Source organism: Cibotium barometz, chromosome 57, assembly GCF_041138505.1.
Source record: "Cibotium barometz isolate CiBa-2024 chromosome 57, ASM4113850v1, whole genome shotgun sequence".
NCBI lineage: Eukaryota > Viridiplantae > Streptophyta > Polypodiopsida > Cyatheales > Cibotiaceae > Cibotium > Cibotium barometz.
Genome location: NC_141102.1, coordinates 40,114,835 through 40,186,923, shown reverse-complemented (window position 1 = coordinate 40,186,923; position 72,089 = coordinate 40,114,835). Strand labels below are relative to the sequence as shown.

The 72,089-nt window shown below is 45.2% G+C and overlaps 1 protein-coding gene across 1 annotated transcript; it reads right to left on the bottom strand.

Moving 5' to 3' along the window:
• Window positions 1-25,481: 25,481 nt before the first annotated feature.
• Window positions 25,482-63,095, bottom strand: LOC147606746 (polygalacturonate 4-alpha-galacturonosyltransferase-like). Its single transcript, XM_086792285.1, has 10 exons — window positions 61,829-63,095; window positions 61,618-61,652; window positions 61,477-61,536; window positions 61,235-61,363; window positions 60,990-61,143; window positions 60,831-60,898; window positions 60,247-60,581; window positions 26,948-27,305; window positions 26,177-26,764; window positions 25,482-26,074 (listed from the first exon to the last, which is right to left on the bottom strand). The coding sequence occupies exons 1-10, from the start codon at window positions 61,983-61,985 to the stop codon at window positions 25,799-25,801; spliced, it is 2,160 nt and encodes a 719-aa protein (XP_086648411.1). The 5' UTR covers window positions 61,986-63,095; the 3' UTR covers window positions 25,482-25,798.
• Window positions 63,096-72,089: the final 8,994 nt, after the last annotated feature.

The window sequence follows — 72,089 nt, the reverse complement described above, 5'->3', positions numbered from 1 at the left end:
TTCTATCCAAAGTTTATATCATGCAGAAAACTTGGACGAGTTTCCCAAACCCACTTATAATACCCCATCCTTGAGCCCCAACCTTCCCCCACCACTCCCTTGTCCAAGCACCAACACCTCAACACCCACAAGGAAGAAGCAAGCTACAAGGTTGGCAAAGAGTTGGATCTTCACAAGACCTCTCATTTCCTGGAGGAAATGCTACTGCATGCCTCACCTAGCATCCCAGGTAGCCAACCCCTTCCCTCTCCCTTGCCAGCTCGCCCCGATGATGGCCCCTCTGCATCACCCCAACATCCCACCAACATACCATGGACACACTCTGTTGGGTGCAAGCCAGGTGTCTCCACTCCCAACAGGATTTCTCCTAAGGCATTCGCTCCTCTCAGGACACTCTCCATGCTTTCATGGCAAGATTCTCCAATTTAGCCAAGGATCTCCTCACGTCCATGATAGATTATATGCAGCACCAACACGAGCAGGTCACAGCCTCCTAATCGACCATGATCCTAGCCCGATCGGACCTTATCCAAAGTGAGCAAGACCTCCAGGCTACTCTACACCTCAATGCAAAGCTATAGACCGCACTTGTGGACCGTGAGAGTAGCCTCACTGCGAAGCTCTCAACAATGTCGACCACTTGCAGGTGCAACTATGCACAGCTCAGGAGGAAGCCAAGTCTGCCCAAACAGTGAATTCTCCCTAGCTTGGTGGGAAGCCTAGGAAATGCGCCACATCGCTCAAGTCGCTCGGGATGGCCACGACCACATCCGCACCTCATTTGAAGCCTATCACTGAAAAAATGATGGCATAGAAGAATGAACAACTGTGGACAGCTCAGGAGCTTACTATCCAAGCGCAACCAATAGCTCCGGCAAGCATCCATTGAAATCAAACGAAAAGTCAACACATTAATGGATGGTGCCATCTAGCTTCCCACCCTGTCCTACCCACCCCAAAACCCTGCCAACATCCTTGAGCTCAATTTCTGAGCCCTATAGCTCAATCTTCTGTAGCACACAACATCTTTTTTTGCGGATCCCCCATCACTACCTCTACCCTCTCCTACCTCATCACCAAAAACCCTCCCCACTCCATCAACATGCTTGTTACCCTCTTCCTCCAAATCCAAATCTCCTTTGACAACCACAATTCTCTTCACCCTCCCCATACATCCTCTTACCACCAATCTCTTCACTTGGTCCCACCTCTTGGGGCATGGACAAGCCATCGAAATCGATGCATCCATCAAGCTCACAGTGCCCTCTGGCCTCTATCCGTACCCCTATGCTTCTTCCAAGTCACTTACTGCCCTCACCTACATGGAACGGCAAGGATGGCCCTACATCTACTTGGCCTACAAAGCTCTTCATTGTTATGCCATCAAGCCCTACTCCCTCCAAGGCCTCCTAGTACTATATAGTAGGGTCTGCCAATTGGAGATCATTGCAGCCAACTGCTATCATATAGTTTGATGACTTCCACATGGCTTTCCCATAGGACTTCACCTGCACATGAGGATCAACAAGCCAAATCCTTCTTCTTCTCCAAACAACCTATTGTTGTCCCAATGTGTGGGAGATGCTGGTGACGACGATGATGATGAATATGATGATGATAGCAATGATCCCCCCACCAATGTGGTGACCCAGATTCCCCGAGAACCTCTCCCCCAACACCCTCATCACGCTCCTCGTTCACACGACCACAGTGCTTCCCCCTCTCAACTCCCACCAAACCCATTGCCTATTGGCACCCACCAACATCTCCTCAACCCCCACCCTCTAGGCCAAACTCCTCTCCGACACACAAGATTTCCCTCCTCAACCACCCTTCCCCTATTTCCTTCACAACATGGCACCCCGCCTCACCTACCCTCGCCACCCCCTTCTTCCAAACCACCCTCGCCACCTTCCTCTCTTTATATTGGATTGGGCCCACCCACTTCTCCCCCATGACCAACCTTCTTCATTAGTGTGCCCACCCACCCTCCTTGATGCCTCGCTCTGCACCACACCCTCTACATCAAAAACCCCTCCCCACCAAGAGACCCAACCAACCACACTCCCTAGCCCTATTCCACTGGAGGAAGGAGAGGTGGATCCTCCACTCAATCCCCTCAACTGGTGTGCGACTCTCTGGATCGCACAGAATTTGAACATATAATTTGAATCCTACTTGGCCACCAACTTTAACAATCACATTTGACGAAGGTCACCAATCAACAAACAAAACATCGACGCCAAGCAAAATGCCTGGAAAAGGTAGCACCCGCATCGCTAGTGCGAAGGATACATGCGGCCCAACCTAGAGGCCTGACCCATCACGTTTGATCTTATGGGTAAAGAACTTGTCTAGTAGTGTCCCTTCCTCCCAAAGCCTCATATCTGGGTAGAGTATTGCAAATTCCCATGCCACCTCCACATCAACCCTACATATCTCCCCATCTATTGTCGACGATGGGCATGGGACATTTTCTGCACAATGAGGAGCAGCAGAACCCAAAGGTCCAATTTAATTTCCCTTGGTTTAGCCCCCCACTTTTGGCAGTACATACAATGAAGAAAGCATGATTGCCTGGATAAATGCCTTCAATGCCAAGTATGAGCAAGTGCTCGACCCAACAACCCATCATTGCCACCATTCTCTTCTTTAACCTGATCATCAACCTCTTGGCAGAATTCCCTACATGGCACCACTATGATGACAAAGGATCCTAAGGCCTCACATTCGACATCAACAAAAGCCCTACCCTCAAGCAACTATTCAGGTATTACGAGCGTATCCAGTGGATGCTAGCCTGGCGGCTCCAAACTTTTGGAGACATGATGGAGGTAGTCTTTTAGATAAGCTACAAAGCTTTCCGCCGCTCCCAACAATACCCTAAATCACAGTACAATTTTGTCTGCACCTACTCCTTGTACTATCATTCGCCATACCACTGAGCTTTCTTGCCAGTTTTGAGGACAGACTCGAATTAGGGAGGGGGTATGTTAACCACAATGGTTAACATTACTCCTACCATTTTTTATCAAAGCATGGTTACACTTCATATAATTAATTTTTATGTAAAACCGTGCTAAGTGCTTCATGTAAAAAGATATGGGATGACCGAGCTTATGACATCTGTAATTCCAGTCATGAGCTACAAAGCCTAGGTGTACATAGAGCTAGAGAACTAGTTTTGGGCCCCAAATTGTTAATGGGCGGCCGACCATTGTAAAAAAGGAGCTCATTATCCCATTATCACATTGGAGCCGTCCCCCCCTTCTTCCCTCTTGCTCTCTTGTGTGGTAATGGTGGTGAGCTTTTGTGTTGATGGATGCTTGCTTGCTTGCTTTCTTGTGTGTTGATGCTTGCTTGCTTGCTTTATTGTGTGGTAATGGTGGTGGGCTTGTGTGTTGATGAATGCTTGCTTGCTTGATGTGAGTGTAAGATTGTAGGTGATTCTCCCTCTCTTCTCTCCTTTCTCTTCTTCTCCATCTTTCTCTTTTTCTCCCTTCTTGCACACATGAAGGCATTGAGATAGAATTAGAGCTTCTGTGGCCCCTTCTCTCATTGCTCACTACCTAGCCTATGGAAACCTCCACATGGGTGAAAAATGGTGGTGAAGTGACCCCCTAGCTAACCCTCTTAGGGTTGGCTAAGTGCATGTTCTCGAACCAACCCTTCCATCTTCTCTCTTCTCTTCTATTCTCTCATGCAAGGTCAATGTTCCTTTAGTTGAACAATATGTGACCGAGAACGTAAATTTTTAGCTCTTACATCCATTCAAGATATGACTATGGTGAAGCTCTATAATCACAAATAGCAGCTCTAATCACACACTAAACACTTATTGAGAAGGCCCTAGTAATTTGCTAATCTTCTCCTTATCTTATCTTTTAATCCAAATTCCAACCCTAGCTAGCTAAGCTCTAATACCATGTTAAAAACACGGATTGAGCTCTCCCACTGACAAGATGACGCTAATCCTACTCTAATGATAATACTAATTTAACGTGATTAATGTAACTAATCTAAGGTAAAAATGAAGGAAACTCATCGTAAGTGTGTGTGTGTGTATGTGCTAATTTGAAATGAACTCAAGTTAATTAGGTTAAAAGCTTGAGACTCACACTCATAAAAGAAATTGAGATGTGCTTCATTTCTCATTGACCCCCTTTTATATAAGGTGGGTACAAATTGCTCGTGTGGGATTTTCTCTTGCTTGACATGTGTCAGCATGCTAGTTTCACTCCCTACCAAGACTTCTGCTCCATGGCACCATATTTCTCAACGCTTACCGGGTTGTACCTCAAGCCACTCTTTGATAGAGTAACTCTCTCTTATATGGAGTGAAGGTCCTCAACCTTTTCTCCTTTGTTGTCACCACAAAGGAGCTTTTCAAATCGATGGGGAGCAAAGAGAGAAAAAGCTATGGGAAGCTCAACCTCTAGTTCAATGTGACGGTGAGAGAGAGCATGAGATAAGAGAAGGAGAGAGGGAGAAGAGAACATGCATTAACACCATCACTCACCCACACAATCCCGAAGCATACATGCAACAAAGAAGAAGTGAAAGCATACATGCAACAAAGAAGAAGTGAAAGCGTACAAACTACAATCATAAGAGCAAGAAGATTCTAACTCAATTGTGAGAATGGGATTTTGTCTTTTCTCATTAGCCAAAATGTCTTATATATAAGACCCAATTGCACAATGCTTGGCCACCCAAATAATGTTCAAGGACCCAATAAGTTAGTCTATGCTAATTTCCTAGTCGAAATGTACGTTACTAGCATTACACAAGTTGTAAGCTCAATGTTTAACTATCTTCCGGCATTACCTAAGTCGTAAGCTCGAAGATTTCCCATAATCATTTTACATAAAGCGCATTGTACAATACAAAAATATGGCTTAAAGATGCTGCCATGCATTTTGGAATAATATTAGCCAATGTGATTAATAGATTCTAATAATGCATAAGCTTTGGCACATTAATTGATGTGTCTGTGTTAAAAGAGCATTTGTTATGCACATTAGTTCTTGGCAAAATATCTAAATTTTATTAGGATGCTTTAGAGACTATGTGTTAGGCTAAAAATTATGCACAAGTTTCTTTCCTCAAAAGGCAACTTGATAATGAGAAAATGCAAGAGAAGAGGTCCATGAATGAACACTTAACCAAGTTACAAGACTTAAGATAATAGCTTCTCAACATTGATGAAATAGTTCTTACAAAAAAATGGTTTTAACATTACCCTTAACTCTTCTTTGCATGAATCTTATTTGGGTTTCAATACTTCCCTTTGACTTTATTTCAGAGGCAATGTAGCCCCTCTTACTTACCACCAGGAGCTTGCTAGCTTATTGTTGCAGGACGAGAAATCCAGAAAGAATGCATTTATCAATTTTCTAGCAGTGACCAGGCTCACTAAGGACAAAGGCAAGAATTTCCATAGCCAAATTTCAAACTTATCTTTTGAGGTTAAGGATGATTCCAATAAGCCAAAGAAGGTTACTTGTCAATATTACAAGAAGCATGGCCATGCACTTGAACAGTGCTATAAATTGCAAGCTAAAGAATTAAAGAACAAGGAATCTACTAGTTTTTCCCAGACAACCCAAAGTGCCAAGGACGAGAACTTTGTGAATATTGTCCTTGAAGACTTCTCACTTATGGTTGTTTGTAGCTTTAATCCTAACCAAGATTCATGTTAGTGCAATTTCTTCAAAAAGTTGGTATCTTGATAGTGGTGCACTATCAAGATTCATGTTAGTGCAATTTCTTCAGACAGTTGGTATCTTGATAGTGGTGCTTCTGAGCACATTACTTCTCAAAGAAGTTTGGTCGTTAATATGGAATCTATGCAAGATGGTGACATTGTTATGTGTTCCAACAATGTCTCCTATTCAGTCAAAGGTATTGAGATGAGATTTGCCTTACTACTGCTAGTGGTGAGGATCTATCTTCAAAATAAATTTTTTGTTCCAGGTATAAAGAAGAATATGCTTTCAGTGCCCACTCTAGAAAGGGGAATCTTAATGTTAAATTTGCAGATGGTAAATACATTGTCCATATAGAGAACATGGCAAGAAATTTGTGCTTTACTTGAAATCAGTTTTGTATAAATTGTACATGTACAACAAGTGTGATAATGCTTATTTGGCACACTTCAAATGCAATGAAAAATGTCCATAGTTGTGGAATGCTAAGTTTAGCCATACATTGATTATGGTGGATTAATGTTTTTGCAGAAACATGAGATATTAGAGGACTTGCCTCAACTTGATCCCCCACCTACATATGTTTGTGAAGGATGTGTCCTTGGCAAAAGATCCTACCAATCTTTCCCAAAGAATGTAGTAGATAGAGCTGACCATAAATTGCAGCTCATGCACAATGATATGCGTGGTCCAATGCGAACTCTATCTTTTGGGAGTAAATCTTTACTGTTTGACCTTCATTGATGTAGCAGATAGAGCTGATCATAAATTGCAGTTCATGCACAATGATGTGTGTGGTTCAATACGAACTCTGTCTTTTGGGCGTAAATCTTTACTTTCTGACCTTCATTGATGATTACAACAAATTTGGCTAGTCGTAACCCATGAAAGCAAAATTTGAGCTATTTACTCATTTTCAACACTTTCTTGCTTTGGTTGAGGATGAAACTTGCTTAAAAGTCCAAATCGTTCATACAGATAGAGGGGGTGGAATATTTTTTTACTGCTTTCAATAGAAGCACCTTGGAGGATATCAAATTGTCTCCTTGGGTGCTAAAACCATCTCTTTCACTGAGATTTCATTTCTTCGTTCTCTACATGATATAGATGAACATAAGTCTTTTGAAGAGGCACAAGAAGATCCAAATTGGGTTAAAGCCATGCAGAATGAAATTCAAGCAATTCAAAAAAATGGTACTTGGGATTCAACCACTTGTTGTTGGGGCAAGAAAGCCAAGTGGTACTAATGGCAAGATAGCCATTAGTACTAAGTGGATCTACAAAGTCTATAGAAAGGCAAATGGATCCATTGACAAATTCAATGCTAAACTTGTTGCAAAAGGTTATGCCCAACGTAGAAATGGATTAATAATGATGAAACTTCTACCCCCACTTGTCGTATGACCACTATCAAATTTGGCACTCCAACACCATGAATGGAAACTGCACCAATTGGACATTCAAAACAACATTCTTGAATAGTGACTTACAGGACAAAGTGCACCAATTGGACATCAAAACAACATTCTTAAATAGTGACTTATAGGAAAACGTTTATGTGAGTCATGTATTTGCCCAACCTGATCAAGAACAAAAGATATACAAGCCTAAGAAAGCTTTAAATGGTTTGAAACAAGCCCCCAAGGCTTGGTACCAAAAGATTTATGCCTATTTTGTTGCCATATATATAGGCAGTGATGTGTGTGAACACACTTAGGACCGTCGGGGCACTTTTTCCCTCTTTAGGAGGTTTTTTCCCCCGGCTTGTATATACACCCATCATTCTAGGGCTAACTTATTTTTTGTACATTGACACAATCTAATACACTTTGTGTTGTGTGCATTCTTGCTTCTTCTTCTCCAAGCTTTGTGTGCTTTCCTGCAACCCTAATTCCAACAATTGGTATCAGAGCAGGCATCGGCTCCCAGGGCTACGTCACCGGCACCCTCCGACTCACGTTCTCCGATTGAGGTGAGCTTTCACGAGCGCTTGCAGGTCCCTATACTCTGCAAATAGACCCGTAAGGCTTTGCGTTCTCAAAAATTGCATCTGAGGTCGTTTCGCGCTCCGTTTTTGCATTTCAAGTTCTGCACAAGTGTTTTCATCATTTTGTGCAGAAATTTTGACAGTGCAGTTTTCTGCAAAACAGGCATACGTATTCTATTGTGGACCGTGCTACATAGCACGAGTTGTTTTCTGTTCAGTCTTTGCTTCATTACAGGTAGCTTTTGCATCAGTTTCAGTCAGTGGCCATGGCTGATAACAGCAATGATGTATTTCGCATGTTGTCTGTTGATGACAAACTGGATGGAGACAGCAACTACCCACTTTGGGCATACACGATGCAGCATGTTTGGGTTGCAAAAGGAGTGTGGAACATTGTGCAAGGTATGGATATACGTCTAGGTTCTGTGGATGTAGGATCTGTTGAGGATGTTGCAGGTTCTAGCAGCTCTACTGTTGCTGCTGTTTTACCCACTGCTAAACAAGCTCGTTGGGATGGTAAAGATGCGCAGGCTCATGCCTTGATTGCACTTTCTGTCAAACGTAACATCACCCCACATATTCGTTCAGCAAAAACAACAAAACAGGCTTGGGATATTCTAGCTGGTTTGTATGCAGGTTGTAACGAGACAAAAATCTCTTACCTGCGTAAAGAGCTAAAATCAAAGATTATGCAGGAAGATGATGACATGAATGTTTTTCTTGCTAAGATTAAAGATCTCAAGGAACAGTTGATTTCTGCAGGTGAGATTATTCTTGATCATTCTCTTGTGCAGACTGTTCTTGATGCTTTACCAGAGTCATATCAGACTTTTGCTTCCACGTGGAGACTTGTTACTGAGGACAGACCTGATGTAGTCAAGTATGATACTTTAGTCAATAAGCTCTTGCAAGAAGCGCAGTCCAGGCAAAACAGGGCCAGGCAGCGTGCAGTTGATCAAGCATTTATTGCTGCCCAGCAGAGAAGAAGTGGTAAGGCAGCCCCTTCCACTGTTTCTTCTCCTATTAATAGGTCTGCAACTTCTTCTCCTTCCACAGGTAGCAACAATAAGTCTGAGAAGGCTCTTGATAAAGGCAAGAAAAAGATCAGGTGCAACTATTGTAAGGTAAATGATCATGTCATTAAGAATTGCCCTAAGCTAAAGGCTAAAGAGGCAAAGAAGAAAGAGTCAAATGCAGCCACAATAGCGGATGCTTCTACAAATGCAGATTCTGCAAATGTTGTGCAGGATACAGAATGGGCGTTTAGCGTGTATTGCCAGTATGACCCATCTGTACATGATGCATGTTTGGCAGTTTCTGTTGACTCTCATGTATGGTATTTTGACAGTGGTGCTACAAACCACATTACCTCGCATCGTGATATGTTCACTTCCCTTGAGGCTGTTCCTAATGGGAATACTGTCACATGTGCCAATAATGCTTCTTACCCAGTGAAGGGCATTGGTAAAATTATGCTTTACTGCTGCAAATGGCAGTGCTTTCACACTTTCAGATGCTTTGTATGTGCCAGGGATAAAGAAGAATCTATTGTCTATCTCTGCGCTTGCTAGACTTGGACTTGTAGTCAAATTTGTGGATGACAGATGTACTGTTCATGATTTGACTTCTGGTGATACGATTATTGTATCTGGCACCTTGTTTCGTGGGCTGTATAGGCTCAATTCTTATGACAAGTGTGTGGAAGATTCAGCAAATGTAGTTTCTGATGAAAAGGCAGTTTCAGATGCAAAACTATGGCATGCTCGTTTTGGTCATCTAAACTTTGCTAGTTTGCTGCGTTTGCAGAAATTTGATATTGTTGCTTCATTGCCCCCTCTTGAGGCACCATTGAAACATGTTTGTGAAGGCTGTATTTTGGGCAAAATGTAGCGTTCTGCGTTTCCAAAGGATGGTTCTTTGCGGGCCACTCGCAAATTGCAACTTGTACATAGTGATGTATGTGGGCCTATGCAAACTCCATCATTTGGTAAACACTTGTACTTCGTGACTTTCATTGATGATTACTCAAGGCATGCATGGATATATCCACTAAAGGCAAAGTTCGAAGTGTTTTTGTGCTTCAAACAGTTTTTGCTTATGGTTGAAAATGTATCTAATTGTAATGTGGGCACCCTCCGTTCTGATCGAGGGGGGGAGTATATGTCTAAAGAGTTTGATGCATTTCTGGCTAGTCGTGGGATAAAACACCAATGTACAGTGCCGTATACCCCTCAGCAAAATGGTGTTGCTGAGAGAAAAAACAGGTCACTTATGGAGATGGCACGATGTATGGTCAAGAGCCAAGCTTTGCCACATGCATTTTGGCTTGAGTGCTGCATATGTACTCAACAGGTGTCCCACTAAGGCCTTGCAGTCTATTACTCCATACGAAGCTTGGCATAGCAAGAAGCCTTCTATTGGTCACTTGCGTGTCTTTGGTTGCGCCTATGCTTTAGTTCCTGTGCAACAATGCAGAAAATTGGATGATAAGGCTGTCAAATGCATTTTTGTTGGTTACAGTGCTGAGAGCAAGGGTTACAGATTGTATCATCCGCAGTCAAAGCGTATCTTGATTAGTCGAGATGTTGTTTTTGTGGAAGATGCTATGCAGCCTTTGTTATCATGTATCAAAGAGACAGGTGTGAGCTCACGGGATGTATTTGATACGTTGTTGCCTCTATTTACAGGTGGGAATTCAAATGTAAGTCCTAATGAGGCAAATACTCAGCCTATGCAGATTTCAAACGACATCATAGATCAGCCTATTTTTGATGCAGATTTACAGGATGTAATCTATGAGGATAGGGCTGAAAATGAGAAGGCTAGAGGTATGCCTAAATGGCTGGTGCAAACCTTGCGTGATAGTAAAATTGATGCACCTATGTCTAGTCATACTCGTTCAGGTTTTCAGCATGCCTCTTAGGCATCAAATTGTTATGCTTTGGCTGTGTCTAGTATGTGTGAAGAGGAAGAACCTCTTTCATTTGATGAGGCACAAAAATCAGAAAATTGGTTGGCTGCAATGCAAAGTGAATATGATGCTATAATGAAGAATGGTACATGGTCTTTGTGTGATTTGCCTATTGGAAAAAAGGCCATTGGATGTAAGTGGGTTTTTAAGTTGAAACAAAAGCCAGATGGCAGTGTTGATCGCTATAAAGCTAGACTTGTTGCTGCAAAGGGTTATGCTCAAGAAAAGGGCATTGATTTTGATGAGACCTTTGCTCCCATTTGTCATATGACTACCATTCGCAGCATTTGTGCATTGGCAGCTCATAATGGTTGGAATGAACATTAGTTGGGGACATAAAGACTACGTTCTTGAATGGAGATTTGCATGAGGAGGTGTATGTATCGCAGCCTCGTGGTTTTGTTCAAAGAGGGCAGGAAAACAAAGTGTGCAGGTTGAAAAAGGCTTTATATGGTTTAAAGCAAGCTCCACGAGCTTGGTATGAAAAGTTACATGCATATTTGACTGCACATGGTTTTCAGAATAGTCCAACGGAAAGCACTTTGTATGCTAAACGTGTGGATGATTTACATCTAATCATTGCTCTCTATGTCGATGACATGCTGCTCACAAGACCAAATGAGAGTCATATTGCTGATTTTAAGGCTGATTTGAATGCCTCTTTTGAAATAATCCTACAGAAAGCACTTCATATGTTAAAAAGGACAAGCATGATTTTCTTGGTACCAAAAGATTCATGCCTATTTGATTGAACAAGGATTTTGAAATAATCCTATAGAAAGCACTTCATATGTCAAAAAGGACAAGTAGGATTTTCTTATTATCATTATCTATGTTGATGACATGTTGTTATGATAGGAACCAATGAGGATTTGGTTACTTCTTTCAAGAGTGACCTCGCCTCAAATTTTGAAATGTCTTTTGCACTACTACTTGGGTATGTAGTTTATGCAGTAAGATGATGGTATAGTCATTAAGCAATCCAAGTACATCAAGGCACCACTCAAAAGGTTCAATATGGAAAGTTGCAAACCAATCTCTACACTAATGGAACCTAGTGTAAAGCTCAATCTATCCGATCCTAGAGAACTATTCAATATAACCACTTATGATCAAGCTGTTGGATGCCTTATATATTTGTGCAACTCACGACCAGACATTCAATTTTTTGTGTCATAGCTTCTAAAGTTTATGCATTGTCTAGGCATTAAGAATTGGTAGGCAATTAAACATATCTTTTGATACTTGTAGTACACTCAAGATCTTAGATTGTTCTATGCTAAGGGGGGTGATTTACAACTGCATGCCTTAAGTGATTATGACTGGGTAGGTAACTATGATACACAATAGTCCACATCTAGAAACTTCTTCTTCCTTGGACACTCATGCATCTCCGGGCTAAGCAAGAAGCACAACCTCGTCCTATGAAGCTAAATACAAAGGCATCATTTACTGTGAACAATTGAATGTGTATGGTTGAGAAGATTGATGGAGGATTTTTGTGTTGCAAAACAAACACCCCTACTACAATTCTCACTATAGCAGAGCCAAAGTGCAATGGGAGGAGCCAAGAATCTTGCATTTCATGCCAAGACTAAGCACATTAAAGTGCACTATCAATATGTCAAAGAGAGACTCCATGAATGTGAGATCAATCTCATCTATGTAATACACATGACAATGCGGCAAATCTTTTCACTAAAGCCTTATCACATGAAAAGTTTGAGGCCTTCTATAAAGCTTTGGGCCTCACCTCTTTCAAAGACTAATCTGCAATCTCTGTAAACCTCACATTTGTACTATAGGGGGGTTTGTTAGATATTTATGAGAGTACTATAGGGGGGGGTTTGTTAGATATATATTTGTACTACTGATGCCATAAGCACTTTTCTCCCACCGAGTTTTTTCCCATGGCCATCTAGGTGTGAATGAACCACTTGGGGTTAGCTAGTATATAAGTTACCACATCCATTGTTTAGGCTTGCTACTCATTTGTACTTTCTCCTTTGTACTTGTAGAGAGCTTCATCTCTCTCCCCTTTAAGCTAGCCATTCTCTCTCACACTCTACATCCTTGTGTTCTTCTCATTGAGTAATGTGTGTGTGTGAGTTCAGATCCATTGTGAGCTAACATACTAGCCTTAAGAAAATATCTATACGAAGTTCTCATACTTTTCCTGTTTAACATTAAGCACAAGGTAAGGTTGCTTTATATGTTCCAGCACCATCTTACAAAAGATAAGCGTCCATTGGAGTGGGCAAGATGGAAAAACATCTTATGGTAGGTCAGCGGGCTATGTTAACCTATGGAGTCAAGAGGTTATTTATGTATATTATTATATGCAGAACCATATGGGTTCTTATGTACATATTCATGTAGATTCTTATGATGTGTTTTTTGGATGGACACATTGTCCACTTCATGCTCATGGAGTCTACTTCTTATTCATTTAGGGTCTTATATTTTCATATTGTATGATTTAGCATGGTACTCCATGTATCTTATGGGTGCTATGGCATACCCATATCATCTACTGGGGTTTACACTTCGAATTGCATCTGGCCCACCGGGTGTGCCTGGTGTTAGTGGATTATACCTAAGACTATTGCTTTAGGATATTAATTGAGACATCATAAGGATATCAATGTAAGGGTAATTGGGAGCCGAAAGGGTATGAGTGTCTTTCTGCATCTCATGAAATGTAACTATCTCTTAGTCTCTCCCGTGCATGAACAATAAGGATGTAACTTTTTTATCAAGCAATATACAAGAAAAATGGATCTCTATGGTTTTCTTTTTTTTCCTATATAATCTTCACATTAAGGGTGTGCCCTTAACAACTAGTGCATATGGTTATATGGTGGATGCCCCTATTAGTCTCTACATTGGGACCCTAATGAGGGAAAATGGACTAATGTGACTAATCCCATGAGGAGCATACCTTTATTTAGCTACGTTTTGTGTAGTGCCAAGTTGCTCATACTTGGATAAACCTAGAGAGTTCCCACTCTTAGGCCTCACTAGGAGATGTTGCAGCCACCAAGGGTGCCCACACGGACTGTCCACCAAGGGTGTCCACACGAACTATCCCCACCAAGATGCCCACATGATGGACGACACCGCAGCAACAATGTGACTGGGTGAGTCAACGGAGTCAGCAAGCAGTGGGATCATTGGAGACGCACCATCAAAACTGACACAAGGAGGTGCATTGAAGACTCCAACGGCACTAACGGCACCGACTGACACTCCATCATCATCTCCAAAGATAGGAGATTCCACCAAAGGCTACGTTACCACCCAAGGCATCCACCAAAGATAGGAGATGCCATCCACTCGACCTCAGGTATAATGACCCCTCGTCCCATCTCAGAGGATATCCTTATTCTACAGCCCTATATCACTTGGAGGACATCCGCATACTCATCCTTGATACCACTTTGTACCTGTTTTTCCCTCGTTCTAACATTAGCTTGAGTTGTATCGTCCTCTTAGCTGTGACCTCTACTGAGTGTGCACGTATAGTGAAGGACATGTATCAGTGTTCTTGTTCCTTCCACAGTCTCATCTATCCTTGTATTGTGTTCAGAGAACAGCCACCATGTAGTGTGCCTGGCAGCCACCAGCTTCTCCAGCAACATCTGCCTCTCCACAAGACCCATCTTTCGGACGTCAATGTGCTCAACGACCACCTTGCCACCTTCATACCTTTTTCGGATGGAGGTTCGCAAAGCAGTAGAAAGTAGGAAGTCTCTCGAGGGCTGCCCATTTAAGGGCATCATCATCCTCATCTTGAGCTTCTCTCTTCAACTGCATGGAGTGAGTGAGCACATTGTCGGCCCCAACTGAAGTCCAACCATTGATGCTGGAGCTTCTCGAGTATAGAGTCTCTTTTGTTAAGAGTGTGCCTGAGCTGGCCTTCCCATGCTTTCACAGTCTTTAGATCTACTAGCTGAGCCATAAATACACTAAAATTTGGACGCCCGGTGGGACTCCCAAATTGGGAGTCCTGATAGCTCACCTTTTCCTCTGTATTGCATCCTCTTTCCATGTTTCTTCCTCTCTGCATGCCCAATACAAGTTCTCGTGTTAGTCTAGTCAGCCCATACAAAATCCTCTCTCAATACGCTACTACACTTCGGAACAAGTTCAGCTACTTGCCACCCAAGAAACCTCCTCCACCCCTCCCTATGGCGGTTAACCTTGGTAACCCCACCCTTGGCAACGCGGGAGGCCAAGCCCACCCTCCTAGTCTAGCCAATCCTCCTAGCGTAGAACCCCACAGTGCTGGGCCGAGTCAACGTCAAGCTTACTGCCTTCAAAGGATTATCCACTAAGGCCACAATCGACGGTTCATCTCCATTTATAAGAGCCGAGGTCTTGAGCAAGGGGATGCCTTCTTGGTGATCTTTTTGTCCACTCTTTAAGTTCTGCATACAAGTGGTTCAGTTAGTTTCCAATAGACCACTTTACAGACTGGACCACTCTGAAGGACACCTTCTGTCTTGGTAACTATGAGGACCACATTCTCCAAGAGCTCAATTGCTACCAGGGGAGAGAGTATTGGAACTCATGAGTCGGCGGACCACAATGTTGGTGGCCCGCTTATCAACTTACCCTAGCCACCTCATGGTGTGTCAACGGGTGACACAAGCCTTACCCATATCCACCAGCAGAAGATTCGAGAGAGTCGGCCCACACCAACACCATTTTTGGAATCCCAGGTTTGTTAAGGAAACCCTACCCTAACGTGTCGTGAGAAGTTGCCTATCCACTGTAGAGCTCGAGCTAGGCTCAAGAGCTCCACCGTAGCCGCTCGTCACAGCCATCCTCCCGCACTCACCCCAAGGTGGTTTCTCTAATCCAACGGGTGTTGCAACCTCTCTCACGAGCGCGAAGATCGTGTGGGATCTCCGCAGAAGACAATTGCGTTGGTAGCCCCCTAGTCACTCAAGCAAGATGGAGAGAGGAAGCAAGAGGGAACATTAGAGTTACAAGAGAGAGGGAGAGAGATAACACTCCACTTATATTGCACAAATGGGAGAATGAGTTACAAACAAGAGAAATTGGCTTTTATAGTTCCAAGCCTTTTTCCACTAGGCTGCCCGAGAGTTTGTGACCTGGGGTGCCCAAAACATAGTTACAAGGCTTTTCTCTATGATTTGGCCAACTAACCAAGATCTCTTGTCAGTCCATTGAAGCTCAATACTTGGGAGCGTCTTTAGGGTGTTTCCCTCATCAAATGACGGGATTTATAATATATAGTGACGACGCTCATTACATAAGTGTGTGGACATAGTTATCGTAGGAATGTATTAACTAATATGTGGTTAACACCAAGAGCTAGCCTCCTAACTTGAAAATGCACGACTCATGTTTGAGCGTGATGTCGGCTCTGTACATCCAACAGTGACACAATCCTAGCTAAAGCGGGAACTGGAGGCACTCAAAGTGAGCCAAAAACCTTCTATAGCGAGGAAAGTACCTTGCTTTAGCTCAAAAGGGAGATTGAAGACTTAAAGATCCAACACAAAACCAAGAAGGGACTATGGAGTGCTATATGCCCAGTCACTTGGACACACAGTCCAAGCAATTCCCAAAAAGGAAGTACTGCTCCTTTTGTGAAAAAGGAGGACATGAAGATAAAGATTGCTCTACTACCTCAAGTGGTTCCGTCAACTGCATCAATAACAACCTCCTCATCCTGCCTTGGAAGTAACCAGCCTTTCCCATTATGCTACAGCTGTCGTTGTAGTTCCAGAATCCTTCCATGCTGCTACACCTCCTCTTTGCCCACCCACTCCCCAAGTGACCTACCTTCCACCACTCATCCCACATCCTCCTGCCCCAACCACCATGGCAACAGCCCTAGTGAACCGTCCTATTCGCCCCCCCAACCTTGCAATCGTCTCTTCCTTTGCTATAAATATGGAGAATAAGGTCATTACCAAAGCTGTTGCCCCCTTCCTGAAGGTTCTCTGCTATATTGGCATTGTCTGGAATCCAAGGATCATTATACTTGGGATTGCCCCAAGCAAAGAGCATCCACATCCTCCATCTCAAGGCATCCTTCTTCCATAAGACATCCTCTGTCCACTTGCCAACCTTCCTCTCCCACTCTTGGGGTGTCCATCACAACCCCAACACCTACCCATGAGAATCCACCATCCACCACAGTGGTCACCAGATCACAAAGGAAGGCCATGCCTTAAGAGCAACAAGGGGATGAGCCAAATGATAAAGCTCTGCCCATCCCCAGCATAGTCATAGATTAGTCCTTCTTGCAGGCCTTCAAGGACCTCCACACCCAACCTTCTCATCCACATTCCAAACCACAACTCACACCTTTCTATGTGGAGGATCTATCCAAGGGAAATACCATGTCAGGTGAACCTCTTTGATCTGCTCCGGATTAGCCCAAACGTCTGACAATGTCTCAATACACTACTGGAGCAACTCAATGGTATGACTACCAATTCTAGCGGTGGGTAGTCTGGTGGGTTTCACTTCTCTGTAGTGTTTCCAATTGCATGGGTATTAGTCGTACCAATCCATCCCTTATAGACTACCGGAGCCCCCGCCTCTCTATGGAGATTCATGGCACCCCACTTTCTAGGGCAATCATCGACGGTGGTTTCGGGGTGAACCTCATGCCGAAATTCACACTCCATGCAGTAGGCCTCAAGGTGGTGCAGCCAGCCAACTTCTGTGTTCGATGTGACCAACCAACGAGAGGTGACCCCTATCGGCCTAGTAGAGGGTGTCACTGTAGTAATCGAGGGCATAACATTCCTACTGGACTTTCTGGTGATCTGGCTACCTGAAGTCAGAAGAGCCTACTCTTTACTTATTGGTCGTCCATGGCTTTATGGCTTAGAAGTACAGGTGTTCTACAAGATTGGGGTTCTGACCAATTGTGGATTCCTCAAAGAGCATGGCCCACAGGAACTCAAATTGGAGGAAGGACTCGAACAAGGGATCCATGGTGCAATAGTAGCCCCCATTTCTTCTTCCAACTCTCCGCCACCCACTTCTTGGCCGACGATAGAAGAAGGCCTTATTCTGCATGTTGATGAGTCAGAACTACTTGACTAGCTCCAGGGCCTAACATCCTACATGGTGGACATCACGGACATAAGACATGCCTCCACAAAAATCTCTAAGCACTATGAGGCTTTAGGCCTAGGAGAATGAGTCCCACGGGTCAACACCGAGGAAGTAACATGGCCAAACCTCTTTCCAGCAAAATAGAAATGCCCCCAACCACTATTCCACAAACTCAAACCACAGGTGTCTGAGGACACGCCAACTTTCCCGGTGGGAAAGTGTCCTAAGTCTTGGATGGAAGACCACTATGGCACCTTCCCAATTTACCACCAGCCCGCCCACAACCCCGACCTCCTCTCCAAAGCAACAGAGACAAGGGAACCGCTCAACCTTCCGTCTTGCCATGACCCTCTCTGAGAATTCAATCTCGGCATTTCCGAGGAGCCCCATCCCATCCTCTTAGCTTCTTGGTTGTCTGACCATCCCACTCTTCTCAACCAAGCTACTGCCTTCTTCCAATCCTATAAGGATGTCTTTGCATGGACATACAAGGACTTGGTAGGTGTTCTAGCTACCATTGGTGTCCACACCATTCCTCTCCAGGAGGGCACTCGACCTGTCCGTGGGCGTGCCTACAAGCTCAACCCAAAGTACGCAGAGGCTATTAAGGTGGAGCTGGAAAAGATGGAAGACGCTTACATCATTTCCCCAGGATAACACTCTGAATGGCTTTCCCCCATGGTGATTTTGCCCAAGAAGAAGACCAACAAGATCCGTGTCTGTGTGGACTTCGGGTCCCTCAACAAAGCCACTATCAAGGATGGATTTCCCCTTCCATTCATGGATCAGTCTTAGAGGATGTGGACGGGCATGCCCTCTACAGCTTTATGGATGGGTTTAGTGGATATAACCAAGTCGCTATATCCACCCGGATGATCGTGCCAAGACCGCTTTCATCACCAAATGGGGTACCTACGTCTACAACAAGATGCACTTCGGGTTGTGTAATGCCCTAGCAACTTTCCAACGGCTCGTCACCAATATCTTCAAGGATTACCTCCTCAGCTTTCTTCGTACTTCCATAGATGATTTTTATAATTTCACAGGCACTCACCTTGTTTCTAGACTAGAGGCCTTTTCAGAACATCTCTTTGAGTTAGCTTTGGTCTTTGCCAAGTGTCGCTCCTCCCAAATCCGCCTTAACCCCTTAAATGTCATTTCTTAGTGGTCCATGGCACCCTCCTAGGTCACATCATCTCTTCTGCGAACCTAAAAAAATAGTTACCATTCTTCACCTTCCTCCCCCATCAGCCCCAAAGGCACCCAGGTTTTCATCACCACCATCGCCATTTCATCAACATGTATGCCAACGTGGCCCTTCCCCTCACCCGCCTAGTCAAGCCCTCCACCATCTTCCAATGGTCCGACCCAGCCTCTAGTGCATTCTCATATCTTAGAAAGTGACTGACGAAAGCCCCCATTCTCATCCTACCCGATTGGACGATCATTTTCCATGTCCATACAATTGCAAGCCTCATTGTTGTGGGTGCGGTTCTTACTCAGCCTAGTAAGAAATACAAGATGGACAAACCCATCTATTATGCCAGTCGCCTCCTCACACCCACTTTGAACAAAACTACACCACTACACTGAGAGGGAAGGTTTGGCTATTGTGTATGCTTGCCAAAAGTTTCACCCCAGTATCTCTTGGGCTCCCACTTCATCATCATCTCTCGGGCCACCATTGCTCTAGAGTACCTTCTCAATAAACCACAGGTGGCTGGTCGGGTGTGGCGGTGGCTGCTACTACTGTTCCAATAATTTGACTTTGAGATCCTCCTCCGACCGGGCAAACATCATGTCATGGCGGGCCACCTTTCTTGCATCGACACAGGAGAGCCTCCAACAATTGGTATTAAGGATGACCTCCTCATAGTTTCTTTTCAAGGTTGATGATGCCCCGGACTAGTACGGGGATATCCTTGCTTTGCTTTCTATAGGACACTTTCCAGTGGGTGCTAGCCCTAGGGACAAGCGCCGGCTTTTGGTAAAAAGCCGCCCCTTCCAAATCATAGCTGGCCAACTCTACAAGGCTGGTCATGATGGTGTTTTACGCAGGTGAGTAAAACACCATGAGGATTGACGCAGGTGCGTCAATCCTCATGAAGTGCCACACCTGATCGAATATGCTCACTCCGGCCCCAGTGGTGGTCACTATCTCGGGCGCCCTTCTATTCCAACATGGCCTATGGTGGCAAACCATGTTCAAAGATTCTATTCAATTTGCAAAATCTTGTGACACTTGCCAAAGGTGCGGGCCCAAACCCACGCGTCAAAACCCTTTGCCCCTCCAAATTTCTCTCTCTTGGTCTTTATTGGAGAAATGGGGCCTTGATTTCGTGGGGCCCATTAACCCAGTGGCACACCCTAGCAAATGCAAATACATTCTTGTCGCCACTAATTATGCAACCAAGTGGGCAGAAGCCCAAGCCACCAAGGATTGCACGGCCAACACAGTGGCTCATTTCTTATATGAGCACATCCTTGTATGCTTTGGTTGCCCTTTGGAAATCACCAGTGTGACAGAGATTCCCACTTCGTCAATGAAATCATCACCACCTTACTGAGCAACTATAAGATCTTCCACCACAAGTCATGTGCTTATTACCCTCGGTCCAATGGGTAGGTAAAAGGCACCAACAAGGTGCTATGTCACTTACTCCGTAAGATGTGCCATTGACATCCCAATCACTGGTCATGGCGCTTCTCGACACCTTATGGGCTTATAGAACCACCTTCAAAGCCACTACATGCCATAGCCCCTTTCAGCTGGTTCACGCCTTGGAGGCCATCCTACCCTTTGAATTCAACCAAGGGTCTAATAGGGTAGGAACCTCCCACCAGAATGACACCACACCCACAGTGCTTCAGTGCTCAGCTTGATCAGTCTGGATGAAACCCAAGCACTAAGCTTTGGAGGTGGAACAAAACAGAAGGAAAGAATGGCATGACCGGCCACTTCAGGAGGCCCCAGCTTCAGGACGGCCAATTGGTCTTGGTGTACCAAGCTCGTTATTTGAAACGGGCAAAGAAGCTCGTCCCGGCTTGGGAAGGATCATACCTCATTCACCAAATTCTTCCTCACGAAGCCGTGCAACTCCACACCTTGGATCCCCTAGTCAACGGCTCCAGGATCAAAGCTTATTGCCTCGCACCCCCCCCCCCCCCCTTGTAGCCTTTTCTTTCCCACAACTCAACACCTATAAAAAAAAAATCCGGTTCGTTCACAAACCCCTTTAGTTCGTCCATGTACCCTCATTCCCCCACTAGTACGCCCATCCACCAACTGCTCCTTTCACCATCCCCGCAAGGACATCCCGCTCCAATTTTGGGAGGTCCTCAGGGAGGTCCACTTCCACCAACTAATAACCAAGTTCTACCGCCTTCTCCTTGTCTCGCCCTTTCGTTTCCCCCTTGTTCATCCCATTCCATCGGCCTAACCAGGTAGATGTCCTCAACCCCGTCTGGCGGACATTCTCCCCACACGGACATCCTCGCTACCTCACATTCCCTGGTGGACGTCCTCTCCAAACGGACATCCTCGTCACCTCACCTCACTACCACCCCCCTAGCGGGCGTCCTCTCACAAACCACCTTTCGCCTCACCCTCACCTCACTGGCGAACATCCTCTCGCCACCTCACCTCACTCACATCCTCACCACCTCACCCGCCTAGCGGATGTCCTCTCCTCCGACCCCGTCCACCTCACCCATGCGCCCTACTCGCAGACATCCCACACCTCAACCAAGCGCATCCCCTTAACGTCGACCCTAGCAGCATCCTCTTCCCTCACCCAACCCCTTCATGGCACCCACTCACCCCCTCTGGGGGCCACCCACTCATCCCTTCAACCTTCCCTTGACGGACAACCTTCGTCATGTCCCCACCTGGGCGTCCTCTCTTGGCGGACATCCTCACGGCCTCCTTGCGGACATCCTTTTTTTTCCTTGGCGGACGTCCTCACGGGATGTCTTGGCACTACCCCACCTCAACCCCGCTCCCACCCCCCGCCGGTAAACCCTCACCACCGCCTGCCCTTCAACGCCCCCCCCCCCCTCCCCCTCTCTTTTGCACCTTTGACGGAAAAACCCCCCCTTCCCCTTCATGTGCCTTACCAACACTCGCTTCCTCCTGCCACTACGTCACGTTCCGTCAACAGCCCAAAATTCTGCGTCAGCATCTTTAATGGCCATCAATGGAAACTCCACACAGCGGTGGAGACCCCTGGCTCCATTCTGCGGTCACCTCCACTAGGTAACGACTTTACTGCACCACGGTCTCCACCTCCCACCTCCAACGTGGTCCCCGTCCGAGGTAACTTTTTCCACCCCCTCTTCAATTTCATCTGATTCCTCCTCTTCCTTGAGTTCTTCCGCCAGCAAGTATATGCCCTTGGATGAGGAGGCTATGCCGCCTCCTTCCAACCGACCCCATCCACCACCTGTATGCCACCAACATCTCCGTCCTCCCTCTTCTTCTCCACCACCTGTACGCCACTAACATCTCCATCCTCCCTCTTCTTCTCCTGTTTTCACCCAACCTTTTCACCTTCCTGCCATTCCATCCAGTATCAACCCATTCACCATCAACTTCACTGATCCCCATCCATTCCAGCTAAGATCATATTAGGGAGTTTCAAAAATCTCATTACTTTGGGAATTTTTTTAATCTACTTTTTGGTGTATTTTGAACATATGAATTCCAAATTTATCGAAGAATGTGGATTTAGAACCTACTCTTCAAGAGCTTTCTAACGATATGTCACATAAGAGATTTTTAACAAAATCTTAAAAAGATTTACCATGCTCTCATTTTTTTATCTTGAAAAATGGGAATTGAGATTTTCTCAAACTCCCTAATATGGTCTTAACTCCTAGCGTTTACCCACTTATTTACCCCCACCCAACTAGCCACTTTGGGTTTACAAGGTCTAGCTTCTCTTCCACCCTTGCCTACCCTTGATGCGTCCCTTTACGCCTCACTCCTCAACACCTTTCCACTACTACCTAATGGGCAATGCCTCACCTTCGCTTACATTGCACAACTCCTTGGGTATCCCAAACATTCAGTTTTTCACCGTCACTACAACGCTGGATATTTCTCCGATCGCGCTTTCCGCCGCCACCAATGCCCTGCTAGCCCCCACCCCTTTCCTCCCTAGCTCCCACACTATCCACCTCTATGTTTTATTTCACTATTTTTTTCTAGTCCGTGAAATCCCCACTACTCCAATGCCATTCCTCTTCATTCACATACCAAGGCCTTCTAGTGTTTATGCATTTCCATTCCATCATATGTTATATGAGTCCCTCTGCCTTCGTTGCCGCCGTTTTCGTGCCCAATTGAGCAGGCCTGACACCACCTCCTTCACTTGGCCTTCTGCTCGCTTTCTCACATATCTTCTACAACAACCACCCATGTCTCTTCCCTCTCCCCCGCTGCACCAACCTCGTCAATCCACCCCTTCTGCATCTCCCCACATCTAGCCTAGAGTCCTGTGTGATCTCCCTCCATCCTCTCGCCACTGCACTACTTTCCCCGCTCTGCCACCCATTCCACCTAACCCCACTATAAGCAACCCTACATCATCCCGTTGCCGCACACCACCCTCGCCCTCGGCTATTTCTTCATCTTCACCAACAGTTGTTTCCACACTCTCCACCATCCATCTTCACTAACAAATGTTTCCACCCTCGCCCTCGGCTATTTCTTCATCTTCACCAACAGTTGTTTCCACACTCTCCACCATCCATCTTCACTAACAGATGTTTCCACCCTCTCCACCATCCCATCTTCGCCAGCAACTGCTTCCACCCTCTCCACCACACCATCTTCTACATCCATATCCTACTCCTTCAACTACTCATGTGACACCCTCAATGGTGACTGCCACCATCCTTGCTCCGTTACCTCTACGATCGCCTCTGGAGGGCCATCACTGCGTGCTCCCACTCTCGATGCCCTGCATGAGGTGATATTCCGTGTCAATCGGAAGGACACAGACATATCTGTGTCGAGCTTCCTGATTCCCCATTCTCCTAGAGTGCTCCAGACATATCTGTGGGAGATCTTCCATGCCTCCAATTTCCCGACCCCCCAGAGCAGCTCTTAGTACCACACCCTTGTGGAGCTCATCATATCATTCAAGGGCTCGACAACCTCTCCACGGATCTTCACATCTACTCGACATATCTCACCGACTATATTTTTGAGCTATCTAGTGATCGCCACTGTTAGCGGGATCGCACCCGCCACGTTGTGGATACCATCCACAATCTCTAAGCTCAAGTCTCCACATTAGAGCAACGCTTGCAAGATACATAGTCCGAGCTCTGCTCTTCATCTTCCCACAGCACTGATGAGGTGGCCGGATTGCGTGATCTCGTGGAGCAGAAGAAATGGGAGTTGGTCTCTTTACGAGCCCAAGCTACCAAGTTGGATACCCTCCGAGCATTTCTCCAGTTCCTTCTCACCGGTCTTCCCACTTCTTCATTGACTAGCACTAGCACTTCTTCTGGCGCATCTAGCACTACTTCTGGCACTATTTAGATACACTATTTTATGATGGACATTTTCAATTGTATATACCATCTTTTTATGATGTTAATTTTGCCTGCACTCTTTTCATCATTATACTCAACATAATGTAATCAGAGTCCTGTGCACTCTTTTCATCATTGTATTCTACATTCAAAGAAGATTATGGAAGACACTTTTGCACTCACATAGAAGCCGAGTATCCTACTTCTAGATGTTTCTACACAGTGAGTTGCCCGCCAACTAATGGAGATCTATTTTTGGCGTGGACCCCTCTTGTCCTAGATGCTCAGCTACGTTGTATCATCGTTTCTAGGAGTGCAAAAGAGCACAAAGAATCTAGGTAACTCTTAGGTGAACTCGTGGGAAAATCTTATCTATATTACATTTGGTGTTATTGCGTAGTTGGCCCAAAGCTTCTTTTCGAGAACAGATGAGCAAATCCTGTTTTACTTGTCCGTAGGGACTCATAGCTCAAAGATGTTTGCTTCAAGATAACCGCCAATTGCAACACACCACTGTCATTGTGTTGAGACAACGTAGGAGATTATTGCTAGTATCACAACATAGCATATATGGAAGACAAAATGTTCAGAGGACTTCAAGGCAATTTGGGCCCGCATACAAGGATCTTCAAGAGCCACATATACAAAATGCACCTAATCTATGAGAGAGTGGAACCATGATATTTTCTTCCTCCTCCACTCCTACATGGGGCTTTTATGAGACAGTACAACCATGGTATTTTTCTTCTCCTCCACTCCAACGCTCCACTCTTACAAGGCAACATAGTGCCCTTGATTGATTGAGATCTTCCCACCTTTTGGCTTGAGAACTCCCTTTGTGTGATTTTGTGTTACTTAAATAGATTATAGAAGCCTCTTTCCTTCTTTCTTTTTTCTTAAGAAAGTGCAAATTAGAGGATATACAGTGCACATATGGGCCAGTAAAGTGTTGAACATCAACGAATCATCCGTCTCCACATCAACGATATTCTTAGCACCATATGGGCGTATATCAACGAATCATCTTTCTCCACATCAACGATATTCTAAGAATTTTCCTTTTACTGGGGTAGATGTGCCTCCTTATTGATACCTGTAACGTCTTGGAAGAAGACAATGAAGAACGTTTTAAACACTGCATCTTAAAATATAACCTACATACCTGTTTTGGAAAGTAAATTTCATAGAGTCAACTGTCATGACCTACAGAATTCCAACCATTCCTGTTATCTATAAGGCCCTTGCCTTTCCAATACAGTGATCAAAACGAATGACAAACAGGTTTATACTAGCCTTGTAAGACCTAGGAGGCCATGAAATGCCATGGACAAAGAATCTAAACCAAAAACTAAATACGTTACTTGTGGAAACGCATAGAGACTTTCTTGCTATGCCCATAAAATGTCATGGTATGCAAAGCCAAGTATCTTTACTGCATTGCCGCTCAGCCCAGAAAATTGTACCGTGTAAGCAATACCACTATTACTGATTGATATTACATTGTTGCAGGAAGTAGTGGTCGTATTTTACATGCCGTGTCCAGTAGTTCTTATACTTGGCCATAGCCAGCTCCAACCAAGGTTTCATGTTCCCATTATAATGTATCACAGCAGCACCTTCTATCTCACCCCGATCAACACTTGGGTTATAACCTAAGCCCAAGACATGCCAAGACTTCTCCAGAGGGTGGGTCAAGTTGTAGAATGTGATGAGACCTGGGGGAAGGGTCCCCAGCTTCCACAGAACCCTGTCTTCATTCTGATAAAGCAGCAGAGGTGAATCAGTATTTGGCCTCAAAGGAAAGCATGCTTTGTGTAAAATTTAATTGAACTTAGCTGGATATAAGCATGCAATGCTTACCATGTCTTGCCATTTGTGGTAGATGCCAGTAATATCCCTTTTCTTCCATTGTTGTAGGTCAAATATGTTCATGCCATAGGCCCAGCCACAAGCATGAGGATTGAAGTGACTCTTGATGTGAGGATTTGAGAAATTGAGGTACTTGTCAAAACGGTGAAAACTGTGCCCACATGTCTCTACAGCACCGTTCACTTTCCCACGGAGGTTCACAGACCACAGAGGAGTTAAATCCTTCTGCACTACGATGTCATCATCCAGAAAGAGGATTTTATCCAGCTTTGGATAGACCTCGGGAAGGTAGAAGCGGAGATGATTCAACATTGAGAGATATTTTGGATTCCGGTACTTCAGATTGGAGGATCCAGCAGCTAGTGTTGTTGGGCGATCTGCTTTGAAGTAATACTCCTTCATTGCTGCAGATTCGAGCTGCCTTAACACAGGGCAGTAGGAAGAGTTCAACCATGTGAAGTCATCAATATTCTGGACATCAATAGTTGCATTGCCAGGTGGATTTGCCAGGAACCACATCCTCATAGCCACATAGTTTAACTTGTCGGTGACGACATGAAAAACATGTTTCCTGGGCTCCTGCTTGAGAACAGCAGCATGGGTGAGACAACTCAATTGAGATTGTGGAATTCACAGGCATAGTGAATCCGAAGACACACCAACATGAGACTATGGAATGAAAGATATGACAAAATTGCTTTCCCATCACCATGTTATGGACTAATGCATATGCCTGCAATGTCTTCAGTCTGAGATTCTCACCTTTGCATTATGAATTGTTGAGTTGACAACTACTGAAGCTGCTAGGACGTTATCTGAGAACAACGCATAGTGAAAGAGGCTAGTATCTTCAAGATTGTCCTGACCAGGAAATCCTCTTTCATGCTCAGGCAGCCTGTAATATTCTATGGTAAGCCGCATGGACAAACAGTGTATGCCTTTGGGAAGTGTCTTCGCTGCAAGCTGACTCAAAAATGTGCTTTGTTTCTTGAGCATGCGTGCCTGTTCTTCTGATAACTGCAGCATAGCCCTCAGTTTTTTGGTTATGCCGGAGCAATCATACAGTTGCTCTCTGGCAATCGACAGCATCTGCCCCATTGACTTAACCCTTTCAGAGGCACTGCAACGACAAAAAACAACTATATTAGAGGGCACGGAATATTAAAATATATATTAAAGTGAATAATCTAGCATCCACCTTAAGGTCAGCAGTGGGCTCTAGCCCAAGGTTAGAATCATGGCATCTATACTAATTAATTCTTAAAAGAAAAGGATAAGAATGTAAATTACAATTTGACAATTACAAATTTAACAGGCATGAAATAGTATAATAGATTTACTAGATAAAATTTCTTACAAATATGAGAACTACTAACATATAGTATTCTAGTATATATCATTGCAATTCTTTTTTATGACTTTACTGAGTTAGTGGCTGTTATCACGCATGCAGATAATCGAGTGGCCTGATGTTAAAAAGCACAGCTCAAGAGATAACCACATAATCTTGTTTTTTGCCTTTTTAACTGAGAATTTGTTGTGAGCATGCTACGAAAAACTGTCATAGCACACCAGGAAGACAGTTGCAGCACCATTGTTGAAAATTGACCTGAAAACTAGCAAGTGGCTCAGGTTCTCAACGAAGGACGCCATAAGAATGCTAGAGGATAGTCAAGTTTAGTCACAAGGAATTTTTCCAAAGTTTGTGGAGTTTGGAGATTTGTTTTGAAATGTACAAAAATTAATGTTTTAAAAATATGCTCATCTCCTAGATGTAGGTGAGAAAGTGGAGATGTGAAAGAAAGCGCAGGAGAAAAACGAGGAGAGAAAGAAGTATGATCCCCTCCTCCCTTAGAAAGCATTCCTACGCCCGAAGTAGTTGGCAAGACAACCATCTTTTCTGCTGCTACGTACACCAACCAGACTCCAGATCCAATTTCATCGCCAGCATTTGTGCCTAACAAGGGCTCACACAGAGCCCGTCAAAAAGAAGCTAACTGAGTAGAATGGACATGTGATAGCAGGTGTGCACGTGAGACACTCCCCATATTTTTCCCTATTTTTTTCCATTTTTCCTAGTGGTGGGGAGGGTTGCCAGAGGATGCCAGGAGCACTCCAGTGCTGGCCGACTGCATGTTTATCAGTCGTGGGCTACTGGGCTGCTGGCCGACTGGAGTTTCTCAGTCATGGGCATTCATCTGCTGGCCGACTGCATTTATGCAGTCGTGGGACCATTTTCAGCAGTCGTGGGCACTTCATATGCTGGCCGACTGCTCTTCCAGAGATGTATATATAGGCCCCTTGCCCCCACCACTTCCTCATTCAATTTTCTCGGGATCTTGTGTATAGAGAAGAGTTTACACACCTATCTCTCTGTGTTTCCTGTGCTGTTTATTTTCTGCAGTCTACTTGCTCTTGTCTACCCAAGTTTGGTTATCATTTTCGCTGCATATTCTAACAAAAACAACCCTGGTTCCCCTTGCACTAAGAGTAACCACTGACGAAATGCCAAGCTCCTCGTCAAGGCTCTACTCAGAGCCATAAGAATCACCATCCACGTATGAGTGACCTGCTGACAGATCAGGCACAAAAGGTTGGTCTACCTTTTCCTTCCATTTGCGTGATACATGTGTACCTATAGGATAATAACATTTCTACTCCAAAGCATAACCATTGAAGATACATTTCTCTACCTTTGCATCACTTTGTTCTCACTTCATTGGGAACATGCACATATGCAATACTCCCAAACACTTTCAAGTGACACACATTTGATTTTATGCCTGTAAACTTTTGTTCAGGAGTCGTACCATAAACAACTGGAGAGCATATTCATAATGTAAACAACAGTTGCAACTGCTTTTGCACAAAAATAATCTGGCATATTCTTTTCAAACATCAAGACGCGTGCCACTTTTGCAATGTGCCTATTTTTCCTTCCTGCAACACTATTCTATTGCAGAGTATACCTGCATGTGAACTATCTCTTCATTTCCTGCTTTCTCAAGAAATCACTGAACACATTGGAGAAATACTCTCCCCCACCATCGATCTTAGGCATTTTATTTACATGCCTTTTTCCTTCTCAACCAAGGCTTTAAATCTCTAGAAGTGAGCAAACATCTCACTTTTCTCCTCATGAAATAAACCCACACTTTTCTAGTGTGATCATCAATGAATGTAACATAATACCTACAACCTACAATTGTTACAATCTTGGTCGGTCTCCATACATCCGAATGTATAACATCCAATGGCCTTGCATGGAGTCAGTGTCCACTGCTATTTAGGGGCAGGCCATAGAACTCTCGCATCATCTGCACGACCTGCGTATAACTGATGTGCTGACCCACCTCTGGCATTTGGCTCAGATGGAGTTGGGTGGCTCGGGCCTTTGGGACCAGGTATGGGAGATGGTGTCTTCCAACCTGGAGGTGCTTATTTTTTTATTTCTTCATGTTTTAGTGACAATACCACTTCCCGCTCCAACAAATACTTGCACTATGACAGGTGGAGTCTAGAGTATGCATACTCTAGGGCTTGAACAGAATGCCTACACATGGATGCCAAGATTCGTGGCCGTTTGGTGTGGTTTTACCCCACGACCGACAGTGATTGCTCTCCATCGAAACCTTCGAGTGGAGGGCAGCTCAGATAGTTCCGCTGTCCACCGATCTTAGCTATGCGGATTGTTTCATGGAACATCCAGGGTCTGGGGGGCCCACAATGCTTTTAGAGGCGCCGTGTCCTTACAGAGGAGCTCCATAGAGCAGCAGTTGGTGGAACCATTGATATTCTCTTCATTTAGGAGCACCATCTTTCAGAGGGACGTACTTGCCACTGCGGGAAGATCTTGCATGGCAGGAGTCACACCTTCTAGTTCCACTCTTTTGGCCCCTCTCGGACGTAGGGTGGAGTATCCATTTCCGCTAGTGATGAGCAGCTGTTGCTGGCAGTGATCGACTTAGGCACCATTGTTGTTGGTCGTGTTTAGTGGTTAGGATTGGAGAGGACCCTTTCTAAATGTATATGCGCCGAACGCTGCAGTAGGCAGAGCCACCTTTTGGAGTACAGGTATGCCGCAGGTGGATTTTCGGTGCAAGTGAGTGTGGAGATTTTAACATGCTAGAGTCAGTGGAGGATAGCCTCGGTGGTGGCATGGCTACAGTATGAGGTACAGAGTACTTGGCTTAGGAGGAGTTGATTTTAGCTCTCAAGGGCAGGACCCTTGGCATCTTCTAGAGTTTGGACGTAGTCTCAGGAGTCTGTGTTTTTCCAAATCTCTGACAGGAGGAGTACATGCCCTAACCTATCTAGATTAGATCGGTCTTATGTAGACGACTGGGCTTGTGGTCGTGGTGGCATGCTTGGTATTTTGGCTAGCGCTACTTTCTCCGATCATGCACCTGTTATTCTCTCCTTGGATGACTCTTGGAGGGAGGACATACATTTGAGCACCCCATCCAGAACCCTATGATTTGCAGTAGGATAGAGGGGGTTTGGGAAAGGCTAGAGTTTTCACTCAAGAGCAGTTGTAGGCACCTTGGATGCAGGCCTTGGAGAGATTAGCAGTCTATTACAAGTGGCAGTGCAAAGCAGATTGAATGGCTTCCAAGCGGAGGAGAGGAGCATTCATAGGGGTCTTGCTTTTTTACAACGGCTTCAAGTGAGTGCACCAGATAGCCTGTGGATTGAGAGCTAGCTGGTCGCCGCATGTACAGAACTCAGATCCATCAAGGAATGGCGGATGGAGTATAGATATCATGCAAGAGCCTCTTTTTGAACGCAGGCGGGAGATAGGGCCACTGGAGAGTTCTTCGTGATTGCAGGCCCACACAGGCAGAGAGAGGGTGTCCGTGTAGGTTACGAGGCTAGGATGGATCCATTGTTTTTACAGATCCCCCTCATGGGAGAGCCATCGCCACAAATTTCTCCGGGGAGGCAATACAAATACGAAGGGATGGAATCCCAACCATCCGTGGAAGAACCAAAGCGACAATGGGAGGGAACTCCATCACTCTTTTGACAACACCACCTATCACCACAAGGATAGAAAGGTATTCCTTCCTGAGACCTGGAAAAGAAGGCCTAGTCCGTACCCAACATGATGAGGTTTAGTTGCATGACTCTGTCCAAAGTTGCATGCGAATCAAACTCAACTTGATAGTAGCCACACCCTAAGGGATGAATGTCAACGATCTCTCCAAGCGAACCGAGAAGACTTATCTACAACAGATCCCTGAACTGTCTGTGGCTACCCACAATCTTGCATACCAGGGTGGAGGCCTCCAAAGAAGTGACAGTCGTAAGCGGGGAGCTGGAGATCTTCTTCAAAAAAGGATAGACAAGGGACGACAGCCTAAGTTGGGGATGATGGAGCGGCTTCCATGGAGTCCTCTTGATGGTTCAAGACCAGAAGATGCTGAAACTCATTGCAGATAGAGAAAAAACCAGAGATCTATAAGCACCTCACCAGAAAGACAAGAGAGCATAAGGAGGGGCGAGGCAAGGACACATAGCCAGATGGGCTACCAGAGTAGGCTAGGGAGCTACAACTATATGGCAGAGAGAGGCAGAGGCGAAAGAGAGAAGGGAGGGAGGGTGGGAGGGAGGGAGGGAGGGAGCACGCGGACAACGAGACGGGAAGCGAGAGGGCTAGCGGCCAAGAGGAGAGACAATAGGGGAAGAGGGACTGGCGAGAGGCGGAGGAAGGTGTTAGAAGTCATCTCCTGTCTATTTTTATACACCAGGGCCTTTGTTGTGGGTGTGCCCGCCCTTATAAGGTGTTTTATCATTTTTCCTCACTCCCCGTATTTTTCCCCATTTTTCCGTGGTGTGGAGGGATGCCAGATGTTGGCAGAAGTCTCTAGTGGCTGGCCGACTGCCCATTCAGCAGTCGTGTGGCTGGCCGACTGCCCATTCAGCTGTCGTGGAGTTTTCTCTGCTGGCCGACTGCTTCATGCAGTCGTGGAGGCATTTGCTGCTGGCCGACTGCTTTATGCAGTCGTGGAGATCCTCTAGAGCAGGCCGACTACTTGCATGGGGCATATAAATAGGCCCCATGTCCCCCACCACATTCTCATTCAGTTATTTGCGGGATCTTGTGTATAGAGAAGAGTTTACACACCTATCTCTCTGTGTTTCTTGTGCTGTCTATTTTCTGCATTCTACTTGCTCTTGTCAACCCAAGTTTGGTTATCATTTCCATTGCATATTCTGACATGGTATCAGAGCCCTAGGCTCGTGATAGATCTTGGGAGTTTTCTGAGCAAGAGGGGGATCGTTAGGTTGCTGATTGGTGGACTGTTTTGGACTGTTTGGGAAGAGAAGGTGCAAGAGAAAGGCAGGCTAAGGTGCTGGACAGCCACTTGCAGGTTTTAGAGATTTTTTTTTCCCACCCACCCACCCTTTCAGTTTACTCCCCGCGATGGCAGATTTACTAGAGATGGATGAGAAGCACATGAAGATTCCGACTCTCCCCACGTTCCCAGTGGACCGTCAGTTGGACGGGTCCAATTACGGCATCTGGAAGGTCATGATGGAGTCTGTGCTGGAGTCATATGACCTTGCTGATTTCATCATCATCGGGGTTCCACGGCCGGAAGCAGAGGAAGGGGAGTTACTGTCGATGAGGAAGGACCGAGAGGCACAGGCACACATGTGGGATCGTGTCAACGCTAGGGTCTGGTCATTTATTTTCCTCAACTGCACACCACAAGTGATCAATCATGTAAAGCACATGACGCTAGCGAGAGGCATATGGGAGCACTTGGCTTCTCTTTGGAAGTGCAGATGGGGGTTATGAACCCTGCAAAGTCCTTGACGATGCGGAAACACATTAACAAGCTACAGGCCCTTCAGCAGGAAGTCCTACAAGCTGGGAAAGAGAGATCATCTGAAGACATGGCCATCACTTTGCTGTCCCACTTGCTTGCTCAGTATTCTGCTTTCTATTTCTCATTGATTACGAGTGGCAGGCTCAGCACCATTACCTGGGAGGAGCTTGTGCCAATGGTCTTGGACCAGGAGGAACGTTTCACGAACCCTCCTCACAGCGGCGGTTCAGAGGCCTTAACTGGCCAACGGTCGAAAGGCCGGAATAACAAGGGCAAAGGGAAGGCTTCACCGGAGAAGTCTTCTGAGAAGAAGCCTGACTCAGAACGAGAGAAGCTGAAGGCCGAAAGATTCTGCAATGATTGTGGCGAGAAAGGCCACTATTGGAGGAAGTGCCCTAAGCGGACAGAGAAGAGTGCTGATTCCTCAGCCCTCAGCTGCAAAGACTCCGGCATTTGTGCCCTTAGAGATGATGGACTCCGACGCTTCATCATCTTCGAGCGAGGAGGCACTTGGCTTCACCGCGAAGGATACCCAGGAATGGATTCTTGACAGTGGTGCTTCCAGGCACATGACTCCATCCTGTGACTTCTTTTTGAGTCTGAAACGGCAGTCAGGTAGCATCTTTATTGGCGACAACTCCACTATTCCGATACATAGTGAGGGCCGGATGGAGATTATTCTCGACAGCAAGGGGGGCAAGCATGCTTCCCGTGTTCTTTATGTCCCTGCTCTGGGTTTTCATCTACTGTCAGTGCATGAAGTATGCAAGACTGGCTTTCGGGTGGAATTTGAGGAGCATTCAGTTGCTCTCGAGACCGTGAGACTGGCCAGGTTGTTTGGGAAGGCGGTGTGGAGAATGGTATCTACAAGCTCTCTGCACTCTCCTCGTTGACAGGTTCTCAGGTTGGAGATTTGTGGCACTTTCGTTTTGGCCACTTAAATGTGAATGCATTGAGGCGAGCTTTCCGAGACCAGATGGTGGTTGGCTTGCCAGATGTTGGCAGTAGACAAGGGCGTTGTAGTTCTTGCATACATGGTAAGTAGCACAGGGAATCCTTTCCGAAGCAAGCTTCCAGGCGGGCTTCGAAACCATTGGAGTTGATTCACACTGATTTGTGTGGACCTCAGCAGACACCATCTTTGGGAGAATCTCTCTACTTTATGCTGCTTGTTGATGATTGTACCAGATTCACGTGGGTCTACTTTCTTTCCCAAAAGGACCAAGCTTTTGCTCGGTTCAAGGATTGGCATGTGATGGTGGAGAAAGAGTCTGGATTTCAGGTCAAGACTCTCAGGGCTGATAAAGGAGGTGAATTCTCCTCGACTGTATTTCTCAGATTTTGTGCAGATCATGGCATCAAAAGGGAACTAGCCAATACAGGATCGCCTTCGAAGAATGGAGTTGTCGAACGCAAGAACAGGACTGTGGTGGAGATGTCGAGGACCATGCTGGAGCATCGTGATCTTCCTCGTCCACTTTGGGGAGAGGCTGTGGCAACGGCTGTCCATACCCTCAACCGATCTCCGACAACTTCAGTACCCCATATGACTCCATTTGAGGCATACTTTGGCAGGAAACCTGATGTCTCGCACTTCCGTGTCTTTGGGAGTGACGCGTATGTACATATTCCGAAGAAGCAGAGGGGGAAGCTTGACTCCAAGTCCCGCAAGCTTGTATTTGTGGGGTATAATTCTCTTTCCAAGGGATACAGATTGTATGATCCAGACAGGAACGAGATTGTTGTCAGCCGGGATGTGGTCTTTGAGGAGCATGTTCCAGTATCCACTGTCGAGGAGCCGCCACTTCTTGGAGATCCAGAGGAGTCTGATGATGATTCCCAGACCATCATTCCAGTTGATCAACCTCAGTCAGTACAGGAGGTTGAGCCCGCAACTGGAGTAGAGCCCCCGCGACCACAAGAGGCTCCACGATCTGTTAAGAGGACGGCCCTCGAAGATCACACAGAGTCCGAGATAAAAGCAATACAGCGGAGCTTCTTCAGGCGAACTATGCTTTGATGTCTCGTATTATGCAGGACAAGGAGCCCACTTCCGTTAAGGAAGCCCTTTCATTCTCACAGGATACTTGGAGGAAAGCCATGCAGGTGGAACTTGATGCCATCAAGAAGAACAACACTTGGGAGTTGGTACCGAGGCTGTCGAAGCGGTCAGTCATTGGTGTCAAATGGATCTTTAAGACCAAATATGCGTCTGATGGGTCAGTGGACAAACACAAAGCCAGACTTGTGGCTAAAGGTTATGCTCAGCGGCCAGGCATCGACTACGAGGATACCTTTGCACCGACAACACGGATGTCCACGATTCGGACCATTCTTGCCCTTGCTTCTTCTCAGAGGTGGCCCGTGTATCAAATGGATGTAAAATCTGCGTTCCTTAATGGTGACCTGCAGGAGGAGGTGTACGTTGAGCAGCCTCCCGGCATTATTGTTCCAAGATCTGAAGGGATGGTTTACAGGTTACGTAAGGCCTTGTATGGTCTTAAGCAGGCTCCCCGGGCTTGGAATTAGAAGATTGATTCCTTCTTTGTTCGGACTGGATTTCAGAGATCGGTTGCAGATCCGAACCTGTATCTCTTTCGGGAACGCGGCATGGTCACGATTATCATCCTTTATGTGGATGATCTCATTCTCACTAGCGGTCATGTGGAGCACATTGGAGTGACGAAGGCTGCCTTGTCAAAGGAGTTTGAGATGACCGACTTAGGCTTACTCCACTTCTTTTTGGGATTGGAGATCTGGCAGACCCAGAGGGGGTTTTTTGTCTCTCAGCAGCGGTATGTTCATGAGTTGCTTGAGGCCTTTGGGATGGAGAACTGCAAGCCTATTACTTCGCCGATGGACCCGAACACAAAGTTAACCGTTACTGATCCTTGTGAGCCAGTTGATGCCTCGCAGTACCAGAAGTTGGTTGGTTGCTGAACACCAGATTGGACTTGAGCTTCTCCGTGGGGCTGTTGAGCTCTTTCATGCAGACGCCATTGAAGTCTCATTGGGACGCAGGATTGCGGATCTTGCGGTATCTGCAGAGTACGAAGGATCTAGGACTCTTTTACACAGGAGGGGATGGAGTCAGGCTCCAAGGTTGGAGTGACTCAGATTGGGGAGGAGATCCAGACACGAGGAGATCTACTTCAGGATACGGTTTTACCCTCGACTCAGGAGCAGTTTCTTGGAGCAACAAGAGGCAGCCAACTATTGCCCTTTCTTCGACAGAGGCAGAGTACCGGGCTGCTTGTGGTGCTACTTGTGAGGTTGTGTGGCTGCGGAGGCTGCTAGGCGAGATTGGGTTTCCACAGAAGGAGCCCACAGTCATCCAGTGCGATTACCAGAGTTGTATAGCTATTGCTCGGAACCCGGTCTTCCATTTTCGGACCAAGCACATAGAGATACAGTATCACTTTGTACGTGAGAAGATCTTGGCTGGTGACATCTTGCTACTTTATTGTTCAACAGAGGACAATGCGGCGGACCTCTTCACGAAGTCTCTACCTCAGGCTACGCTCAGGCGGCACTCAAGCTCCCTTGGGTTGATTTCACAGCCAAGAGTTGAGAGGGGGTGTTAGAAGTCATCTCCTGTCTATTTTTATACACCAGGGCCTTTGTTGTGGGTGTGCTCGCCCTTATAAGGTGTTTTATCATTTTTCCTCACTCCCCGTATTTTTCCCCATTTTTCCGTGGTTCGGAGGGATGCCAGATGTTGGCAGAAGTCTCTGGTGGCTGGCCGACTGCCCATTCAGCAGTCGTGTGGCTGGCCGACTGCTTCATGCAGTCGTGGAGGCATTTGCTGCTGGCCGACTGCTTTATGCAGTCGTGGAGATCCTCTAGAGCAGGCCGACTGCTTGCATGGGACATATAAATAGGCCCCATGTCCCCCACCACTTTCTCATTCAGTTATTTGCGGGATCTTGTGTATAGAGAAGAGTTTACACACCTATCTCTCTGTGTTTCTTGTGCTGTCTATTTTCTACATTCTACTTGCTCTTGTCAACCCAAGTTTGGTTATCATTTCCGCTGCATATTCTGACAGAAGGGAGGGCTTCACATTGAGCAGGGAAGTAGGGGGAGGCTGGCATAGGAGAAAGAGGAGGAGGGACTGGCATAGGCAAAGGAGGGGGCGAGGGGGAGGGGAGTCTGCACAAGGCCGAAGAAGGAGAGAAGATGCGATGGAGGGGGAGGGGGTAGGACAAAGGGCATAAGGATGCGCAGGAAGAAGCGAGTTTACCCTTACAACCAAGCGGCATTGATTTTGAAGTCTTCCACAAGACACCCTTAAGGATTGAACCTCACTTGCAAACCCTGCTCAACCATCTGTCCAACAAAAATCAAGTTCTTCGTAATGTTTGGAACATGAAACACATTTGCCAAGTACTTCATTTTACCATCCTACATAGACAATGGTACTTTACCAACATGCGCAATGGGATGCGCAATATCATCACATGTTTCTACATAACGTGGTTTTTCCATTTTCAAAATATCTCTAAACCACTCATCATGACTGGTCATGTGGTTAGAGATACTAGAATCCACATACTAAACATCTCTTGATCCTAACACGTCTCATGTCGTGGAGCTGAGCATGTGCTACATCATAAACAACTGCTCACTTACGTCATCACCACCATGTTTACTTAATGATGCATAGTTGCCACTTTTGACATCATTCTGCTTTTTATAGCAGTCCTTTGCCATGTGCCTTGGTTTGCCATAGTAATAGCACCCTATGCTATTTGTACTCTGATTTCTTTGCCAACCACCTCGGCCTCTCTGGTTCCCCCTATCTCTAGAATGGCCTCTTCCACCTATTTATACATTTGATTCCTGTATGATTTCTGTTTCCAAAACGGCCTCCACCGCGGCCTCTAGATGATAATCTCCTTGTGTCTCTACTTGTATCTGAGTAGAAGGCCTACTCATTTGAATTTCTAGAGGATGAACCTCCCCAATATTCATCTCCTCACAGGTGATACTCATTTGAATTTCTAGAGGATGAACCTCCCCAATATTCATCTCCTCACAGGTGAGAAGAGCAATTAGTTCCTAAAAATATAAAAAAACATCTCAAACTCCAACGGAGGTCGAAAATTGGTTGTATTTCTTGCCAAGACTATTCAAGGTCACTGAAAACATATCATCATCATCTACTAGTGATTCAATAGAAGTAAGGCCATTCACAATCCGATTTCCCCTCAGAAGTCAAACCCTGATCCTGAGATGAAGCCTGTTGTGGAGCATCTAACAAAATTTCCTCCTCCTGATCAATGTCAAATGGTTCCTCCACCTGAGGTGCTCGAGGACGTGCCGGATCAAGTCGAGGAAGAGGAAAAGGAGGATCAAGCGAAGAACCAAGGAGAGGCCGAGTCGAATCAGCCCCTGAAGATGAAGAAGCCCCCTTTGCAAAACGGAAGATGAAGTCTCATGAACCACCACATCTCTACTACTAACGATGATCTTCGAGCTAGCAAGATTGTAGAGTCAATAACCTTTGGATTCTGAGCTATAACCAACCAAAATATGACGCTTGGACTTAGCGTCCAACTTCCCCCTATCACCATCAGGTACATGAACAAATGCATCTGACCCAAAAACCTGAGAGTGAGAAACCGTGGGTTTTCTTCCCTGGTAGGCCCAAAAAGGGGGTCTTCCCCGAAAAAGCAGTTGTAGGGAACCGATTAGAATATAAACAGCAGTAGCAACTGGCTCTGTCCAAACTAAGACTCTGATGTTTCAACATTGTCCAAGCCATCTCAATCACCATTCGGTTCTTTCTGCTCCACCATGCCGTTCTCTGAAGGAGTACCCCCTTTGTCCGCTCGTAATATAAAAACAAAGTGTCCTGACTGTTTCTCTACCAAGGTTCTCCATGTTTGGAATCTGTTGAAAGTTTCATCTTTGGATTTTAGAAAATAGGCCCAAGTATACCAGCTAAAATCATCAACCAAAAGAAAAACATAATTGGCAGAACCAAGAGACAAAGTGTACATTGGGCCGCACAAATCCACATGAACCAACTCCAAAGGTGTCGTAGCTCACTGTGTAGCCTTCTTTGGAAAGGCCTCCCGATGTTTCCCTTTGAGACGAGTGACAAGGGTCCTCACGTGTGCCCCATCTAGCAATCCATCCACCAGTTGCTCCCGAAAAGCCTTCCGCAAGGCCTCCAAATGAAGATGCCCAAATCTAGCATGCCGAAGATCGCCTATACGGGTACCTGTGTGAGAGTAAAGAGTCCTGAGTTTGTAGGGGCCATGGTTCGAGATACCTTGCCAAAGGATCTTGTAGTGAGAGGGTCTTGAATGATCACTGAGTTCTCCATGAATTCCACCTTAGTGCCCAATTTGCAAATCTCGTGTACAAAAAGGAGATGAAATCCTAAATCTTGCATATATAGCACTCTCAAGGTGTACTTCCCTCCATTGCCATTCGGAATGAGGGGCATTGTCCCTTCGCCAAGAATGGGGACAGTAGAATTATCTCCAATGGCAACTCTCTCGCAACGTTGCTACAATTCTTCAAACCAATCCTTGCCATAAGTCATGGGCAGTGTAGCACCATTGTCAAAAATCCACTGAGGAGAGTGGGAACAAGAAGGAAAAGCCTACTCAACCACTAGAGGGGGAGTCTCGGACTCGAGATCAATCAAGGTGACTAAAGCTGACTCCTCCACAACTTGAGCTCAGCGAGGCTCATCCCTAGCAGGTAGAGTGGTGGTGGCGATCAGGTACTTCTAGCCACCATGTGGTACATCACTTCGCGCTGGGCCTTTTCTCGAGCATGCATTGGCCAGGTACAGCGATTCATCCAAAACTTGTTATGGATCGGAAGTGATGGGAGGCCAACCAGGGCCAAGGTGGCATGGCGAGTGATCATTCAGCAATGTAGCAGAGGGGGGGGGGGGGGGGGGGGGAGAGGGAGGGGGTTTGTTGGGCTAGCCTCATCGATCTTGGTATTCAGAGCCGTGCCCTACTGGGCAAGTTGATTGTCAGAGGGCTCCTTCCCGATGGTGAGCCCTAGAAGGATTCTTATTGGCCCGGATTTCAGCCCGCACTCCGAGCCTTGCGAGCCCGTGGCCGCAGAGTACCCAATGGATTTTCACAGGGATGCAAGCCCGTGGCCGCAGAGATGTGAGCCCGTGGTTTCAACCCACCTTTTGAGGATAGATTTATAGCCAGTTTACTTTGGGCTTGGGATCATCTCAAGCCAGCCCTCAGACAGATAGTTCCGGTTGCCTCAGAGGAGCAGCTCCGGCAACCTTTGGTCTGGAACCCCTTGATCCGTTTACCTAGTGGCCACATGTTAGGGACCCGACTGCATGTATCTTGGGGAGCCTTGAGTATGGGACTAGCCAGGTCTCTTGGAGATTGGATTGCACACAAGCAATTACCCCTGGAGAAGCAAGACTGAGGCCTGACTGGGATCTGAGGTCGAGATAGGCTCAGCATCGACATTGACTCAGCTATCCCTCAGGAGTGGCTGATGTCTATTCCAGACCCGACCCCCCCAATGTGGTTAGGAGTGTTCACCAGACACGATATCCTTGTGGTGGTCCATGGAGCAGATGAGGACAGTAGTCTACTCACTTTTTCTATTGCATCCCAAGGCAGACTAAAGAGATCAGAGCTTCCCTTGGAGATTTCAAAGGCTGCACCTTGCAGAGGGTGAGGGTGATCGGTTTTCGGGCACGGGAATGGCACATAGATCTAGCACCGGCCAAGGTGGCCCCAAGGAGAGACTATGGTAGCTATGGATTTGGAAGTGCCGACCTCTCACACGCCTGTAGTGGGACCCAAGAGAGTGGACTTGGCATGATCCTGCAGATCGGGAGGAGACTATGGATGCCCCCTTCTTTGCATATACAACACGGCTAGGCCGTAGGATCCAGATGCCTGAGATAGATGGCACACCAACAGCAACAGCACATTGGCAGTCTCACAGGGCCTATCACAGCACTTCCTTTCGGATTTTTGAAAGAGGCTTTGGGACAGCCTAGAAAGATCACTCTATTTCTTTGGCTGTTGGCACACAGGAGTTTGGCGGTCGGTACTTGGCTAGCAATTGGAGGTCAGTAAGCGGCTTGTCCACACTGCGGCCACCATCAAGAGCTTCGGCGACTTTGCCGTTGGGATTGCCCGAAGGCTCAACAAATTTGGCAACGGATTCTCCGCATCTTCACTATGAACAGGGCATCGACCTGGATCATCACTTGGGGCACTGTAGTTTGGGCCATAGAGGCTGGAGCGATCAAGACTTATGAGGACGATGGGAAAGGACTAGCCCTTCAGGTCTCTCACCATCGTATTGCAGCAGCAGTACCAGTCATCACAGCCCCTCCCTCGGGTGACTGGCGGCGGCCAAGCTCATGCTAGAGATGGGAGATTTGCAATAGCATCATAGCCTGGCACATTTGGCGTGCTAGATACTGCGAGGCCATCGAGGGTACCCACACTCTGCCGGCTAAGACCATCAAGAGCATATGTCTTGATATCATTCACACTCTCCGCGGTCAGTGGTGGGGGAAGTTACACGGAGGTTCTGACCGCATGCAGAAGCGGCGCGAAGCCTTTCTGAGACTTTGGAAGCCTGGTCCTTTCCTCATAGATAGAGGCGGTGACCCATTTGGCATTACAGACCACCTGTGTGGTTGTCCCCACCCATCCCCCCCCCAACCCCCCATGAGATAGCCTTCTTCTCACTTTCTGATCAAGTCCCTGAACACACGCATCATCATGTGGTTAACTGTCGTTGGGGCATTCATCAAACCGAATGGCATAACCACAAACTCGTAGTGGGCCCATTTAGTGCGGAAGGCCGTCTTTTGGATGTTCCCTTGGACGAATCCGTACATGATGGTACCCACTTTTTAGGTCAAGCTTCAAAAACATCTTGGCTCCATTCATCCTTAAAAAGGAGACACACTGAACATATAAACCTCTGATTGCAACAATTCTTGGAGTTAGCGGTCCAACTCCAATTTCATAGCCTTACTCAAGCGATATGGAAACTATACACACATCCCATTGGATCTACATGCCTAAACCATATAGGAATTTTTCTCTCTTTTCCTTCTCTAATTTGTTCAACTATAAAGCCAGATGAATGACTTTGTTGGCAAATTGGAGGATTACACGTTCTAGCGCAATTTCCTAAAGTCACCCTCAAGCCGCTCAAGATAATGAGGTGGTACAAACCGCTTCGTAAGATTGGTGACAAATTGGTCCCATTCATAAGCGACAACCCCAAACTAGGAATTGGCTTGGTCCCAATGAGTCCACTAAGATATAGCTTCACCCTCAATGTAGCAACAAGCTAACACAACTTTCTCCACATCCAACTTTCTACCCGCAACAAAATAAGCTTCAAACTGATGAATCCAAGAATACAAAGCTATGGGACCAAGTTTATCATTATACTTACTAAAATTCACCATCTCGTAAAGATGAGTCAAGAAAGTCGCCAGTACCACTCTAGCATCAAGAGCTGCAAGGATACGCTTTTGTTCCACTGTCGTCTTTGTTTCTCCTATACAACAACACGAGTTGCTGCCTGTGTCCAAAGCTCAAGCTCCCGTACTTGTAATTCATATAAAGCACATGCCTACTCTGTTAACTCCACAATGGAAATAGTCGTGGTATCTCAGAAGGGATCTAGGTGAGAACTAGCGAGGGGTGACGAAGAATTTGGAAGAGGTAGTCGCTTCTCCAGGGCCTAGATCGTGGCTTTTTGCCCAAGCAATTGATCTCCCTATTGCTTCATAAGAAGCATAAAATTTTGGAACATCGCTTGTATCTGGTCTCCACTGAGAACACTACTCCCTGATGCCGTCACTGTAGAAGTGGCAGTCTCTTCCTAGATCTAGTATTCTCTCTCATCATCAGAGTTCGCCATAGGAGTGGTCAAGTTTTTCCCTGAACGCAAATAAATCATCCACTATGTGTGCAAGATACATTTCCAGTCGCTTCTAGAGGCTGTCCTGAGGGACACGAGTCACACCAAAATGGGGAGTGCTACCGGCATCTAAAAACCAACCAGACAAGTGAAAAAAAAAAATTCCTTTTGTTCTTGGCTGAATTTCTTCACCGAAGGAAAAGCTCAGATACCACTATACACATGCGGAAGCTTACAAAAAAGTTTTAAATACTATCGTCCCTTTATTCTTGACGATGAATAGCACAACGTAGAGAAGATAAGAGTGCAGAGAGGAGAGAGAAACGCACAAGATTGGGTCCCAAATACCCTCTAAAGAGCCCCCACCACATATGGTGTATTTGCTTTATTGAATGAGTAGACTGACAGACTACTGGCTGTAAATAACCAAGACTGAATTGACTTGGATACCTTCCCTTGATCTACGCTTTCCACCTTGCTTGGCCCCTTCTTGGCTTGCTCTAGCCCTTGGACTTCAGCACTTGGCAGAGATAATGAGATAGCATTCAGCCTGAAGATAGTCCCTTCATCTGCACTTTCCACCTTGCTTGACTGAGATAGCATTCAGCCTGAAGATAGTCCCTTGATCTACACTTTCCACCTTGCTTGGCCCCTTCTTGGCTTGCTTTAGCCCTTGGACTTCAGCACTTGCAGAGATAATGAGATGATTTATGCTCTAGGCTGCCCATTGCTTCTATACTGTGCCCCATAGTTGTTTCTCGTACGCGTACGAACCTATTCGTACGTACGAGTCGTACGGTACGATACCGTACGAATTCGTACGATATCGTACGGTATGAGTTAGGTTTTTTTTTTTTTCCCCCCCCCCCCCCCAAATTTTTTTTCCCTTGAAAAAAATTTCCAAATGCTTAAAAAAAATAGAAACCCTGCTTTACGAAGATCCCAAATGCTCGCAATACTTCGCAACTTTCGTGTCCACTCAGTATTCCATATGGGGTTGTGGAGAGACCTAAAAAATCTGGCGAGGTAGACTGGTAGTGTACACTTGATTGGTAGGATGAGAGAATCTTGCTACATCACTTGGGGATCCCTGGTATAGGTAGGCTAGACAATTAGATTCTCAAGTTATGCACAAGGGAGAACATTTGGACATGGCCATTTTGATCTAGAGAGGAGTCCCTAAACTTATCACCCTAGATGCACTCCTCGTATTTGTGCAAGGACGGTCCCTTAGTCATAAACGCTACACTGGGAGACCTTTGGTATTGCATTACCCATCCAGGTTCTTTTTTGGAGACAATCGGGAGATCCAACCGGGTTTCTCAAGCACTGTAGACTCCTCCCCTCCCAACCTTCCCTCACATTCAAGCTTGAAGCTCCATAGCTTGTAAGTGTAAAAAATAAAAACCGTATTTTATCGTACCGTATCCCAAAATTTCATATCGTACCGAATATTCCCGTACGGTATCGTACCGTACCGTATCGTATTTTCGTACCGTGACAACTATGCTGTGCCCAGAATATGCAAGTCAGTTCGCTCATAGGCTGTCAGCCTGCTCACGACTAAGACAAACTGCATTTCATGAAGCGCTTTCCACAAGTGAGCATCTCATGCTGGCCAACAGATTATTAGCTCGCCAACAGGGCTTCAGGGCTGTCATAAGGCTGTCCCATGTGCTTAAGGGCTAGCCTTAAGACCTTGGTGGCCCTTGGACAGGCCTTCCATAGCTGTCCACAAGGCAGACTCTTACAGAATCCATCTCCTGACTTAAAATGGTGCCCGTGCATCCAGCTGGAAGCCTAATAAATACCTCATGCACCTCTACATCAAGGTGGTTCCAAACGTAGTGAACGATACGTTTAGTACGTTTGGAAAACGTGCCGAAAAGATTCCAAACGTAGTGAACGTTGCCCCTGATATATATGTATACAAAATTTATAGTTTACTTATAAACTTTTGAAATATGAAGTTTGAAGATTCATCAATGAACATTAAAGCACTTACTAATACTATATAACCTTTAATTTCAATTTTGCACAACTTACAACTTACAAGTCACAAGTGACGATGGCAAATGCAAATATCAAATAAAACAATTAAACAACAAACATAAATGAAAGTGAGATGGATCATGGATAAATCATAAGACTATAGACATATGTCATACATGATACTACAGAGAATATGATCTCAATTCTGATTCCTAGAGGCTAGGCACCTGAACCCCTCAAACTAAAAGGCTAGGCCTGACAAACAAAGCAAAGTCTAGACTAGTCACCAAAAAAAAAAAAAAAACTCGTAACTATAAACTATAATAGCAACTAGATACTCATCTAAACCAGATGATGACTCTGAAGAAACATCTCCATCCGTCGACATGTTGCCATCCAAGTCATAGTCAGGCTCTCTGACCACTGGCACTATAGGAACAACACATATCAAGAGTCAATACTCAATGCTCAATGCTCATGAGCATTCATTAGGACTCGAGATTCAATGCTCATGAGGTTACACATATGAAGTTTAATAATAAACATTTTGAGTTGGCAAGTAATTTTACCTCCTCCACACCAGTGGCTGTCTTGAGTGTGCGCAAAAGACGGAGGTTGGATCGACAAAACACCAACCTCTCTAACTGTTGAGTACTCAAGCAATTACGGATCTTGGCATGCACAAGAGAGTACGCACTCCAATTCCGTTCGCATGCCCAGCAGAGCATGTGCAGCAAACCGTCACTACCTCATGACATTATCCAAGCAGAGTTTGCTGCGGCTCCTATGATGGTAGAGGCCATATTTCGGACTATATGCCTACTAGACAGATTCAGAGAGATGCCACAGGACAGATTGTCATACAGAGCTTTTGAGGCATCTAGACAGCTGGCTGAGGCAGGAGACAGAGGATCATGGTATGCACAGGTCACACATTGGTTCTCACAGCATGGCCTAGACATGGATCATCTACCACCATTCCAGTATGACAGGGATGCACCACATATCCATCTCTCTCATAGTGAGAGGAACAAAGTATTGAGACAGAATCTATGGCAGCTCTATACACGAGAGACATGGATATCGCCTACACAGCCTCTTCCACCGAAGATGCTATACTACAGAGATCACTTCGTGAGTATCACTGATGATGGATTTATAGAGAGGGCTAGATACATGGAGGGCTTTTTACCACACGGCTCTCGAGTGGCTATTGGTCAGCTTAGAGTTTCATCACACCGATTGGAGATTGAGACTGGCAGAGCAGCACGGATCCCCCGAGAGGAGAGGGTATACAGATTGTGCAGAGAGGAGGTGGAGATGTTAGAAGTCATCTCCTGTCTAGATTTATACACCAGGGCCTTTGTTGTGGGTGTGCCCGCCCTTATCAGGTGTTTTATCATTTTTCCTCACTCCCCGTATTTTTCCCATTTTTCTGTGGCTTGGGAGGCAGCCCTGAGTTGGCAGGAGGATCCATTTGCTGGCCGACTACATCAGATGTGTGTATTAGAGCTGGCCGACTGTATCTGATGCAGTCGTGGACCCTCAGAGCTGGCCGACTGGCTGCATGCTGCTGGCCGACTGCATATGCAATCGTGGAGCCTTTTTCAGCAGGCCGACTGCACATGTGGGGGCATATAAATAGGCCCCCACCCCCATACCACACAGTGTATCATATTCGGGATCTTCTAGTGTATATCAAAGCAGAGTTACACGCCTTCATCTATCTCTCTCTTGTGCTGTTTTTCTGCATGCGTTTTTTGCTCTTGTGTTCCCAGATCTGGTCATCATCTCCGCTGCGTATTCTGACATGGTATCAGAGCCTAGGCTCTAGATAGGTCTTGGGATTTGTGTGAGCAAGAGGGGGACTGTTTTGTGGCTGATTGGTGGACTGTTTTGGACTGTTCGGGAAGAGGAGAAGCAAGAGGAAGGCGGGCTGATTTGCTAGACAGCCACTTGCAGGTTTTAGTTCTTCTTTGTTCCCACCCACCCACCCTTTTCAGAGTACATCCCCGCAATGGCAGATCTGTATGAGATGGCCGAGAGACATGTGAAGATCCCGACACTCCCCACGTTCCCGGTGGACCGTCAGTTGGACGGGAGCAACTACGGCATATGGAAGGTTATGATTGAATCTGTTCTGGAGTCTTACGACCTCGCTGATTTCGTCGTTGTTGGTGTTCCACGGCTGGAAGTTGAGGAAGGGGAGTTACCGTCGATCCGAAAGGACCAGGAGGCTCAGACACAGATGTGGGATCGTGTCAACGCCAGGGTTCGTTCATTTATCTTTCTCAACTGCACACCGCAGGTAATCAATCATGTAAAGCATATGACGCTGGCCAGAGGTATATGGCAGCATTTGGCCTCTCTTTACAACAGGGTATCGCCCATGAAGAGGATTTCCTTGGAAGTACAGATGCGGGTTATGAACCCTGCAAAGTCGTCGACGATGCGGGAGCATATTAACAAGCTGCAGGCTCTTCAGCAAGAAGTTCTTCAGGCAGGGAAGGAGATATCGTCGGAGGACATGGCCATAACGTTGCTGTCACACTTGCCCTCTTCGTACTCAGCATTTTACTCGTCGTTGATTACCAGTGGGGACAGGCTCAGCACCATCACGTGGGAGGAGCTTGTGCCCATGGTCCTAGACCAGGAGGAACGATTCACGAACCCTCCTCAGGGTGGAGGTTCGGAGGCCTTAACTGGCCAACGGTCGAAAGGCCGTAACTCGGGCAAAGGGAAGGCTTCATCGGAGAAGTCTTCTGAGAAGAAGTCCGACGCTGACCGCGAGAAACTAAAGGCAGAGAGGACCTGTAATGATTGTGGCAAGAAAGGCCACTACTGGAGGCAATGTCCCAAGCAGAAGGCCGAGAAGGGTGAAGATTCCTCAGTAGCAATCATGAAGACTCCGGCTTTTGTGCACCTCGAGGTGGTGGACATCGATGTTTCATTTTCTTCAGGTAGGGGGGAGATTGGAGGACTCTCCGCAACGGATACTCGAGAGTGGATTCTCGATAGTGGTGCTTCCAGGCACATGACTCCTTCCCGTTCCGGTTTATAAGATCTCTGCAGGCTTTCTGGTCATATTCTTACTGGGGATACGTCCACTATCCCAGTTCACAGTGAGGGCAAGATGGAGATAGTTCCCGATGGCAGAGGGGGGAAGCATTCCTCCGAGGTGTTGTATGTTCCGGCACTTGGTTTTCATCTGTTGTCAGTGCATCAGGTTTGCAAGACTGGCATACGGGTGGAGTTTGATGAGCATTTTGTTGCTCTCCGTGACAAAGCAACAGGCCAAGCGGTTTGGGAAGGTGGAGTGGAGAATGGAGTTTACAAGCTTTCAGCACTCTCTCTCCCAGGTCCTCAGGGTTGTGATGAGTGGCAGTCTGGTAATGGCTACTCAAGTGTGGATATGTTGCAGGTGCGAGCTTTCCGAGACCAGATGGTGGATAGCTTGCCAGTAGATGGCAGCAGTTGGCAGGAACTTTCCAGTACTGATGTTGGTAGTTCTTGTGTTCATCAGTCAGAGGAAGCTGAACAGGTCACTTATGCTCTGATGTCTCGTAGCGTTCGGGACATAGAACTCCCAGTAGTTAAGGATGTTCTTTCCACGGGGACCTTTCGGAAAGCCAGGCAGGTGGCAGGTGCTTACTTGCAGAAGGAGGTGGTTTCTCCAGGCTTTGTGGTTCCGGATTCAGAGGGGGTGGTTGACAGGTTGCATCAGGTTTCCAGGACTTGTTTGTGCACCGTAAACAGGTGTTGATCCTTGTGAGCAGTGTGATGCCTTTTTGACTCAGAAGCTGTATGGTTCATTAGTCTGGTTGATGGACACCACATTGGACGGGAGCTTCCTGATGAGGCACTTGAGCTCATGGTTGCGGATGACTCTTTGGGAGGCAGGATTGCGTTTCCTGTGGTTCCGGCGGCATGCGAAGGATCATGGACTCTTGTACACAGGAGGGGGATTGTTGGATGGAGTCCGACTCCACGGTTGGAGTGACTCAGTTTGGGGAGGAGATCCGGACACGAGGGGATCTACTTCAGGCCCAGGAGCAGTTTTATGGAGCAGTTGGAGACAGTCATCTTTTGCCTTGTCGAGAACAAAGGCAGAGTACCGGGCTGTTTGTGATGCTGTTTGTGAGGTTGTGAAGATGCAGAGGTTGCATGGCAGGTTTGGGCTTCCACTAAAGGAACCCATGGTCATCCAGAGGCACTTTGTTCGTGAACAGATCGTTGCTGATGACATCTTGCTGCGACGGAGGACGGTACGGTGGACCTCTTCACAAAGTCGCTATCTCAGGATTTGCTCAGGCGGCACCCCAGCTCCCTGTGGTTGGTTTCACAGCCAGGAGCTGAGAGGGGGTGTTAGAAGTCATCTCCTGTCTAGATTTATACACCAGGGCCTTTGTTGTGGGTGTGCCCGCCCTTATCAAGTGTTTTATCATTTCTCCTCACTCCCCGTATTTTTCCCATTTTTCTGTGGCTTGGGAGGCAGCCCTGAGTTGGCAAGAGGATCCATTTGCTGGCCGACTACATCATATGTGTGTATTAGAGCTGGCCAACTGTATCTGATGCAGTCGTGGACCCTCAGAGCTGGCCAACTGGCTGCATGCTGCTGGCCGACTGCATATGCAGTCGTGGAGCCTTTTTCAACAGGCCGACTGCACATGTGGGGGCATATAAATAGACCCCACCCCCATACCACTCGTGTATCATATTCGGGATCTTCTAGTGTATATCAAAGCAGAGTTACACGCCTACATCTATCTCTCTCTTATGATGTTTTTCTGCATGCATTTTTTGCTCTTGTGTTCCTAGATCTGGTCATCATCTCCGCTGCGTATTCTGACATGAGAGTGAGGAGCATTATGTATGCAGATGCAGAGCATATACAGCCATTAGAGAGAGAGATCCCATTTTATTCAGAGAGCCACATTCCCTACGCCAGATCTTTGAGGCAGCAGACCAGCGCATACTGGGGAGATTCATTCTAGACATACAACGCCACAGAGAGACATCATTACAGGCTCAGATAGCTCCAAAGGGGGGACGACAGACACAGATTACTACATTTTTTCAGAGATCCATCCCACTCCCAACCCCTACACGGCAGGGAATTACTCTCCAGAGAGCAGAGACACTCAGAGCCCGCAGGAGACAAAGGACACCTGGCTTTCGGACACCACGCCTATACCAGAGAGAGATGACAGATCAGAGCTCAGAGCTCAGTTTCACAGAGAGGTTGCAGAGCGACTGGCTCACTTCAGAGCACACCCAAGCATGTTCTTCAGGGAGCTGTGGACACCCCCTTCATTGATGTATACCATTTTATACCCCCAGTATGGTACAGGATGGAGCTGGCTAGGTTGCATATCATGATTGTATACTCCATGCATATAGCTTTGCATTCTCCTAGTAGTAGAGCTCCATCCCCTCCACCACTCATTGTACTTATTGCACACCCAAATTCAGCTTTTTAGTTCAGCACTTTTTCATTTTGTTGGGATGACAGAGGATACCCCACACAGGTACACCGATTTGTCTCATAGGCCGGTACACCGATTTGTCTCATAGGCCGAGTTCGGTCTTTTGGAAGACGTTAATAAAATCTTTCTTTCTTTCTTTCTTTCTACCTACAGCCATCGTCGGCCCACAGCTCTGGATCTACAGCACTTGTGCTTCTCATACTCTCGAGCAGTACTACACCTCTACAGCAGCCTACGTTTACAATACTTCAGCGTTTTACATCTACATCTCAGATTTGGGACAGCAGCTCTCTGCTACACATCATAGAGACAGCATTCCTCTCTGCTACACATCGTAGGGACAGCGGCCCTCTGTAGCAAACCTCATGTCAAAGTACTGGATTTCATTCATTAGTATACATACACTCACTCATCTCTTCCATGCTATATTGATTTGCTATGATCTCTCATACGTCCGATCTTTTCGTCCTTTTGCCCTCACACGTAGTTGATCCCGTCCAACTGTCGGTCCACCGAGAATGTCGGGAGGGTGGGGATCTTCAAACGTTTCTCAGTCATCTCGAGCAAATCTGCCATCTCAAGGGTTCACAAGGTCTTGTGAAGGGAAGGTTGGTGAGAAAAAAAATAAAGAGGAGGCTACAAACACAATGCAAGGTGGCTGTCCAGCTCTCCACCTCCCGAACAGCCCAAAAACTCTCCAATCAGCACCAAAAAACAACAAACCCTCAAGCTTTCACTGTCTCCAAGCTTCAAGCCACCTGGGACTCTAATACCATGTCAGAAAGCACAGCGGAAATGAGACAAACAGCTGTGAGAGAGAGAGAGAGAGAGAGAGAGAGAAGCTGTATAAAACCATGGCACTAGAGGCTGAAATGTGCCTTTGCGGGTGGACCTGTGGATCGGTCAAAAACAATGACGCTAGAGGCTGAAATGCGCCTGAACAAAATCTGGGTGCGGCTGCAAAGGATATTCTCGCTGTTACGCAGAAGTGTGATCGACATCCTTGCAGAGAAGACAACACACCGCCTTTCGTTATCAGTGGAGCTGCTTGCAACAAGAGGTATTACTGTAAATACAGCAGGTACACTAGGGTTTCTAGCAAGTACTGCAGGTTCAGTAGGGTTTCCAGCAGGTGCTGCAGTTCAGTAGGGGTTCTTCCAGGTACAATAGTTTCCGCAAGTACTGCAGGTACAGAAGAGTTTCCAGCTGCCGGTACTGTAGGTACAGTAGGGTTTCTAGCAGGTGACTTGCAGGTACAGTAGGGTTTCAGCAGGTGGTACAGAAGAGTTTCCAGCCAGTACTGTAGGTACAGTAGGGTTTCAGCAGGTACTGCAGGTATAGAAGAGTTTCCAGCCAGCACTGCAGCAGGTGCTGAATTTGGGTTTGAGAGAACGAGTTTTCTTTGCTTTTGTACATGGATTTGGATGACCCGGCTGCTGCTGTTGGCGACATGGCTGCCAATAGCCTTAACATGGATCTTATTGAGGAGATGATCGAGAAGGATGTGGGTTATGCTTCAGATGCCTCAGAGCAACAAAATCGTCAAAGGCTTGATGTTGATGCAAGCTATACTCCGGTGAATGTTGGAGAGAATGCAGAGGAAAGTTCTCAGGCACCTTCTCCGGAGTTTGCACGTTTGCTGCAGATCACTGGTGAGCTTTTGCAAGAATATGTGAAGGCAAATAGCGTGCAAATGGCTGCAGTAGATAATAGTGGTGTGGCTGATGTATGCATGGAGACTCCTTTGTTGCTACAACAGCTAGCAGATTTTCATGATCGTGCTGCTATCTTTTTCTTTACTGGGCGTATTCCATTGTTGCCTCGTCTTAGAGCATGGCTGGGCCGCTTGGTGTCGCCTGAGGCACTTGAGGAGATTTACGATGGTCCGAGAGGCTTTTATGAAATACTTTTTCGCACTTCGGAAGCCCGTAGGGCAGTCTTGGAGAGCAGGTGCCACTTTTTTTGGATGGGCAGTTGGTTCATGTGGTTCCGTGGAAGCCTATGGCAGAGTACCAAGATATGTTGCGCCAGGCTTGCCCAGTTTGGGTTGAAGTGAAACAATTCCCACCAATGTTTTGGCGTGTTTTACCAAGTCTCATGCGAGGTATCGGTGATGTCTTGGTGGTGCCTCGAATGACATCTAGAAACCGAAATCGTCTATGCATGTTGTGGAATACTGGGAGACCTAGGCCGACACATTTGCATGTCAATATGGCTGGGCTGCAACCTTTAATGTATGAATTGAGGTGGGATACATTTGCTGGCCACTGTTTCAAATGTGGTGAGATAGGCCACTTTGTCTCCGAATGTCCTAAGAAAGAACAAGTTGCTGCTACAAAGGATATCCTTGATGGGCAGTTGCCCGTGGAGGATGAGCATGATGCTCCTTCACAACACATGGATGTACATGTGGATGTTCAGAATGAGGTTGAGCAGCCATGGGTGGAAGTACGTGGTAAAAAGACACGATTTGTTGCCCCGCGGGGGGATTTCTCACATGCTGTTTGGCGGGGGCCTTTGCGTACTCATCAGGGGCCCTTACATACATATGCTCGTCGCCCTTTGGGTTCAGGTGCCCTTTGAGAGGCCGGGAGGCCAACTTTCTCAGGGTACAGGGCCTCTTGGGGTGGATAGAGTACAACGCTATCCTATTAGAAGTCGCCTAACAAAAGAAGCACAACAACAATTGCCTCTTGTGTTTGGTTCGAAGGGTGAGGTCATCTCGCCATGGGATGGTCATTACCCTTTGACACGTGCTCGGGAACTCCAAGGGCAGTCTGAGATCACAAATACCATGTCTAAAAATGCAATGCTTCAAAAGGTTCGTGATTTGGCAGATTGTCCTGGGCCTAGTACACGGCCTTGTTGATTCTTTTTCTGGGAAGGCTTATGAAAATTGTACAATGGAATGTAAAGGGTATTTCTTCGCGCCAAAAGCAGTTCAGGCTTTGGCGTACAACTTTTTGTCATGATTGGGATGTTTTGTGTGCAGTTGAACATAAGCAGCATAAGTTGGCTGGCGAAGCCTATGTATATAAGGGGTTTCATGTTTTCTACAGCGGACATCCTGCTTCGCAGTCAGGTGTTATGTTTGCTGTTCGTTCGCAGTTTCAGCCTTCTCTTGTGATTCAAGATGTTCATGGAAGATTTCTAGTGATACCGATTGTTTGGGATGATACGCCTTTATGGTTGTTAGGGGTGTATGCTCCAAATAATGCTCGTGCACGCCGTTTGCTGTGGAATGACTTGTGTGCTCTTTCAATCTCTCATCCTGGCTTTGTGATGGGGGACTTTAATATGTGTGTCTCCAGGGAGCAAGCCACGTCGCCTCATTCTGTAATGGATGGCCCGGAGAGAAAGGCGTGGTAAGCTTTTGCAGCAAGGTCGCTAAAACAAGACATGTGGTCTTGGTTGCATTCAGATGAAAGGGGTTACACTTATGCCTCACAACAGTTTCGGGGCACTTATGCTAGATTGGATAGGATGTATATTTTACATCAAGATCTCTTTTTGCCAGAGGTTCTTACTATGATGGTTGATCAGCAACAGGTTTTGTCAGATCAGTGGCCGCTTGTGCTTGAAATGGTCTATCATCCTGTGGATGCATATAAAGGCTTGTTGGGACGCTTGCCTTTGCGCTTAAATCACACTTTTTTGGAGCATGAAGTTTTTGATGTTTATATGCGTCAGTTGATACGACATTTCTCCACAAGAGTGTCCATGGCTGATTATCATGCTTGGCCAGTGTTCCTTACCAACACTCAGAAATTAGCACGGCATTATGGTCTTGCTAATGCCTCTTTACAAAAACAGCATGTGGCCCTCCTTGAGTCGCTTTTAAAGGGCTTGCAGGCGTTCATGTTTACTGACTCTATGGATGCTGAAGTTGCGGATGCCATAGAATGGCTGAAAAAGGAGCTATCTAGGGTGCAGGAAGCACAATATGTTCGCTTTAAACTACTTGCACGTCTTGATGCTTTGCGGGATGCTAACTGTCAATCTCATCGCTTCTATGATAAGTTGCATCAAAAACATATGCGTGAGAATATTGTTAGGCTGATGGATGCCAAAGGCAACCTTGTTACTCAACCTTCTGAGGTTATTCAGCATTGCATCACGTTTTATGAAGATTTGCTTGCCCCTCGAGAGGATGTCTCACCGGCTGTCCTGGCTGCAAGGGAGTCATTGTTTGCTGAAGTACGATATCAAGTTGACCCTGATGTGGCGGTTCAGCTTGATGCTCCTGATACTCAAGGGGAAGTGGAAGCTGTTCTCTCCAAACTTCCCATGGGAAAGAGCCCTGGTTGGGATGGTTTGACAAATGAGTTTTTCCGAAAATATGCTGATCAGCTTGCAGAGCCTTTGACGCTTATTTGTCAAAGGGTTTGGGATGAGGGATATATGCCTGCCGATTGGAAGTTGGGCATACTTCGTTTGTTGCCCAAAGTCCCTTCGCCTACTTCTTTGGCTCAATGGCGCCGCCCGATCTCACTTATGGGTATTATGTATAAAATCTTTACAAAGATTTTTGCCAATCGCTTTGCAGAAGGTGCTTCCTACTCTTGTTCATCCATATCAATATGGATTTGTGCATGGCAGGAATATTTTGTATAATATTCTTAATGTTCAAATTGGAGTGGATTATGCCAAGGCAAAGAAGCAAGAGATTGTGATGGTGCAGCTGGATCTTGAAAAAGCTTTTGATCATGTCAGCTGGTCTTTCCTTTCTCAGTTAATGACAGCCATGGGCTTTGGTCCCAAAATGGCTAATTTGGTGCATTTACTTGGCACTGGCTCTATCACGCGGATTATGCTCAATGGAGGACTTTCGGATGGTATTTCTCTCACCCGTTCTCTCCAGCAGGGCTGTCCTCTTAGCCCTCTTTTCTTTGCCATTGCCACTCATCCTATGTTATCTCGCCTAGATGCTATGGCATCGCATGGTGAAGTGGTTGGTTTGCATCTCCCTCATGGCAAGCAATTGGTTGCTCAAGCCCTTGCGGATGACACTTTTATGTTTCTCAGGGCCGAAAAGGCCAATATAGATCGAGCAATGGAAGCTTGGAATAATTTTGCATTGGCTTCTGGGCTGAAAATAAATTCATCAAAATCAGCCCTCATTGTATGCACGGAATTTGATCTTGAGGCATTAGGGTGGCAAGGCCGTGTGGTGCATACAGGAGACATTGTTCGTCATCTTGGATATCTGGTGGGTGTGGATGTGGACCCCCAAGCGCTTCTTGCTTGGATTTCTGCTCGGATCTCAGATAAATTTGTGTATTGGAAAGCTCAAGGGTGGCCTATGCATGTGAGGGTTAAGGTAGCTCAGGTTATTATGCTTAGCATGATTTCCTATTTTTTGCCTCATCCGTTTGGGTGCTCCCATTCAGTTTATGCTGTGGAAGAGGCAAGGAAATATTATGGGTCAAACATGGATAGCTTGGAATCACATTACGACGCCCAAAAGAATGGGTGGGGCTGCTTTACTGGATGTCCGCTTGCATATGGCGGCGCGTAGGTGGGCGCTTTTTCAGGATATGTGTTTGCAAGAGCAGCCTTGGGTATTCATGGCTCGTGACTTGATTGAGTTGGAGGGATTGTCACATGGGCGGACACGTGTGCAGGCTTCATGGTGGGATATTGTGAATGCGGCTCATCCTGTCCGTATTCGCTCATCACACATTTTATCGCATATTCTCCTTTCTTGGCATGAAGTTCTACTGTTGGCTCGGTGGGATCCTGGTCATGAAAGACTACTTTTGAACTCTTTGCAGTTCGAAACATTTGTGGAGTCGCGTGTCATTGTTTGGCCAGACAGAGATGCTTCACGCATACGACTCAACCGCATGGTCAGGCTAGGCTTGGTTAGAATCCGAGATGCTGTGATACCTGGTCGTTGACAGGCCATATTCGTTTCGTCGTATTCGGCAGCACTTTAGGGTTCCTCGGACATTTCAGCCACTATGGGTTGACATCATGCATGCAGTTGAGCCTTTTACTCCATTGCCTCGGCCATCTGCAGATCAGCCATGGCTTGATTGGGCACTATGTAAATCTGGTGACTTGATATCACTCTCAGCTAACCAGGTCTATCATAAGCTTGTATCAGAGAAAGATTGGGTCTCAGCCAAGGCCAATAAGGTGTGGGGATTGCACAAGTCTAAATCATGGTGGCAGAAAACTCTTATGCGTGGTTGGCAGTCTAAACTCCCTTACCAAGGTAAGGTTTTCATTTGGAGGATGTTGGTGGGAGGGTTACCTACACGGGATCAGCTGAGCCGTCGTAAAATTACACTGGCCTCTTGCTTCTTCTGCACGACATGCACTGAAACAGTTATGCATCTGTTCATGAGTTGTCCAGTGGCCCGTCAGATTTGGTCTTTTGTCTCTCGCATTTGGGAGGCAATAGAGAGGTCTACTGTTTCGGCTCATCAGTGGATATTTGGGATTTGTCCTCAAGTCATTACTTCAGACAGCCACCTTGTGATATTCCATTTCCTTAGATGGACAGGACTTTGGCATATTTGGACTACACGGAATGGGTTCATTTTTTATTCCTTGTCTGGAATACATGGGCACATTCTACGTATCCGCGGTTTGCTGCTTTGGCAGTTTTCTTCTCTTCTCTCAACTCAGCTACTGGATGCAGATGTTATTTCGTTATGGTCTACGGCCGCTCGGCTGGCTCATCTTTGATGCTTTTATCTGGGATGCTTATTTGGCTAGGAGGCTTTCTTATTAGTGTACAGGTTTGCATGGTCATGATCCTTTAGAGGATCTTTTGTGGGGGTTTTGTTTGGGGCCATAGGTTCTGTGTGAGCCATGTGGCTGATGTACATTTTACATATAATATAAAACACCATTTCACAAAAAAAAAAAAAAAAGAGAAGCTGTATAAACTATGCTATATACACTAGATCCGGTACAAGAATGGTGTGGGGGTAAATACCACCCTGGGCTGCTGGTCGGCCAGCCTAAAACAAGCCGATAGTAGCAACATTGCCCACGACTGGAAAAAGGTCCGATCGGCCAACAAAGACAAAAGCCAGCCAGGACAAAAATGGGGCACACCTGGTCGACCAGCACTACTACAGCCAACAGCAGAAAAAAAAACACCTCCACAACCAAAAAAAACAAGGAAAAATAGACAATGAGAAAAAATGGAGAAAACACCCATCTAGACGGGCACACCCACAACAGAGGCCCTCACTCCCTATGGTACATACAAGAGATGACTGCTAACATGTGCTTGGTCTGGGCATGAAAGACCAAGTTCCGAGCAATAGCTATAAAACTCTGGTTATCGCATTGGATGACCGTGGGTTCCTTCTCTGGAAACCCAATCTCGCCAAGTAACCTCCGCACCCACACCACCTCGCAAGCAACACCACAAGCAGCCCGGTACTCTACCTCAGTAGAAGATAAGGCAACAGTTGGCTGCCTCTTGCTACTCCAAGAAATAGCTCCTAAGCCAAGGGTAAATCTATAGCCTAATGTAGATCTCCGCGTGTCTGGATCTCCTCCCCAATCAGAGTCACTCCAACCTCGAAGATAAGGCAACAGTTGGCTGCCTCTTGCTACCTCAGTAGAAGATAAGGCAACAGTTGGCTGCCTCTTGCTACTCCAAGAAATAGCTCCTAAGCCAAGGGTAAATCTATAGCCTAATGTAGATCTCCGCGTGTCTGGATCTCCTCCCCAATCAGAGTCACTCCAACCTCGAAGACTGACTCAGTCCTTCATTCCCCCTCCAGTGTCATAGAAGAGTCCAAGATCCTTCGTACCCTGCAGATACCGCAAGATCCGCAATCCTGAGTCCCAATGAGTCTTCAAGGGTGTCTACATAAATGAGCTCAACAATCCCACTCGAAAACTAAAGCCCAATCTGGTGTTCAACAATAAATCAATGAACCAACAAGCTTTCGATACAAGGAGGTATCAACTTGCACACAAGGATCATGTACTGTAAGTTTGGTATTCGGGTCCATCAGAGATGAATAGGCTTGTAGTTCTCCATCCCAAAGGCCTCCAACAACACATGAACATACCGTTGCGGCTGAGAAACAAAGAACTCCCTCTGGATCTGCCAAATCTCCAATCCCAAAAAGAAATGGAGTAAGCCTAAATCCGCCATCTCAAACTCCTTTGACAAGGCAGTCTTCGTCCCAATTATGTGCTCCACCGGACCGCCAGTGAGAATAAGATCCACATTGAGAATAATCAAGGTGACCCGAGAACTATCTAGGTCGTAGTCATCCTAGCTGTCGGTGTAAAAGTGTCCTCATAGTCGATGCCACGCCGCTGAGCATAGCCCTTAGCCACAAGTCTGGAGTTGTGCTTGTCTACCGACCCATCAGACGTATACTTGGTCTTGTAGACCCACTTGACACCAATGACTGACTGTTTTGACGGCCTCGAAACTAACTCCCAAGTATTATTCTTCTCTATGGCTTCAAGTTCCACTTACATGGCTTTTCTCCAAGCCTCCTAGAAAAGAGCTTCCTTAACGGAAGTAGACTCTTTGTCCCAAATGATACGAGACATCAATGGATAATTTACTTGTAAAAGCTCCTATGACTGACGAACACAAGAACTGGAATGTCCCTGCTTGCTACCAACATTTGGCAAGCCATCCACCATCTGGTCTCAGAACGCCCGCCGCAACGTATCCACATTCAGGTGGCCATGATAAAACTGCCACAAATCACTTAACTAAGCTGTATAAACTCTATTATATACACGTGACCTGGTACAACATGGTGTGGGGGGCAAGGGTGGTATGTAAAGGGTGGTATACATACCACCCTGGGCTGCTGGTCGGCCACAGCAAATAAGGCCGACAGCAGCACAAGATCTCCACGACTGGTTAAATCCCAGTCGGCCAGCACCTAGATCAGGTCAGCCATCTGCAGATGAAGTCGGCCAGCAAAAAACAGTCCCCCACAACCAGAAAAAATAGGGAAAAATATGGACAATGAGAAAAAATGGAGAAAGCTCCTAACCGGGCGGGCACACCCACAACAGAGGCCCTCACTCCCTATAGTACAGACAGGAGATGACTGCTAACAGATACTACATATCTTCGATCCTCATACTTGTTGACTCTAAAATCGCCCTCCGCAGAAGAAATGTAATATTCCCCAAATCTCATGATACACTAGGCATCGCTGGATGGCATGCTCGTCCATTTCTCTATCTCCTACTCGCAGATATTGAAAAGCTACTTTAAGTGCCAAAAATAAAAACAAGTTGTAATCAAAACAAGCTTTAGTTTTACCAAATCCAAGTTGTCAGGTTCTTGCAAATGTCTCCAATCCCATGTATCCGGGGGGTTGCTAATGAGAGGGCTTGATATATTCTGTGGGCGAGACGTCCCCAGCCCTGAGCATCACGATCCTCCACCCGCCATATATATCCAAGATGCTCTCCGACATAATGGTAGGCTCCCATCACAGAGGCCAGATATCCTTTCAGCCATCAGAACTATACTGGCCAAGGATCAGCTGATTGTTGCAAGGCTCCCTGTCACATAGTGCCATGCACTTATACCCCAGGCATTGGCAGCAGTTGTTTTTTCTTCCAGTTCTTCTCTTTCCATGGCAGTGTTGTATCACCTTTTGGTCTCATCATAGACCCTTTGGGTCTTTTGTAGACGTTAATCTCTCTCTCTCCAAACCTGATGTTTTTTTTTAACACTGATGTGTTTTTATATCAAACCAATCACATAAACAGTAAAGCTTTACACGCACCTTGTACTATGTAGACCCAGCTTCTTTTGAAACAATTTGTGTGTTACATTCCAAAAGCATTTGAAAGTGAATGCATAGGAGAAGAAAAGAGAGCCAACCTACGAGGGAGATCTGAATCCATATTGGCTTCTCCAAGTGTCCGCTGACTCTCCCTGATGCGCAATCTTAAATCATGTAATAAATGAGGTTGATTGTTTGATTGAGCTAAACTAGCATACACCCTCGTCATGATTAGCTGATCCCGCATTAGTCTCACTAAATAATCAGAGTTTTCATCATTGTCCCGCCTCCAAATGCTGTATTTGTTCAAAACATTACCACCACCAATGCTTTTTGTTCTTTCCATGACTACCTCCTCTAATTTTGCAGCTGCTAAATCATTCTGTTGAGTAAGCTCTCTCAGCCTCTTCACCTTCCTCTCCATTCTCATCTTCTGCATAAAAGAATATAATTCCAGGAATTATTGAGAGTAAAGGTGTAGTCAAAAGCTGTTGTCCATGTGTTGAAACTCAATGCAGGACTCAATCAAGCATTGAAACCACTCAAGGCAGAGGAAGACACAGTCCAATCACGAGGAGCAGAGAGATGTATGCAACCATCCTTGAATATGCCCCCTTGACATAACTCTAAAAGCATGCATCTTGAACCAAAGATTAAAAGTAAGAAAACATTGGCAACTTACACGCCTTGCATTTTGTGCAGGGGATAATTTGTCACCAGGTGTATGTTCTGAATTAACTTTTGCTACTCCTGCAAATGGAAATGCAAGCCTTTCCATATTAAAGTGTGCTCACTTGATGCCTGTATTAGGAAGAAAAAAAGGCACACCATTCAAAGCAACCTGCTGGTGCATCTGTACTTTTGTGCTGCACTTTTGACTCTATAGCTTCCAAAGCTTCTCCCTCATCAACCAGCATTCCCATGCTTTTCTCAAGACTGTTACTAACTCTTGTTTGGGAGCGTGCTACTGCGTTGCCTCTGGCTAAATTGTCCATCTTCTTGCAGTAGACACAAAGGACAAGGATGAACAGCGGACAGAATAGAAAGACTTTGGGGAAGCTTAGAGCATACTGAGGGCAAGTATACCTGCACTGAAGTCAAAACTGAAGCCACAGGCTTATCAACAACCCAAGAAGATGACAAGTCTTTCCTACGAGCTGTGTTTAGGCTCAGAGGTCCCGAATCGTCAATGTTGGACATGATGGCATTGATTACCTGCTTCATAATAAAGATATAGGAGTTAGCATCTCTTCTGAACACAAGAAGACACCACCACCCAGCCGTTGTGCTGCAAGGTGGTAGAGCTTTCAGTGTAATCACAGTTCTACCTCCTTGGGGAACATTCTCTCTATCTGCTCAAAAGCACTGAGCTCCATGTGTTGCTGGACCTGTGCAGAGCTTGAGTTTTAGAAGCAGCTTCTAGTCTAAATTCAAAGTTTTGAGACAAGAATGCAGTCAAGAGAACATACAGCATTTTCTGTTCCTTCTATGAAGTCTCTCCGCCCTGGTGCAATCATCAAAAGCAGTAATCAGCAACGGTAGCAATTTGTTAGCCGGAAGATTTGAAACACATCCATTGATGCAGCTTTAGGAAAATTGGGGACCAGTTGTGTTACAGGCGGAAAGCATCAAGGTAGGGAAGAAAGAAGGGGGGGAAAGGGGCGAGGGGGGGTACAATACCGGAGGTGGACCTGAAGATTCCACCCTGCGTTGCTAAAAAAACCAGCGGTGTCAAAACTGATATGAAGAGCAAGCTCAGCACGGGAAGGCGATACTTGCTGGTATTCCTGGTCAAACGCGCAGCTGACAGGTTGCTGCCTCCCCTTCGCAACCCCATGTTGCCGTACAGTTTTGCACTGCTACCACCACAGCATGTACAGGTGTGCAATGGCCGATCTTATACAGAAGGCGAAGATAAAGAAGAAAAAGAAGGTGGGGCAACTCAGAAGAAAACAACTCTCTGCAACACCCTTAACCTTGATTGAAGTCTTAATCCAGGTTGCTTAACCCACAGATTAAGAGGAAGAAGATGAAGTCTTAAACCTGGCGCAGCAGCAAATCAACACTTCTCAGAAACGGCTTGACAAGAGCAAGCGAGCAGAAGATCACTCTCTGTGAAGTCTCCTCGTCGAGAGCATGGCGATGTCAGCAGACCTACAAAGGTTCTTAGAGACAGCTTGGAGAAAGGGGGCAGGTGAAAGCTCTCTCTCTCTCTCAATAAGGGGGCGGGTGAAAGCGCTCTCTCTCTCTCTCTCTCTGCGCGCGCGCGCGTGCGAGCTTCTGCGCAGACTGCCTTAACGTGCTCCAGAAGCACTGCAGGTGTGCAGATGACTGCAAGACCTAGAAGAAACTCAGCTCAGCTGCGGTGAAATGTAGGTGCAACGGCGTGTTGCTCAAGTTCACGGGGTGCGAACCGCTCGGCTATGGCAAAGAGAAGCTAGATCTCCGGTTTGTTGGTTGCTGCGCCTGTTGGTTCGATCATAACATCAATAGCATAGAAAAATGCCACTGATTCTCAGGGGAATTTCAAGTTCGAATGATGTGCAGTGGTTTTCTGTTATTGCACAGCGATGGTGGCCAAGAGGCCCCTCCAAACTCCTCCTACCTTACTATGCCTTTTCACGGACGAGCTCGTGGTGCGGTCCCTTGCTGCTTTTGGCGCCATTAAAGCTGGAACTGGTGCTGCAAACCATCGCGGGCCATCGAGGAGGGAGCTGCCTTCAAGATGTTCTCGGGAACAGCTGTTCTACTCTTGCTGCTGCGCACGGGGGGAAGTAGAACAGGAAGAAAAAGCCGAAAAGTGAGCTTTCAGTCAGCAAAGAACGACACCGATTCGTCTTGTTAGGAGAAGTACAGGAAGCGAGCTCGATCACCACCTAAGGGGGTTAGAATCGAGTAGGTCGCCATAGCTCGATTCGAGGAAATGCTCGACGGCTGAACGACTACAGGTACGTTTGTCGTCATGGCGCCTTTTGTGGCCGCTGTCAGAACCTAATTCCACGTAGACCACCAGCTGGCAGTTTGTACACGTCACAGTAGCGACAGTACCACGACACACCCGCGGACCACGTGTTCTTGTGGGCCAGCCTTGCCGCCGCCTGCGGTCCACCGAACTTCGAAGTAAAAAATACGAATCTTGTAAAGTTCGGCCGCCTAAGGTTCAAATAAGAGAAAAGTTAGAAAACACAACTTCAACTTTGTGTATCTCTTCTCTTCTCTATATTATCTCTTTATTATCTTAAGGAAGAGTTTCACAAAGTTTCCACGTGGTAAGGGGAGGAGGAGGTTTGCGTAGAATTTGATTTTGAAAGCCTCCAAAGACGTGCAAAGCACGGGCTCCCAACTAGTTTCTTATCACAGAAGAAGCTGAGAGGGAGATCACAACACAGTTCACGACACATCTCTCCTCGATTAGCTTGGTAGAAGATGGATACCATGAAAGGCTAGATAATTTTCTTTCCCCCTTAAATCGACGCCGATGCAATTCCTTTCTCTACCTACCCCCCTTTGCTGCACATGCTAGAAAGGTGGAGGACCCTCGGGACTATTTGACACCCCTTTTTTCAAAGGGGATCAATGGCAGACATTGTCGCTCAAAATTATTGCAAAAACAAGGCAAGGTATGAAATTTAGTTGGCCATGTGTGTAAGGTGCTAGGTCCAGTGCAACTTGAAAGTAAGAAGATTTTCTTGGCATTGCAGGTGTGTTATTGTCAACCCTACAATCCTTTTGCGGAGGTTGCTCAAAAAAGACCGTTCATTGTAATAATTCAAGATGAGTGGATGCTGCACATGGCAATGCGTTTTTCTTTGAACAACTCATGGGCAATTGACAGTACATTTAAAACAAACATTTTTGGGCTACCATTGTATGCTGCAGTATTGCCCAATCAAAATGGAATTGGCATACCTATTTGGTTTATGTTATGTACAAATGATCCAGGGTCTGAACAAGAAGCAATTGCTCTCCAAGTTACTCTCAAGACAGTGCTATCTAGAATGAGAGATATTCGTCCAGCTGCCTTGGTAATTGACAAGTCACACATGGAGCTTGAGGCTTTCAACAAAGTGGTGCAAGAAGATCCTTATTGTTGGATAGACAATGGCTTAGGTGGCCAACAAGAAGTGGCATGCCATGTCCTTTTCTGCTGGTTCCATGCAAAGAAAGCGTGGTAAGAGAACTTACTCCCAAAGGTATTCATTGACTTCCAATGTAATGCTTCTCATTGGTTACCATACGCTTCATTAATGTTTGGTAATGTATTCTGCAGGTTCCCAAGGAGTCCCAAGACCATCTCTACTCCTCAATGTGTACCCTTTTGAATAGCTCTACGGAAGCTGCATTTGAGCTTAACTATGAAATTCTCTTACAAAATTATGAGTTAAACACAAATGTGCAGAGATATGTTACAAATGGTTGGTGTGGGAGTGATTGCCCTTGGCGAACTAGATGGCCAAGATTTGGTCGCCTCTTCAACTATGGAAATGTGGACACTACAAACCTTGTGGAGAGACTATGGCAATATATAAAGTACACAACATTATTGAATGCACAGATTAATCGATCTGTTGTGTCATGTGATCCCGGCGGTGATGTAGATCAAGAGAGATGCTTTTCCTTGGCTCACGATAATGGAGACATGCTGCACAACATTTTGACCTCTAAGTGGATGCTTGTTCTCTTGTAATCAAGCTTTACACAACTCCATCCTCAATGAATTAAGAGTCTTGCTTTCTTTACCGTGTCTTTATGATCGTGGTTCACTTCAAATGAGGTTTTCATTTCTGTTATTATTTTTCTAAAGTTGTATGTTGTCGGGTCACATTGCCATGAATTGATGGGGTTCAAGCAGTGTTAATCACTCTTGGTTTACAAATGGTTCACAGAAGGTTCACACAGCATTCACAACTCTGTAAATATTTTCCCAAAGGTTCATGCTCAGTTCATGCTCTCGGGTCACATTGCCTTGAATTGATGGGGTTCACACATGGTTCACAAAAGGTTCACAATGGGTTCACACATGGTTCACAGCCCTGTGAATATTGTCCCACAGGTGCATGCTCTCAAGTCACATTGCCATGAATTTATTGGGTTCACACATGGTTTACACATGGTTCACAAATGGTTCCCACTTGGAAAGAGAGAGAGAGAGAGAGAGAGAGAGAGAGAGAGAGAGAGAGAGAGAGTACCTAGAGCTCATTGGCATGCTGCGAAGCTAATTTCCTGCAGGCCGGGAGTCACGAGAGCAACTGGGAGACAAGAGGACCCCTCACCCAGCCTTGCTTGCAGTCGTTTAGAGAGGAGATAGCAGCCATTGCGGCCCTGCGAACCCTCAGGACTATTTGACACCCAAGGGTCAAATGGGATCGATGTGGCTGGCATGGCGAGGATGTACAAGCTCCTGTAGGCTGTCACTCGAACTAAGGATTGCCACTGGAGTCAGAGTGTCACACCCGCGTGCAGTTCACGGCTTCAAGCTTGCACGAGTCGGGGCGCAACAGATGTCACGGTTTGGGTCCTCATCCAGCGCTGGTGACCTCTTTGTTGCTCTATAATGTGAACGTCTGTAATCACCATCGGCACCGTCCAGCTCTGGGCGTCCAGCTATCTGTAATCACCGTCCTCGTCCAGCTCCCTCAACTTGCAGCGTAGCTCATCCTCGTCCAGCGCTGGGAGCTCTCTGCTGCGTTCAACCCCTCTCTGTTATGCTGGTTTGAATCTAGCTCTGGGCGCCTCGTCCAGCTCCCTCACGTCGCCTCAGTGCATAAACTCGACGTAAACTATGTTTAGCTAAAAACAAAAAAAAATTAATGGCCTTAGCCAGCCGCGGCCAGAACCAGGTGATAATTGAGGCATTACGGCCATAATTACGGCATTGATTCTCGCACTGTAGATTCTCGTTGGATTCCGTTCGATTATACCCCACCTCGCACACCTACTACTACTGTATAAAATATAAAGTTAGCTTTCGTTTTTTTTTTTAAATTCCTACCCCACCTCGCACACCTACTACTACTGTATGATATAAAGTCAACTTTCTCTCGTTAAAAAAAAGTTCCTACTTCACCTCGCACACCACATAAGTGCTAGGAAAGAAAAGCATTATTGTGTATATTTTTATAGCGACAAACCAGCCAAGTATTTCAAAGAGTTATTTTTTAAATGTTTTAGTTAAAACTATAATGCTCGGTAAACTTAATTTTAAAGAGTTTTTTTTTACATTTTGTTAAAACTAGAATGCTTCAAAAATTTTACCTTATATTGATGTTCATACTATGAGGGAGATGCAAAGAACTATGAGTACCATAACATGTTTATTGAGGCACAACAAGGCTAAACTGTAAGTGCATAAGTGCTCACAAGCTCTATGAAGACTAGTGTTGATAATTAGTCAGATATTTGGGACATGTAAGTAGATATTGACTAATTTTTCCTTCTATGCAAACATCATCACATCTTGAGCACATTTCAAGCATTAAGAAGTTAGACTTGCTCTGACAAACCCATTACTTATACAACTTGGTCACCATTGATCGTGACAAAAATGAAGGTTTGAGTAACAACTTCCTAATTGATTGAGTACTTTATTTTTGCTTCGTTGAGTGGTGGCATTGTGCAAATCTAAGCACATAATGCATTGATTCGTAAACTAATCATTGTCAATGTTGCTATACAAAGAACATAATATTAGTACCTAGTGTTATCCGAGGTCACACAATGAAAACATACAATATTAGAGTCTTGTGAATGTGCATGTGGTGTTTTTTTTTCAATCTTGTTTGCATTAGGAATTCTTGATATTGGGCCTAGGTTAGCACAATGTAGAGCTAGATGACTATCGAGAGTGAGGCTCCATCATGGTGAGAGAGAGAGAGAGAGAGAGAGAGAGAGAGAGAGAGAGAGAGAGAGAGAGAGAGAAGCAAGCGAGGTGTAGAGACAAAAACAAGATTGTAGTGAGAGCTGATGTAACATGACCCCCGTCCACCTTGCTTAAGAGCTACATTCACCACATGGCCAGATCAAGGGAGAAACTTGCACTTGGATCATAGAGACCAACACTTTTTTCCTCGTCATTTGAAGAGGCACAGCCGTTGATTCTTTCCATAGAATAAGGATTGTCCGTGATTTACTTTAACTATCGTAACTTAAACAGAATTGAATTTTAATTATAGGGATCCATCAAGCCTAACCCCATCCAGTCCCATGGGTTAGCCAACCACTGTATTGTTAGGATCCATTATGAAAATTTGGTTATGTTTTGTCCAGGGTACCAGGGGAAAGAGTTCCCAGGCCCCCTATCCGGCACTCATGCAAAATACAATTTAGACACACCACTTACGCACCCAATATGAAATTGCCTTTTACAGATTTAGCTGTCTTTAAAGCAGACTTGAAATGAAACCATAGTATTTCGAATCATAATCCTCCAAAATATCCAGATCCAATTTTCAACTTTTTTCACTTTCCAACCATAAAATCCAATTTTAGTCATTCCTTCCTCAGCGTACCTATGGCATCCTCGGTAACCAGAACGCTCACCGCCTACTCACTCAGGGGCCTTTTCAATAGTTCCTAGCCTGTAGTACCTAGGAGTTTAATCACATAAAAACCATATGGACTCTCAGTTGGAGATCAGCAAGATCAACCAACAATATCCATGTAAAAAAGCCATGAACTCATCCGTTGAAGACCAACAAAGTCAATCAACCAGATCCATGCCCGTGTTCAAAAATAACTCCAACTCATTTTCTTCCTAGACACACATGTGGATATCCTGGCCGACCCAGAGCTTGAGCACCATATGGTTAGCACCCTCTCGGTTTCTTAGCAGGTGACCTAGCGCTTCACTCATAGGCTGCTTCCTTGGTTCCTCATCCACCATACCGGAAGCTCACCATTTTAATCGAACCGAGGCTGGTCAAGACCTCAGTCGACCTTGCCACGCGAGACGTCGTTCATTGACTCTCCATCAGCTTTTGCAACCTTTTCACTTAAGTCCTCCAACGACCTCATTTGACAAGATAATCAGAATGCTCCCCCAGCATTCTTGACATAAAACAATCTTTTAAAATAGGTTTCATATACAAATACAGTTTCCAACAAACTCCACATTATTCCACGTCATTTCGCATTATTCCACATTATTATACATCAATTCACATCGCATCATTCCACATCCATTCATATCTATTCCTATCGCTCTACATTCATTCACATCATTTCCATATCTAATCACATCCATTCACATCGTCCAACATCCATTCACATCATATCACATCAATTCACATCATATCACATCCGTTCACATCCATTCACACCATTCCATATCTAATCCAATCCATTCACCTCCAATCACATCCATTCACGTCATTCCATATCCATTCACCTCCATTCACATCCATTCACATCGTCCTACATCCATTCACATCACATCACATCCATTTAAATCATCACATCCATTCACATCATATCGTGCATCCATTCAGATCATATCACATCCATTTACATCCATTCACATCCAATCATATCACATCCATTCACACCCATTCACATCATATCACATCCATTCACGTCCATTCACGTCCATTGACATCCATTCACGTCCATTCACGTCCATTGACATCCATTCACATCTATTGACATCCATTCACATCCATTCACATCCAATTAGATCATATCACATCCAATTAGATCATATCACATCCATTTACATCCATTCACATCATCACATCCATCCACATCCATCCACATCCATTCACATCCATTCAACTCAGGTTGAAAGTACAGTTACTTTACTTTCCATACTGATATAACTTTTCTAAGTTTCTGCCAATTGCTTGGCTTAGTTAAAGGTAACTTTTTCTCGATTCCATTAAATCTAAGTATCAAAGTGTTGTTTAAAGTTTTTAAAAAGGAAAAATGAATTATATCATAATGTTATAATAAAAACTCAAAAAGAGGATTTATGTATTGTGTTTTCATTCCCTAAGCCTCATTAATGAAGACTTTTAATCGATGAATTGGATTTTATAGATGGACGTCCCATGTTTGAATCTAAATTTCCATTAAACCTAAATTTCTGTTCACTTTTTGGATCCTTGATCCTCTCAGGGATTCCAGATTCCTTTTCCAGGGAATCTAGAAATAAATCAGTCATACGTTCATTCAATTAAGCGTGTTTCTGGTCTTTTTCTGGGAAGTCCTTTTTGCGTTCAGAAAGTACTCCAAGATTCTATTTTCTAAGAATCTAGATGTATACTTCGAATTCCCAAAGATTAAATGTATTCAAAATTCCTTTTTCTGATTAAGAATTATCCAAGTTTTCTCAATGAATATTTTCACATTCTTTCTCAAATTTCTCAAAATAAGATATACTCAATATTCTTCTTTTTGAATAAAAGATTAATGGGATTTACAAAATCAATTATACCCATATTTCTTCTTCCAGTATAAACACTAATCCATTTATCTAAATGAATCATTTCCATAATTCTCATAAATTGAATGATTCTACAAAATTTGTGCATGCCCTTCTTTATTTTTCTAACAATTGAATAATGCTCAAAACTCATCTTTTTGCATAAAATTTATTACACAAATTCATTCCCATAATTTCTAAGAAAAATGATAATACTCAGAATTTCACTTTTGATAAATAAATAAAAATACTCATATTTGAAATATGCCAAAAATTCCTCTTTTAATATTCAAAATATTTGTACCTAGAATATCGTAAGAATTCCTCTTTTTCCATCTAGATTTTTATGCATGTAAAAATAAATATAACCAAAATTTCTCTTTTCTTTAATTAAATAATTATACATAAATTATATAAAAGTATTTTCCATAAATATGACAAAAATCATTCTTTTAGCATAAAAATATCTATGCCTAGAATATGATAGGAATTCCTCTTTTTGCTTCATTAAAATTATGCATAAAAATAAGATTTATCTTTTTTCTTAAAAATTTTGCCAGAGCTTTGTTGTAATTACTGGAAATGTTCAATTTTCTAATTTGAAATGAAAACTTGTATTTGAAATATGATAAGAACTCCTCTTTTAGAATAAAATTTAATTATGCATACCTAGCATAATTATAATCATAATTATAAGCATAATTATAATCATAATTACAAGCATAATTATAATCATAATTACAAGCATAATTATAATCATAATTATAAGCATAATTATGATTAAATCTCTTGATTATTCTAAAATAACCATTCCTCATTTCTAAAAATGTTAGCATTACCCTCTTTTTTCAATTTAAATGAGTTAATATAATTTTTCTTAATCGTAAATTAGCATAAAGAAATTAATCATCATTTTTAGCTAGATTAAAATCATAAAAGTATCCAATCTCTTTCTCTAGCTTGTCAAGCCTAGAGTTTAGATTAAGATAATGAGATTATCATTAAAAATCATCCTTCTACCAAGGACCTAACCATAAAGATGGTTAATCTTTCCAAAAGAGAGATTTATTAACAAAAAGCACTAATAATTAAGCATAAAAATTAGCATTAAAACATTTAAGCATCATGAATCATTGGAGATCTTGATTTCAAGAGAAAAACATTCAATTGAAAGCTTCTCAAGCATTAGAGGGGTTGAGAAGAAGAAAATCATAAAGAGGAATAGAAAAAACCATTAAATTAAGGTTTACCTTTGATTTTGGCTTGATTCTTTAGATAGAAGTGAAGCCCACAAGCAAGTCCTTGGCCACCAAGAGGGGGAGGGTAATCTCCAAGAGAGTATGGAGAATTGGGAAGCTCCAAAGCTCCCAAAAGTAGAGGTAAAATAGAGGGATAGTAGAATTACACTAAAATGAAGATAATAATGGCATGTAAATTCACAAAGATGAAAATACAAAGAAATGAGGGTCTATTTATAGATGAGGGAGGCCATTAACCAAGTCCAACTGGGTTCTAGAGGCTTCCAGCTTCAGTTTGACCCAATTTGGATAAGTTTTGGATCAGTTTGGCTCCCTTTTTGATCCAGTTTGCATCAGGAGAGAGGAGAGATGAAATATCTTGATTTTTTTGAATTAAAAATGTTAAGCAATGATGATAAAAAAGGTGCCTACTTGATGGGGCTCTCCCTCCTTATTGAGATGTCAAAAATTTATCATTTTCCTAAAATATTCCGTTTTTTTATTAATAAACTCAGTACTCAATCAACTCTTTATCTTATGTGACCATTTACTCATTTTTGGGTTTTTTTTCTTTTATTCTTAGTATTTTTGTCATCCCAACACTTGGATTAATCCTATTGGTCCACTCGAACCTTATTTGGATCTTAATCAAAAATTTCTGAAAATGTGGACCCTTAGGCTAAGGTCTCTTATACACATATTCAATTAATTTCTAATGCACATTGGAAAATTCTTCTTTTTGAACTTCTGTTTCAGGGGAATTCATCTTAGATTTTAGGAAAAACTTTGTATCCAAAAATATCTCAATTTTGAATTACCTCTCTCTAGGCCAAAAACAAGGGAAAACAATATTTTCTTGCATTCTGAAATAGGGGATGATTACAGAGATTGAAGGGAAGGTTCTTACATCTTTACATCTCAAAAACTGGGGGGAGGAATCTTACATCCTACCCCACTTAAAAAATGTGAGATGTCCTCATCTCGTAGCTGGAGGACAATCTCTTTCATCTCTTTTTTCTTCTATCACTTTTAGCATTACTGCCTTGGAAGTGGACAGCTGGTTTGGGAACTTCTCTCTTTGATTTCCCCAATTCTTAGACTGAGTTCTTGCATTACTTTGCATTGAATAGTTAGAGGGTCTACCTCTTGGGTTTCCCTGATCTTGACGAAAAGGACCCTGATTCCTCTGGAAGGAAGGAGCTGGAGTCTGGAATCTTGGTCCCTAACTTCCCTGCCCCGAAAACCTTGATCCAAAAGGAGTTAGGCAATCCATACTACGATGTCC

Excerpts from the sequence above, each read along its gene's own strand:
- LOC147606746 (XM_086792285.1), bottom strand. The coding sequence starts at position 61,985 with ATGGGGTTGCGAAGGGGAGGCAGCAACCTGTCAGCTGCGCGTTTGACC. Across the intron at positions 27,306-60,246 it reads GATTCAGATCTCCCTCGTAG|TGCCTCTGAAAGGGTTAAGT; the intron begins GTTGGCTCTCTT and ends TTGTCGTTGCAG. Across the intron at positions 26,765-26,947 it reads CAACAATTCATAATGCAAAG|GAGCCCAGGAAACATGTTTT; the intron begins GTGAGAATCTCA and ends GTTCTCAAGCAG.